Source organism: Coenobita brevimanus, chromosome 38 (assembly GCF_032717465.1).
Source record: "Coenobita brevimanus isolate Jiangsu-jjx chromosome 38, ASM3271746v2, whole genome shotgun sequence".
NCBI lineage: Eukaryota > Metazoa > Arthropoda > Malacostraca > Decapoda > Coenobitidae > Coenobita > Coenobita brevimanus.
Genome location: NC_136991.1, coordinates 36,128,343 through 36,200,431, shown reverse-complemented (window position 1 = coordinate 36,200,431; position 72,089 = coordinate 36,128,343).

Genomic DNA, 72,089 nt, shown 5'->3' with positions numbered 1-72,089 from the left:
GAGTGCTACGCACCCGTCGTAGAGGTGGAGGGATGCAAGCAGACAGTTCAGAGGAACAGTGACCATTAAAGTAGCGATAGAAAAGAGATAAAGATGCAACAGTGCGACGAAGAGACAGAGGAAGAAGGGAGCCAATAAGAGAAGGAGAGTTGAAGAGACGAAAAGCCTTTGACTCCACCCAATTGAGAAGAGCTGTATGTGAAGAGCCTCCCCACACATGAGAACTGTACTCTAAACAGGGGCGAATAAAACCCGTGTATAAAGACAACAACTGTGCAGGGGTAAAGAAGGAACGGAGTCGGCTTAGCACACCTAATCTGTTGGAAGCAGATTTTACATGAGATGCAATATGATTTTTCCAAGATAAGTCCCGAGTGGATGAAACCCCAAGCATGTTCAAGGATGATGCAGGATTGAGCTGGATATTATTCAACATTAGTGGGTACACCTGTGAAAGATTGTGTCGGGTTGATAGGTGTAAAAACTGAGTTTGTGATGCATTAAAAACAACCAGATTATTTTTACCCCAGTCAGAGATACGAACCAAGTCAGACATTAGGTTTGCCATAGCCTCATCCCTTTTTTCTTGAAGCAACTGCTGAGATGGACGTTGCGGGAACCGAATGGAAAGGTGAAGGGTGGAATCATCAGCGTACGAGTGGATAGGGTTAGATGTACAGCTCAGAGGTCATTGGTGAATAAAAGGAAGAGAGTCGGTGATAGGACAGAGCCCTGAGGAATACAACTGTTGATAGATCTAGGAGAAGAACGATGACCGTCTACAACAGCGGTTATAGAACGACCAGAAAGGAAGCTATAGACAGAAGGATAGAAACCGTAAGAGGGCTAAACATTTATGCCAGACTCGATCGAAACCCTTTGAGATGTCAAGTGCAATGGCAAAGCTTTTGCCAAAGTCCCGAAAGGAGGATGACCAGGAGCCTGAACGGTAGGTGAGAAGATCGCCAGTGCAGCGTCCCTGACGGAACCCATACTGACGATCAGAAAGAAGTTGTGATAGGAAAGATGCTGCACGATGCTCAGTACCTTTTCGCTGTGCTACTTTTGTGTTACTCGTTGTTTCCTTTTCTAAATACTGTACTTTCTCATTCAGTTACCCTCTCGTTTCTAAATACTCGTATCTTCCCCTTCTCTCACATTCTGGTTTCCAAATACTTCCTCGTTATCTTAGATCATCGTTACTGATACAACCGCATTTTAGTGCTTTCATGTCAGTAAGTATCTATCCATTTGCTTTATATCCGGTATCATTTCACCTCTCCCCCTTTCACTGGTACGTTCCTTTTGATAACGCCTTTTCCGTTCGTTGCTACTCTCTTCTCTTACCTTCTCGGACCCAGTTATATCTTCGTTCTTTGATGGCTTCTCTTTCTCGTATAAATTTGCTGTTCGTTGTTGCCTTCCTGTTACTGATTCTCTCTCTCTCTCTCTCTCTCTCTCTCTCTCTCTCTCTCTCTCTCTCTCTCATTTTCCTTTTGTTTTTTTGCCAGTGCGATGGAGCCGCAAAATCAGAGAGCGAAGACTGACCCATTTTCCCTGATTGCAATTTTACACATTTAACTTCCCTTTTAGTGTGTGTGTGTGTGTGTGTGTGTGTGTGTGTGTTTTATCCTACTTACCCAATTATGATACTGGGCATAGTGTAAGGAAGATGCCAATATTGTGTCTCTGTTTTTTCTCCTGGCTTCAGTTGGATTTATTGAAGGGTGAGGGGAGTATTTCTGCATTGCCATCCTTGTCTTTCAGCCACAGAATAGCTACATTACTTTACGTTACTTTATCCTTCCTTATAACAAACAATCGGGAGAGGACCGATCTGGCAGCTGGGGATTACTTTTCTTTGTACGATGATAGTGAAGATGATGATGATGATTTTTCTTCACCCAGCTTTGCGTGTCCTCTTACTTTGGGTGTCTTATTTCAAAATTTTTACCTACAAGGACCTCTAAATTACCTCGGGTAGTTATTAAGTTGTTACAAACTTTCTAAAAGTTGGGTAACTTTTAGCGAAAATATTTAAAGATTATATTTTGGGGAGGGACGGTCAGCAAAGGAGGAGGGACGGGGCATGAGGGAAGGTAACAGGGGTAATGACACCTCATTATGGCTTTTTTTTTTTTTTTTTTTTTTTCAATCTACAGGCGAATTTGCTGGACTTCGGAGAGATATTTTGGGCTTGAGGTGTTAGTTACATCCTTCAATACCTTCATCACCGGCAATGTATTCTATTCCATGCACTTACTGTACTCGTATAACTTATCCTGGTTACCCTACGCTAGGCAGTGAAAGCAAGGTATATCATTCTTCTTCATCTTATTCTTATTCCATCCATTCATCCATCATCCAATCCTGCGTTGCTCCACGAGGAGCGTAGGAGCCCGGGGCTAAGCCAGTTGATCCTGACATTTAAGATGAGCGTGACAAGCCTCACTCATCCCTGAGTGGCCAAGCAGTAAACCCAAACCATCCCTTGGATATAGACCTTCACTGGCTGAATCCGATTGGAGTGCCGTAATTACCCACTAAACCACAAGGCGCCAAAATTTGGTTATATGGTTACCACCCAGCGCAGTAAATGGTTTCCTGGTGTACAGGGAACCATTTGGATTGTCACTCAGTGTAGAGTCATCCACAGGCAGAAGTAAGAGGAAAGAATGCAGGAAAGAAAGACAGAAGAGGGAGTGTAAAGTCACCCATAGGCAGAAGGACGAGGAAAGAATGAAGGAAAGAAAGACAGAAGAGGATAGCAAGAAAGAAGGATGGAGGAGAAGATTATATTGTTATTATTATTATTATTAAAGAACCAGATGAACATTAAAAAAAAGAAGATACTTTTAGAGAAATCTGAATTTTGGAGAGCCAGAATCAATACCTGTTCATTTCGAGATGCCAGGACACATTGTGCTTGTTAAATGGCCAGTGATCAATGGCAGAGAGAACTACAGACTGTGAATGAAAGTTTCAGAAGTGACCTGTTGCAGCCATGAAGGACAGTAAGTGCCAGATAAATCATACATTGGAGAGCTGGACAGAACAGGGGTGAGAGGGTGCTGTTGACCGGGAATGATAAAACGAATCAATCGATGTCCATTGGCTTTGTTGGTTAGGAATGCGGAAGCATACATGACTACCTGTATTCCACAGTAATTTTTAATGTGCCACATACTTATTGCTCACATGTCCATGTCCAACCCAGCCTTCATTAACCTTGTCAGAACGGTGACGTCTACATCTGCTTTATTGTTGCTAGTTCCAGTCTTTTTTTAAGCGTAGGAGAACTTCCTAGATGGAAAGGGGTTCAGGAAGATTTTACATAACACGTCTACTTTCAAAAAATACTTTCGAGACAAATAAAATCGTCAGGAGATATCCAAATAAAGTAAAAAAGACGTTCCTCGTGTGAAGGGTTTTAGGGGATTGTCGAAGTGCATTAGTTTTTCATGATGCCAACTTTTTTTATTCCACGTGTCGTGGTTCAACCCTACCGTCAGTAACCCTGGTAATTACCGGATGGACAGCAGCTCAATTGATGCGCCTCAACTTTTGCTGCAAATTAAGGTCAGGTGACAAGGAAGGCGAGGATAGTCGAGTGGGACTCATTAACAACATTTTTTTTTTTTTTCACCCCGACGGTCGGCTTGCTAGCACTCTGAAAGCAAAAGTAGACTTAATTCGTAAGGGTATAATCGGCTAATTGGTATTCACGACAGAATTCATTAGACCGGAGTGAAAGACGAAACTGATTAATTAAGACTTCCAGGCCCTTCAAAACATCCACTTTTTTTTTTTTTTTTCTTCTCTCTCTCTCTCTGGAACTAAAAACCTCCTGTGTTGATGTTAGGTACAGTGTAGGAAAGACGTATCTTGGTGTTACTAAATGGGGACTGGTTCTGATGACAGTGATGCGAAGGAAATAAATAGACTTCAACCATGAGCGTCCTTGTTTTATATATATATATATATATATATATATATATATATATATATATATATATACTGTATAAGTATTAGTACCAGTAACATGTGTACTTTAAAAGATATTACAATGTAGGGTGAGAAGTGACGTGACTTTCTCAGTCACATTCACTTATACCTGGGAATCAGCTGTTCTGTTCTATTATTTCAGTCATTCTGCATTTAGACGATTTCATTAAACTTAGCACCGGCATCTTTTATTGAAGAGATTAGTAATGGCTGTCTAATTAACACTGTTCGAAAACTGTCCGAAGCTGAATGAAACAGTGTCTTGTTAACAGGATTTTATGACGACCTCGGGTTGAATGGATTCAGCTTTCCGCAAACGACAGAGATAGTATGAGACGGCCACTCTGACTCTTTCTTGCAGACATAGTTACCCTTCCGCCTGTCACAGCGCCTGAGTGTGAATGGGCTGTGAAGCCTGAGTGTTGCCAGTCCCCCTGCGTTAAGTCGCAAGTCAGGCTTCATTGTATGAACTTCCTGTGGACATCCCTCTCAGTTACCCCGACACGCCCTTACTACCTCAGACAACACCATCACCTCACTATATATATATATATATATATATATATATATATATATATATATATATATATATATATATATATATATATATATAGTGGAAATGAGTTAAGAGGAGCCTGTGAAGTCACATGGAGAGACAGGCTGACAAATGAGGACATAAAGAAGCGTTGTGGTGTGGATGTGCATGCAATAGGAAGCGTTAGGAAGAACACACTGAGGTGGTTTGGCCATGTGGAGAGGATGGAGGATGAGAGACTGACGAGGAGAGTGTATGTGAGTGAGGTGGTGGGGGGAGAGGGAGGGGGAGGCCGGGGATGAGATGGAGGGATGGAGTGGAGAGGTATATGAGAGAGGGGTGTGTGAGTTAGGAGCAGGGCAGTGAAATGGCGGGGGGACAGGGCGACGTGGAGGCGATTTGTTTGTGGCCACCCCGTAGGGGATTAAGGCGTCTGGTAATATATATATATATATATATATATATATATATATATGTATATATATATATATATATATATATATATATATATATATATATATAACACAATTAAAAGCGAAAGGTCAGTAACGAAAATCAGATATGCAAATGTCACTCTCAAGGACAGCAAAAATATACGCTTGGCCACACTGCATCAAACAAACTGGACGTCACTGGCAGGACTGGATATAGAGTAAAGGTGACATTTGCAGAGCTGACCAGTCGTGTACATCAAAGACTGGCAGTATCAGCAAACTCGTGCATTAGAGGGCAGGACTGGAAATGGGCGCTAGTGTGTGAATAAGTGCTGCTATCTGCCGGAGGAGAGAGGCATTGGAGTGTTAATACTGGACTAACACAGTTTGCAAACTCCATCATCTAATACAGTTTAACGAAAAAAGTATTCACGTTTTAAAAAATACTGAGGTACATAAACTCGACGATATTCCTAGCCCGTGGTTCGTACGTGACTATTTCCTAATCGAATTTGTGAAAGCATCGTGAATTTTACCTGCACAGTTGACCCTTGTGCGGTGTGGTGCGGTGAGGATCTGTCCGTTCTCCCCTTTGGGGCTAAGATGTGAATGAATGTGTTTGAATGGATGAGTAAATGGAGAGTGTGTCGTCCTGTCTCGGCTACCTCCCTTTCCTTGGGGGAAGCAGCCTAGGTATGTAGATAGATAGATAGCCTTTTGTCAGTGTCGTGTGTGTTTTTATTTTCACACCACTTTTATTTCACTTTACTGTATTTGTTTTACCCTCGTCTGTCACTGTATTCTTTCACATGAGTCTTGACTTTTTAGTTTATACTTTCGGTGTGGTCTCTCTTGCCATTCTTTCCAAGCTTTTATTTTATTCTTTGCTTTCACCACATACAGTATTTTCGTCCAGCTCTAGTATTTTACTTAAGGCATTCGTTTTTATCTTTGCTATCTCTGACAGCACTATATTAATCTTAATATTAATATTTTACTGAGTGTATCTCTTTTGGTTTATATTTTAATCAAAATTTTCACTGTGTACTTTGGAGCCTCCGATGGTCGGTTCAGTAGTGTGTGATCTTATCAATCCTTCATCATTTCATCTCTACTTTGGGGCGGACATTTTAGCAGGTGCAGTAATGTCTTTTCAAGTGTACTCATATGTTGGCATCCTGTCGAAGTTCTTTACATGGCATATACAGGCTCTTTCACTTACAAACGCAGCCAGTATAACCAGCTTGCTGCTGTAAATGCACTACTCATCCTACACTTAAAAGCCTCTCACACATATAGTCGTGCTTGAAGCAATGAGTGGAGGCAGGTCACCAGGCCCGTGACAAGATGATGTGTTTCGGCCTTGCGGATCAGTTTTCTTTCAGGACCCGTAAACAGGACTTGAGCAGCCCGCCCATGCCTGGTTACAGTACATACATAATTGCATCCATTCATACATGGTATATATATATATATATATATATATATATATATATATATATATATATATATATATATATATATATATATATATATATATATAATACTGTGTTTAAAACATTCTTTTCATTCTTTCATGTCGTTTTATAAAGATTGTTTTATAATTTACCCAGTCTTTCACATTAAGCATTCATTTAATTCTTTGCCTTCCCCGTATAATTTATCTTCTCTAGTGTTTTTGTTTTGACATAAATTTCTGTCACTGTTATTAATCTCACATCATTAGTTTTATGTATCACACAGTTTGTCATTTTAAGCTTTCTTTTCATTCTTTTCGTTTTCTGCATATTTTTGTGTATCTGATGTTTCATTTTAAACAATCAGTTATCTATTTGCCGCCATTTTTATTTCATCGTATTTCTGTGCACCCGTGTCCATTTGCAGTTCTGTTAATTCATTTATCTGCCTTTACTGAATACTGTATTTTCATCTAGTCGTAGTGTTGTAGTTTACCCTTGCATTTCATTCTTTGCTATCACTCACATTTCTGTATATACTTGGTACCCTTGCCTTTGTCAGCTCATTAACTTCATTCTTTATCATCACTTTATGCTTTCTCCTCACTCTACTGTTTACTTAGAGATGTTCACGTCTATTTTTGCTATTGGTCACTTTTCAGTATACGGTACTGTATTTGTTTTACACTAGCCTTTTGAGCCTCCGGCGATCGGATGATATTATATGTCTACTAGTTCTCCAAAACTTGATTCAGTCCCACCAGGGGGCGGACATTTAAGAGGGTTCAGTAGTATGGCTTTTCATGTAAATTCACATGTTGACACCCTCATCGAAGTTCCCCCGAAGACATACAAACTCATCCACTCACATAGCCGCTATAGCATAGTTTCCACGTGCACTTTCTCATCGTACACTTCAAAAGCCTTCCACATGTATAACCTACTCATGCATGAAGCATTGGTTGGAGGTGAGTCATTTTTTCAGAGACAGAGTGGTGTTCCCTGCCGATCATTTGCCCATCAGGACCTGAGCGTGTATAGCACAGCTGTGGCCATTGTCAGGCGTTTTTGGGCCGGCCCTTATAATGCTGTTCATATATACCCGAGTCTTTTACTTTGATTATTTCGTTTTTTATTTCATTCCATAACTTCATTTACTTCTAGTGTGTCATTATTTTTATACATTCATTTCATTCTCATACAGCATTCTCTCCTTTCACTTTGTTATCAACCTAGACTTGGATTACATTTTTATTTTGCTATTACATCATTCTTTGCTTTCACTCCATTCTTTGCATTCACTTCATCCTCTGTACTCCCTTGATTCTTTACTTTCACATCATTCTTTGCTCTCTCTTAATTCTGTTTTCACTTCATTCTACCTTCACGAGCATATTTTTGCCTTGCGCTGTTTTTCCCTTGGTGCATTCACTTCCACACGCTTACAGTTATCCATTCATTTGATAGTTCCCTCATGGTTCCATTTTCCATGCTTTCACTTCTCACACTTTCCCTCCTAAAGTATTCCGTCATATAATATCTGTTATGCTTTCGCTTTTACTTCCCGTCCCTCCACTTCTTGGACTTTCTGTAATCTTTTTACTTTAAATTTCATTTCTAATGTGGCTAATATGTTCACTTATAACGGCGTTTTTAATAATTTCACCTCTAATACATCCACATCTTACCCTTTTGTTTCTAGTACTCCCACTTATACTTTTCCTTCATTTATATTCACGCTATATGTTTTGACTTTTATACTTCCACGTCGCATATTTTTTTACTTTATATTCTTTCATCTGTTACATTTTAATTTCTTATACTATTACTTTAATCTACTTTCACGTCGTATGCAATATATACTTTTACTTCAAACATTTTATTTCTTATATATACTTTTATTACCACCTTTTTAGTTTCATGTCATATACTTTTTTCTTATGTACTTTAATTTCATGCATTTTCATTTCTTATACAAGTACTTTTAGCTCTCACTTTTTTTTTTAACTTTTTATTTCATTTGTCTGTCGACTTACTATTTTCACGTGTTCATTCACTTTGTACACTTACTTTACAATTTGTTGTATAATTCGACTTTCACTTATACTGCTACTTCCTACTCTTTCACCTTTACGCACATTTTTACTTCACTCTTTCCTCTGGGAGTAAAGTGTCGACCTAGCAAACAACTTTCTTTTTTCTGTACTTCACCCTTTGTGTTTATTTTATTGCCTTCACTTCGTTCTGTGATTATATTTCACTTCTTCCACTTCAGTTTTTTATTACACTTCTTTGCAGCCACTTCATTATTTGCCTTCACGTCACTGACCACTTCCTGATTTGCCTTCACTTCACTGACTTCACTTCGTTATTTGCCTATACGTCATTGCCGTCACTTCGTTCTTTGCCTGTAATTCACTGTCTTCACTTCCTTCTTTGCCTATAATTCGCTGTCTTCATTACATTCCTTGCTTTTACTTTTGTGTTTTCACCTCATTCCTTTTTTTTCTTTTATTCTACTGTTTTTCTTTGTTTTACTTTACTGCTTTCACTACATTATTTTTCTCCCTTCACTGCCTTCACTTCTTATTTTGTTTTACGTCACTGATTTTACGTCATTCTTTGTTTCACTGCATTCACTTCATTTCTATAACTTCACTTATTTATCTTTAGTCTTTGCTTTAACTTCTTTGCTTTCCAGTTCATTCTTTACTTTTATTTCGCTGCTTTCATTTCAGTCTTTGCTTTAACTGCACTGATTAACTTCATTATTTGCATTTGCATCACTGCTTCCACATCGTAGGATAAGGAGGAAATGGAGGTGAGGGGTATTAGTAAAATTGGGCAGCACTGCAACGCTTATCAGCTTGACGTTTTCTTTTAACATAATGTCTGCGTCTTCTTATTAATTATAACACCCATGTACAAAAACGCTTGGAAATTACTCTATCTGTATGGTTCGATTTGTCTGTCATTCTGTTCTTCTAGCGAGATTTATACATAATTCCGCATAGGCTGCATAATGAACAATCGCGGGGATTTCACACATCCTGGTCTCGTTCAAGTACTGGATGGTGATCCATACTTTCAGACATCTACTGTATCTAGTCCTGTAGTGTTCATGGTTTGTTACCATTATGAAAAGTTTGTATGGCATTAAAGCGATTTTTCTTCCACACCATACATACGTGACACCATCTATAGCATCTCCTTGTTCACCTTTGCATTTTACCATAAATATCCTGGTCCTTCTCACAGGTTTTCACCACTGTCTGTCTTAATGCAAGTATTTGATTTAAACATCGCTTGCCAATCAGGAAGTCACCGTCTTCGTCGCTTACCAGATTTTGTGATACTTTTTTTATTATCTTACCTTATCAGTCACTCGTGTACACCCTTATCCACAACACACAACGTACTGTTATAAAAAATAACTGTGATGCAGACATGGATATATGTACTAAAATACAATAATATTGTCATAGATTTCACCTGTACAACATAGCATAGCTTTGCTCAACCTGGCTCTTCTGTATATTACCCACAAACAATTCATTACAACCCTTCCAGTATGTTTTATCATTTCTAGATGTAGCCTACCTCGTTCACCCCTGTTACCGGTTTATTCTTCAGCCATTTCACGGTATTCTTTAATTCTTGACACGTGAATTTTTGGTGCACCACTGTCACATTTATTCAATGAGTCACGCAGTTCGGTCATTCCTTCAACACTTTTTTCAAAACTTTTTCCAGCTGTTCCATATTTTCTGTGTATTCTTCTATATTCATCTTTCACAGTGACCAATTTATATTTTTGGCGTCAAAGTTCTGAACTGTTTTACCTGTTAATTGTGGCAGTGCAAAAGTGGAACTCATGTGTAAAAATACTTCTGTTATTTTAGTCTACTTTCTGTGTCAGTGTCAAAAGTAACCCAAGGAAAAGTAATGTTGTTGACGTTAGTGTTGCAAAGACAAAGTCACTTTTAAGATGGTATTGTGTTTCACTGAGGTGTGATCAGTGTGGTCTATTGTACCAGGTTAATGAGGGTCTGGGGGGCAATTGTCTTGTGAGGCCACCAGGGTGTTCACGTGGGATATACAGGCTCCCAACACCTCTGCATTACAGTCTATTGCTGCCTATGCCGCGTTACCTCCTTCACTGCCTGGATGTATCATATACGATATTTTTTATTGTGTCTGGTTATCACACTGCAATAGTAGTAGTAGTAGTAGTAGTAGTAGTAGTAGCAGTAGTAGTAGTAGCAGTAGTAGTAGTAGTCGTTCAGCTTCATTTCATAACTCCGGTATAAAAAAAAAAAAAAATCCGTACATTACACGAAAAAAAAAAAAAAAGCTGAAATGGTTTGAATAAACGAATGTACGAAGAAAGTTTTTTTTTTTTTTTAATCACTGCACAACCCCATAAAAGCAAATTAAAGCAATAAAATGATAACAATGATAAAATTCAATATACAGGATATCGCTAGGAGTCGTATGCCCTAATGTAAAATACGTTGTACATAAAACAAAAGTTAAAACTACTAAATCCATCTGCTCAGGTTTTAAAGTTTGGCCAAAAATATAAATACATATACGTATCCTTTCAAATATATACGAATACATGTATTCACTTACACACACATGTATAGATTGCATACATACATATACCTACACACATCCATCACGTAGATACAGATCAATAAATAAAAATATTAAAAATGGAAGTACACTGTATGTATACGGAGAATGCATATGCTTAAGTACACATGGGTTCTCAGATTATCTCAGTGAACATCTTTGAATAAATTAAAAACTTGAGACAAAATATTAATCTTTTAAAACTTGGATATTACACATAAAAAGTGGATTATAAGAGTTAAGAATCCTTTTCAGTGCCCTTGACTGCACTAGAGCTACATGGTGCTTCAAGAGCAAGTGATTTCACTGATTAGCAGTAATGTGGCTGCTACCAAAGGTGGGAACTACACACTTACGTTTCAGAGCATTATTTTAGGCAGCATTAAAAGTTTTGACGTTAAAACTAAAAACTTCGTTCGAATATCATAATGAAATCCATATTGAAACAAAAAGAACTAACTAGAAAGCGCTCAAAGAGAGCATACCTCCATCAATGCCATTGCCATTAAAAAGGATCCAGATCCGTGGATGTAGAATCTGGATTCGTGGATATAGGATCCGGATCCGGATCCGTCCCAAAACTTAATCAATTCTTTGTTGATCCATGGCCATCTATCCACAAAATTTATAGAAATTCATTGAGAACTTTTAGAGATATTGTGCGGGATACTCCGGATCCGTGTCTGAATCCACCTCAAAATTTAATCATTTCTTTCTGGGCCCGTGGACCACTCTTCCACAAAAATTCATCAAAATCCCGGATCCGGATTTGTGGATATATGATCCGGATCCGTCCCAGAATTTAATAAATTCTTTCTTGGTCCGTGGCTCACATTTCCACAAAATTTCATTGAAATTCATTGAAAACTTTTGGAGATATTGTGCGGGATACTCCGGATCGGGATCCGGCCCAAATTTTATGATTTCTTCCATATTAAATATGTTTATCACACTGTGTTGAAGACTGAGGTTGCCGAGTTCATAATAATGTCCCAAGACTTATCACATGATTTTAGGTACCGTAGCTTTTTTCTATGGTGTTATTTTACGTTATGGAAACACTTGAAATATGCCGACTTTTAAACTTAGTCTTTACTCCCGTTTGCATGAAAAATTAGAATTACGCCTCCCTTAAGGCCGCAATTCAAGGGAGACTTTGAGGGTATCAAACACTATTCATAGTTGTGAAAGATATCTATGATCTGGGAATGCCGCACCATGAATCTTTGAATGGTGCACTAGTATCCAGTGCCCATTGCATATGGCCACATACTGGTCTGATTTATAAAATATTTACTGTACTGGGCGTACAGCACCCAACTGTAAAAGGTTTGCTTCACTCCCCTCCCCCTCCCCGAGTGGAGGGCAGCCACTGTCATAGCTGATGTCGCCCAAAACACACTGACCTACTATGAACACTGTTTTATATTTGGTAGCTACATGCTATTTCATTCAACTGGTGGAGGATCTGTAGTAGTGGAGGGGATAATTGTAGCCATAGCTAGCCCTTGCAGTTTGAAAAGTCAATTCCAGGGTTAAAAAAAAAAAAAAAAAAAAAAAAAAATCTGGTAGCAGCAAAACAAACATCATTAAAGACGTTCTCGGTGTGATGAATGAATTAAGATCTTCTTGTATGTTTATGCTGCAAGTAGAGTCAGATGTTAAAAATACTGATATATAAGAAAATGTGTAATTTGCAAAGTACAGTATATTGCTAATGACATGGAGCTAGTAAACCTTTTAAGCACAGTCAGACTTCTGTATGAACGCAGGAGTCAAAAAAAAAAAAAAAAAAAAAAAAAAAAGCTAAAGCATTTACCTACAAATGCTTATCGCTCGGTCTTGCCATTTGCCAAAAATACTAAATCAGTAATCCTCTGGCAATCGGGGGCATACCATAGCAGCTTGGCCAAAATCGATAAAAAAGTCTACGGATTTTGCTGTTTACTCCTACTAAGTTAAATGTCACGCTAGTATCCAGAAGTCAGGGGTAGTATGGCGGTGAATGTCATTCGAGAATAACAAGTCTTTGAAGAAGTTCTAATAGCTACCCATTAAATAGCAATTCTCTTCATTGAGGGTACAATAGATAATGGTGAATAATGGCAAGCAAAGTGAAAAAGTTTGTGTATTATTTTCTCGCAAAATCCTCTGACAGTCGGAGGTATATCATCGCAGCTTTGCCAGAATTATTAACAAACAAGCCACATATCGCGTGATGCTGCCCACAAAGCTTGGATACAATTTTCCCACTTGAATTTGAGATATTTTGGCAAAACACACACACACACACACACACACACACACACACACACACACACACACACACACACACACACACACAGGCAATTACATTATCGCCTCGCTACGCGGGCAGTAACTACCCAGGACCCAGGATATATCAAGGGACAGGCAACAAATAAGTAAAGATGAATAAATAAAAGCTGAAATAAATGAGAGAGGTGCTTGTGAGTGTCCTAAACTCAGTATCGCGACTCACCTTAAGAAACGCAGTTGTGAATCAGTGGATAAATAAATTAATGAATAATAAACGTAAAGTAAAACTTGCAATAATAATAGACGCAGATGTTTGTAAGTCTCAGACCCCACAAGAACACGTCCCACTCTAAGAAACCCAGTTATGAATAGGTAAAAAAAGGATGGACGAAAGAAGGAAAGAAAATTTGCTATAAAAAAAAAGAGGGAGGTGCTTTTGATCCCCTAGCGCCACAAAAACGCGTCCCACCATCAAAAACAATTAGGAATAACTAATTAAAGAAAAGTGACGAAATAAAGAAAATAGAAGTTGTAATAAAAAAGGGAGAGGTGCTCGTGCCTTCCTAAGCTCACAAAAACGCGACCCACCCTAAGAAGCCAATTAGGTTGACGCTCCAGTGACCCCAAACAAAACCCAGCTAGACAATTCACCCGCTACTAATTAAAAAGATAAGCGCAAAAGGCTCCTGGGGGAGGGGGGTGGAGTTTGGAGTCTGTTGTTCCTCATCACCAACAACAATGAAGACTGAGTTCATTACCTTTTAGAGATTATATATATGATAATGATATTTACAGAGTTCCGTTATATCTCGGACCTGGCCCACAAATATTTTCAACCCACTCAGTATTGAATAGTTTCTTTTGTTCCTCATCTTTGGCCACGATGTACTCAGAATTCATAACATTTAAGAGATGATATAAAACTCTGTGATAGCGATATTAGCACAACCCCCAAACTGTGGAAAACGTTTTTTTTTTTTTTCCCCTTTTGTTTTGTTCTCGACACCTGACTAGAATTTTGCTCCTCACTGCTGGCGAACTCGGAGACTGGATTCATTACATTTTTGTTATGTGCGCCCGCGTTGATATCATGCTGGAAACGGTAAAGTAAATTTGCGCAGTATTTTCCATCATCCGAAATATTCATAACGGTACAAAAAGATCTAGGTCTTCTTTGATGCATTTAAAGGGTAACTTAGGTCAACGTTATTGGCTGGTTGTAGTGGTATTCTTTAATTTGGTGCAATGAAGGGGGATAATCTCGTTTAGTTGTCTTTCTCAATTGAGCACACACACTTCTGAACCTTTCCTGTACGATTTGTGAACTCACCTTCCTTCAGTAACGGTACATGGCAGTGTGTTCACTACACTCCAAAAGTCAGCAGGCAAGGGGGCAGCTCCAGTATTACGTAAGAGTTATGAAATGGTCTGACAATCACTGCCGAGAGTAGATGAAAAAAAAAATAAATAAAAATAAAAAAATGGTGCCCTTTCCCTATGAAAATTTTGGAAGGTTCTCATCTACTTTCACTCATAAAATTTTCGAAGCTAGGAAAACAAAAGGCATGATGAAAGAGAAACGTTGTCTTATGAAAACTTGCTAGCGAACTGAATTTGCAGTAGGGGTTGATAGTTTGTCTAGCTCTGCATCATAAGTGTGACTGGGAGCAAAGCAAACTTTCACCCGAGAGGGCGTGGAAGGCCCCAACATGGGAGTGGTTGAGTAAAGCCCTTCACATGTAAAGTATGATGCTCTTTTTTTTTTTTTTTTTTTTTTGTCAAGAACTTCATGCTAGCGGTTTCGTCCTGGGTTGGCCATGGAAAACCACTTCTACCTTTCTCTTTCATCAAATTCTGCTTGCCATTCAGGTGAATGGAACAGCTGCTTGAACGAGTTTTTCATTTTTTGCCTTGATAAACACTTACCGGTAGATGAATAAAAATTTTGCCTTGGTTACTGTAAGTGTTTTTATATCATTAGACTCTGAGCGCGCGCGCCCTCAGGCCGTCAACTTGTGGATGGCTTTACCATCCATCCATCCATCCATCACCTATTCCTGTGTTGCCCCATGAGGAGCGTAGGAGCCCGGGGCTAGGCAAGTTGATGGTGACAGTTAAGATGAGAGTGACCAGCCTCACTCATCACTGAGTGGCATTACGTAGCAATAAACCCCAATCACCCCTTGGATATAAACCTTCACCGGCTGAATCCGATTGGAGCGCCTTAATTACCTACTAAACCACCAGGCGCCATAATTTGGTTATATGGTTACCACCCAGCCTAGTAAATGATTTCCTGGTGTACAAGAAACCATTTGGCTTGTCACTCAATGCAGAGTCACCCACAGGCAGAAGGAAAAGGAATGAATGAAGGTAAGAAAGACAGAAGATAGAGTGTAAAGTCACCCATAGACAGAAGGAAGAGGAAAGAATTAAGGAAAGAAAGACAGAAGAGGAAGGCAGGAAGGAAGAGAGGAAAGGGCATTCACATGAGAGCAGCACTACATCGAGTGAGTGGATGGTGAGCGCCCCCACCTACCACATAGGATGGCTTTATCTGGTGCAAAAATATATTGTAATGATATATACAGATCTCCCTATACCCTCTTTGCTCTAAATTTGCAGTCTCACCATTTTGAATACTTAGCTGTGACAAGGGATAAATATTTAAATATGGTGCTAGTCACAGAGTTATGGAACGGATGCCCAGCCATCGTATTGTCAAATTCTTCCATTCTGCTGCATGAAATAAACTATAGAAGGACAAAAATCTGGGCCAGTTTAAGGTAGAACGACTTTAGCTACATATTTTCTGCCTTCTCACTGCGGTATGATTTATTTTTCTCTCCTCCTACGACATATTTTCTGCCTACTGGCTACTGTACGATTTCTTTTTCTCTTCCTCACTGACGACAATAGTGACTGGATTCATTACCTTTTGGTGGTAATATAAATGATAATGATATTTACAGAGCACCCTAATTGCGCGGGAACTGTGACATACTTTCCATCTAACTGACTACAAAAAAAATTATTTTATTCTTCATCACTGGCAACAGTGGAACCTGAATTCATTAGCTTTTGGAGATGATATAAATGATAATGAATTTTACGACTCCCCTAACTGCTCGGAAACGGACCACATTTTTTGAACCCTCAGAGTATAAAATATTGTTCTTTATTCTATTGCCGCGCGTCATGATAAAAAAAAAAAATAATAATAATAATCGCACCAAGATTTTTTTTTTTCAATCACCTCAACCTCATGGGAATGACTCTGGCCAGTGCTGGGGTCTTGTACTTTGTGGCATTAGTCGATGTTAACCCTTCAGGCTAAGGGCCTCTTTCTTGATAATTATATTCTTGCTACTACGTGACGATTTTGTTCATCTTCTGGATAACCTTTTCAGAGTGGAGGAACCTAACCCACCAGCGACCAGAAAACAGGAGTATAAGCATGAGATTTAGCTACAGTGATACTTAACCATACTGCAGAGTGCCCCAAAAGTTACTGCGCACTGGAATATTTAATATATACCTAATAATAACAAGAACATTGTTGGAAGGACACAAGTCAAGAGTGAGAGCAGTGGAAATGAGTTATTTAAGAGGAGCCTGTGGAGTCATGTGGAGAGACAGGCTGACGAATGAGGATATAAAGGAGCGTTGTGGTGTGGATGTGGATGTGGATGTGATAGGAAGCGTTATGAGGAACACACTGAGGTGGTTTGGCCATGTGGAGAGGATGGAGGGTGAAAGACTGACGAAGAGAGTGTATGTGAGTGAGGTGGAGGGGGAAAGAGGGAGGGGGAGGCCGAGGATGAGATGGAGGGATGGGGTGGAGAGGTATATGAGAGAGGGGGGTGTGAGCTGGGAGCAGGGCAGTGAAATGGCGGGGGACAGGGCGACTTGGAGGCGATTTGTTTGTGGCCACCCCAAACGGGATTGAGGCGTCTGGCAATAGATAGATAGATAGAATAACAAGAAGCGGTGCCAAGACACTGCAAACCCGTCCCCGGCAGTCATTTTAGAGATGACATAAACACAACAGGATGTCTAGTCAAAGATGTCACACATCAGATTTGGAGTAAATCGGATGAAAATTGACGATTTTAAACTCATCTGAAATTTTAGGCCCGACCCTCCTGACACTGACCCCCCTGCCGCTAACTGGGGGGTGACCCCGCTGATGTAGTGAGGCATGTTATTGGATGCAGATTTGAAAGAATGCACCTTTAGGTTTTGGTTTCATGTCGATATGGCGATCTTGAAAGGAGTTATGGCGAAAAAAAAAAAAAAAAAAATTTTTACCCGTCTCCGTTTTTTTTTTCTTACATTTTTTGACCCTACAGCCTGGGCCTTGGCCCAGTTTGATCCAAAATTTAATAATGTGATTAGAAGGTCATAGCCCATCATCCTTGTAATTGTAATCAAAATCGCACCGGTAGTTTTCGTATAAAGTTGTTGACAGACAGACAAACATAGTGAAAACAATACCCGTTCCCGAGCTCCTCCGGGGCGGGAACGGGTCATAGCCCATCATCCTTGTAATTGTAATCAAAATCGCACTGGTAGTTTTCGCATAAAGTTGTTGACAGACAGACAAACAAACATAGTGAAAACAATACCCGTTCCCGAGCCCCTCCGGGGCGGGAACGGGTAATAATAACCTTGGCGAGACCTTTGCATGACACGGCGTGACTTTGGCGAGACTCTCGCAGCTGCTCGCGTAGTCGTCCAGGCACAGGTGCATAGCAGGAGTAGGAGTACTGCGGTGGAAGTGTGAGCAGGGTTAACTGTCTTGGCCGAATGACAGTGGTGTTGACGACTGAGGAGAGAGTGCTCCTGGTGGAGCATGTGTTTTGTAATAGTGTTAAATACACTGAGGACGTTCAGCAAAAGTTAGCAAATCAATTTCCAGATGCACTAGTTCCCTACCGTAATGTGTTACTAAATCTGATAAACAAATGTCGCGAAACAGGGAGTGTGCAAGATGCCCCCCAGTCTGGTAGGCCAACCACTTCAAAAGAAACAGTTATCGACATCCAGGACAGGATGCTTCAGAGTCCAAGTAAGTCTGTGAGATGGTTGACTCAACAGGCCCACGTGTCAAAGAGTACAGCTTACAGGATTCTGAAGACAAAGTTGAAGTTGCATCGGCACAGGGTGTCTGCAGTGTATCAGCCGAAGGTGACAGATCACTAGATCCATGTCAGTTACTGCACCTGGTTTCAAAACTTCCTTGTTGAGGAAGGTTAGGAAATCCTCATTGTCTCTCCATTCTATCCCTTCATCCCCCTGTCTCATCCTTTGTCTCTCCTCCTCTCCCCCTCTACCTTATTCATGTATTCTCGAGTAAGCCTCATTCTCCATCCTCTCCATTTGGCCACTGTAGTAGTGGTTATAGTAGTAGTAGTAATAGTAGTGGTAGTAGGGAGGAGCAGGACCGTCAGGCCTGGATGCAAAATCTTGGCGAGTAATCCTTAGTAACATCAAGTTTGGGGAGGCAGCAGCAGACCTATGTAACACCATTGCCTCAGTGGCGAGGAAGCTGGCTTCAAGTCAGTGCAGTAACATCGAAGCATTGACGGCTTGCAGACTAAGCCCCCTTGATAAGAATCCTGGATGCAGGCCCATCGGGGTGGGTGAAGTCTTCAGACTGATTATAGGAAAATGCATCATGGACGTGGTGAAAGATGATGTGAAGCAGGCAGTTGGCAACCTCCAAGTGTGTGCAGGCCAGCAGGCAGGAGGTGAGGCAGCAGTTCACTCCATGAGGAAAATATATGATGAAGAAGACTGTCAGGCAGTATTATTAGTTGATGCCTCAAATGCATTTAATTCCATCAACCGGGAGGGAATGCTGCACAACATCAAGGTTAAATGCCCAGCATTTGCTCAATATGCGGAAAACACCTACAAAGAACCAGCAGACCTCTACATGGTGGGTAAGACTGCTGCTCACGATGTCGGTGTAATCCAGTCCACAGAAGGAACTACCCAGGGGACCCCGTTGCCATGGCTATGTACACCCTGGCTAAGACAGTGCTGCAACAACAGATCAAATACGAGGGCACCAATGTAAAACAGGTAGCCTATGCAGATGGTCTCACAGGTGCTGGGAAGGTGGAGGGTGTGAGGAAATGGTGGGACCTTGTAACATCTCATGGCCCTGAAATAGGTTACTACCCTAATGCAAGTAAGTCCATCTTAATCATGAAACCAGCTTACTACCAAGATGCACAGGAAGCTTTTGGAGGCACAAACGTGATAGTGACCAAGGTAGGTCAGAGGCATCTACTGTAGGTGCTGTGATTGGAACTAAGAAATTCAAAGGCAAATATGTGAGTGATAAGGTAAAGACATGGGTAGGAGAAATTCATACACTATCCAGCCACGCAAAAACAGAACCCCATGCAGCATACAGTGCATTTACCTATGGTGTAAAGCACAAGTGGACCTTCGTGATGAGGACCATACCAGACATCGAGTTGCTGCTACAACCATAGGAGGATGCTATGAGGGTTTCATTCCTCCCATCTCTAACCAATGGTCACATTCCCGCACCAGAAGAGAGGGACCTTCTAGCACTACCACCCAGGGTGGGAGGCCTTGGCATTATAAATCCAGCAGCCGTGGCAAGCTACGAACACAGAAATTCACTGAGGCTCACCGAATCCTTGTCACAGAAGATTTGCACCCAGGTTGGGACGAGTGAAATCGACCACCAAAGGCAGAAAGACATAAAGACACAGATAAGCAAGGAGCTTGAAGTAAGACAAAAGGACCAGCTGCAGCACATATTCGAACTTCTAACACCAAACCAGTGCAGAAGAGTTTAAATTGCACGGGAGGGTGGGGCATCGAACTGGCTCACAACCCTGCCTCTCAAGGCAAAAGGCTTCCATTTCAACAAACAAGAATTTACTGATGCCATAGCCTTGAGTTATGGGTGGCCAGTGGAGAACCTACCTCAACACTGTGCCTGTGGCATTGCCTTTGATGCAAACCATGCAGTGGTATGCAAGAAGGGAGGCTTTGTTTGCATCGGACACGATGAAGTATGCAACATCACTGCCAGAATGCTGCAGGAAATATGCCATGATGTCACGATTGAGCCAGCTCTGCTACCCCTGGACGGAGAGCACTTCACCCTCAGAACAGCAAACACATCAAATGATGCAAGAATGGATGTCAGTGCTCGAGGTTTCTGGACACATGGGCAGAGGACATTCTTCGACATCAGGATATTCGATCCCAGGCAGCGTGTCATCGCGAACTGTCTCTCGAAGCTGCACACAAAAGGAATGAACAAGAAAAAAATAGAAATTATCAAGAAAGGATCCAAGATCTGGACCACGGTCGATTCACTCCCCTTGTGTTCACAACACCAGGTGGGATGGGTCCAGAGGTGGTGAGATTCTTTCTGAGAAGAAACGTCAACCGCAGAGTTCTGTTATGGCCTGGATGAGATGTCGACTGTCATTCTCCCTCGTGAGGTCTGCCCTGCTATGTCTCAGGGGCACAAGATCATCAGCCCTCAGGCCTGTCTCTCTGGTGGGTATGGATTACGAAGCTACAGTGGTCGAGAGTCGCATAAACCAGCGACTCCAATAGTTTAATGTCTTTATTTATACTGTAATATCAATATATATAAACTAAAATAATGATAGTAATAGTAAATGGTTGGTAACCACAGCCGTTGGCGTGCTTGGGGCCAACGGATTGTAATATGAGGGTTAGTGTTAACTTTCACATAACAACTCCAAATGGTGAACTGTATTAGGAAGGTTGGTTTTGATCTTCACAATTCCCCAATGGATGGAGGTGATTTTCAAAAAAAAAAAAAAAAAGGAGGTAGTAGTAGTAGTAGTAGTAGTAATAATAATAATAATAATAATAATAATAAAAATAATAATGATAACAATAACAGTAACAATAATAAAAATAATAATAATGATCTTCTAGTGCCAGACAGCAGTAACAAAAAACGGGAATATCCAGTTCCATGTTAACCCTAAGCAGTTATTGGCCCCGAGGCTTGGTTACCCCCTCAGGGAACGGACTTAGCCTTGCCCAGAAACCAAGATAAAAAAAAAAAAAAAGTCGTTACAGAACATGACCGAAAAAACTCTCGCCTCTAAGGTATTGGAACCGATGTTGGTGTGCAGGGTTTTGGGCAATTGTTCTTTTACACGTCTGGGATTCCGAATTAACCCCTTCAACACGATGGCGTTCTTTCCAGTTTGTTGTAGGTGGCTTCAAACTATATTATAAAATATTTTACTTTAACCTGGCCCAAATTTTTGTTCTTTGGCAGCATATTTCAGAAAGGTCAGTTGAGGAAAAAGACAATAACTCGGCCTTGCATCTTTTGTAACCTTGTTGTTATAACTTAGCATTAATAATGTCGAGACGGCAGTTTTAGGCCAGGTTAGAGTAAAAGCAGTATTGCTTCTAGAAACCCACGGCCCCCATCTTAGCGCAGGGATTCCTTAAGGGTATTTTACCCCCCCCCGCCCCCCGTTCGAAAAGTCCCCCACAGCTGAATATAAACATCAGGTACTAGCAATGATAAAAAAAGCAATACGTCTTGGGATGGAAGACGTTAACGAGAAGAGATCCCAACCTCTCAGAATGGCGTGAAATATACTTGTAGCTCTGCAAGATATCGTTCGGTTCTGACACATAAAGTATAAGAGAATCACTGACCGAAGCTGTACATTACACCGCTACACCGGCAGATACACACATCCAGAATATTCCCAGGCTGCCAGTGGGTGTAGTGAAAAAAAAAATAGGGTGAAAGACGCACAGGAGAAGTAGGGATGGGAGAGAGAGAGAGAGAGAGAGAGGAGGAAAAGAGATACAGATACGATGAGAGAGAAGGAAGATGAGAAGGTTAGATGGAAAGAGAAGTATGGTAAAGCAGACGGAAGGAGAGTCAATGCACACACACACACACACACACACACACACACACACACACACTGTATGTATATACTATATACTATATATGCGGTATATATATTGTTACATGGCCTATGATTTCATCATCCTTTGTGTAATTCTAACGTACAGTATGCTGCATGTTTGATCACGAGCGTGTTCTACCTCACTCCCCCCCTCCTCCCTTATAGTAGAGTAAGTCGTTCTTTCTGTTGTTCAGAGCAGCAGTGTCAACTCTTTGTCCCCTCTGGCTTCATTTGCGCCTCCTTCTTACAAGTTGTATCAAGCTCTGCCGGCCCCTATATAATGAGCTCAGTCTCTGCATTATTGCCACTTAGATCTACTCCTCATTTTGTTCACATCTCTGTCCTCCCCTGTACAGTTGTTATTATTGTGAGTGCTCAGGAAGTCTCCAACCATCTAGCAGCTGTGTAATTTGAGTATAGGTGTTATTACATTTTGTTCTTGTACTGTATAGCATAGGGTGTTGATTCGTAGGCCTAGTAAAGTTTTTGTAATTCATATTGTCAGCAAGTGGTAATAATATTTTGTATCTGTAATAATATATCTTGCATTCACTAAGTATTATCTGGTATTGTCATTTTATCAGGGCTGACTTAGATAAATTTACTCTTGCTAATTTCGTGTTAATAGAGGCTATTGCAGTTAACCATATATTTAACCTGTTTTTTGCCATTACATTATCCTTATGAGTCCTGAATGTTTTGTTGTTAGTTTGAGCATTAAACTTTAACTTGTAATTTTACCTAACTCGTTTGTTTTGAACCTGGAACTTTACGGGACAGTAGTGATTTTTAGTATTCTCACTTAAAGTGTACATTATCTTTCTCTGTTCCGTAACATAAATTTGGCGACCTCTTATCAGGATATTCAGGATATTATCATAAGGATATTGCTTGATATTTTGTGACTGTGATTTATTCATGATGCCTACTATTACCACACTTGATGAAGCCAAAGATTTTTTGTCAAATGTGCAAACAGTGTGTGATGTAGAAAACAGAACAAAGAATGAACTTAAGCTTGTTGCTCAACAATTGGGAATTGCAGTTCACTCTCATCATTCTAAAGATCAAATTGTTGGCATGATTAATAAAAGCTTGTTTAATGTAACTCCTCCAAATGAGCAAACGCAGATTGAAATAGCTAAGTTACAGCTAGCTCTGCAGGAGGCTCGTGTTAAGGAGGCTGAGTTTCAGGCTCGTGCTAAGGAGGCTGAGTCTCAGGCAAAGGAGGTGGAGTCTCAAGCTCGTATTCAGGAGGCTGAATTTCAGGCAAATGCTCGCATTCAGGAGGCACAGGCATAGGCTCAGGCACAAATTGAACTTGCTAGGATTCAGGCAGACCATGAGTATCGCATGAAACAAGGTGGAACTGGATCATCTAGCTCTGATGATTTTGATGTGGCTAAAAATGTTAAACTTGTCCCTCCTTTTAATGAATCTGATTTAACAAAGTATTTTCAGTTGTTTGAGAGGGTAGCTACAGGTTTTAATTGGCCCACCGGTAAAGCTCAAGTAACTTATGCATCTTTGCTTCAGGATCAATGTGATAATTATGATGTAGTTAAGAGCTTGATTCTTAAGGCCTATGAGCTTGTTCCTGAAGCCTATAGAGTAAAATTTAGGACAACTTATAAGCAAGATAAGCAATCTCATGTTGAGTATGCAAAAATCAAAGAAGATCTGTTAGAGCAGTGGTTAAATTCTAAGAATGTGGATTCTGATTTTAGTAAATTTAAGCACATGATTTTGCTGGAGGACTTCAAAAGGTGTATTAGTAAAGATGTAAGCCTATATCTTGATGAGAAAAGAATAGATAATTTGTCTGATGCTGCAGTTTTAGCTGATGAATATGTTCTCACTCAAAAGAGATATTCTAAAGAAAAAGGGAAAGCTGAGAGTAAGTACGTTGCCTCTACTCAGAGTACAGGTAACAGGAAAGGGAATAAAGATGATGTTTCTCAGGAAGTAAATACCAGCTTCACCTCTAGATTTCAGAAAATTAAATGTACTTATTGTAGTAAGCTTGGTCATACTACGGAGAGATGTTTCAGGAGACAGCGTGATGTGAACAAAAAGGAGTCTTTAAATATTCAATCAGTTGGTCTAGTGTCCACCCTTGAGAGTTCCCAGAATTCTTTAACTGAACCTGCTTTGAGGGGTAAATTAAATTCTTATGATGAAGCTCCTCTTTTGAGCAGTAACGTGGGTGACACTCTCAAGAGTTCATGTGCTAATTTCCTGTCTGATGGTTTTGTCAGTCGTCTGGACAGTAATGACAGGAAACCAGTTAAAATATATCGTGATACAGGTGCTTGCCAATCCCTTATGCTGACCAGTGTTCTAGGCTCTAATGTTAATTCCGCTGATGAAACTGTAATCTTACAAGGTGTAGGGAATAATTACTTCTTTGTCCTTCTGTGCAGAGTGAATTTAGAGTCTGGTTTTGTTAATGGTTCCGTTATGGTTGGGTTGGTTGAGACACTCCCAATGTCAGGTGTAACTTTCTTACTTGGAAATGATATTGGTGGAAGTCAAGTGTGTCCAGCTCCTCAGTTGTCTAGTGAGCCAGTGGCTGCAGCCCAGGATTGTGATGTCCCTGATGTGTTCTCTGCATGTGCTGTCACTAGGGCTAAGTCTAAAGTTACTGGTGACTTAGAGGATAATGATGATGATGATGTTATCCTAGCTGACACTTTTCTTGCTAATTTGGACCACTCACCAGATGAGGCAGTAACCCGTAGTGTTGATAATTTGTCTCGTCAAGAGTTGGTTGAGTTGCAGGTTGCTGACCCTGAGTTGAAAGGTCTAGCTAACTCTGCTTGCAGTGAGGAAGAGTCAGCTGGTGCTTCTACTTGTTATTATATAAAGTCAGGAGTACTTATGAGGAAGTGGAGACCCCCAACAGCATCAGCCGACTGTGAGTGGGAGGTTGTACATCAAGTTGTCATCCCTCGTGTTTGTAGGCAGGATATCATTAGAGTGGCTCATGATTCCAGTTTGGGAGGACACCTTGGAGTGAGGAAGACTGTGGCACGCATTTTGAAACACTTCTACTGGCCAGGTATCTTCAGGGATGTTTCCTGGTATTATAAGTCTTGTCACACCTGTCAAGTTGTGGGGAAGTGTAATCAGACCGAAAAGGTTGCACCTCTAGTTCCCATTCCTCCTTTTGAGGCGCCTTTCACCCGTGTGTTGGTGGATATTGTGGGCCCTCTTCCTAAGACTTCTTCAGGATTTTCTTATGTGTTGACCCTGATTGATATGGCTACTCGTTATCCTGAAGCCATTCCACTTAGAAATATCTCAGCAAAGAACGTGGTTAAGGAAATGCTAGGGTTCTTCACCAAGTTTGGTCTACCCAAGGAGGTACAGTCAGACCGGGGAAGTAATTTCATGTCAAATGTTTTCAAGCAGTCTCTGAAAGAGTTGGGCATCACCCAGATCACGTCTTCAGCTTACCATCCCCAGACCCAAGGAGCATTGGAGAGATATCATCAAACACTCAAATCGATGCTCAAGAAATACTGTTTGGAACATCAGAAAGACTGGGATAAAGGCCTTCCATTCGTTGTATTTGCCGCAGGAGAATCTCTAAATGAATCACTGGGCTTCTCACCTTTTGAACTACTGTTTGGCCATGAAGTAAGAGGACCCCTTAAGTTACTCAAGGAATGGTGGCTGTCGGAGGAAGATGACGTCAACTTGCTGGAGTATGTGATGAAGTTCAAAGAACGGCTGTCCAATGTTTTACAGCTGGCGAGAGAGAATTTAGGAGCTGCTCAGGAGAAGATGAAAACTTGGTATGATAAGAAGTCCAGGTTACGCCACTTTCAGCCAGGAGATCAGGTTTTGATTCTGCTACCGGTGCATGGGCAACCTCTTCAAGCCAAGTTTTAGTGGTCCTTATTTCGTGGAGAAGAAACTCAGTGATGTCAACTATGTCATCGCCACACCAGATCGTAGAAAGAACAAGCAACTTTGTCACATCAACATGCTAAAGTTATATCACAGGCTGGACGAAAATAACCCAGTCTGCACTGTAGCTGTTCCACCCGAGTCTGCAAGTGAAGTTCTCCCATGCAGCATGGGCCTGAGTGATAGTTTGGGGAAGAATCCTGATATCATGAATGATCTCCAGACTAAGCTTTCTCATCTACCTCCCGAGGAAAGGCAGGAGTTTTCGGCATTACTGCAGGAGTACCCGCAAGTGTTCCGTGCTACTCCAGGAAGAACCACTGTGTTGATGCATAATGTCGATGTTGGAGACGCAAAGCCAATTAAACTGCCTCCTTACCGTGTGAACCCAGTGAAAGTTCCTCTCATCCAGAAGGAGCTTGGCTACCTGTTGGACCACAAGATGATTGAGCCCTGTCAGAGCGAGTGGAGTTCTCCTGTCACTCTAGTCCCTAAGCCAGGTGGGTCACAGCGGCTTTGCATCGACTACAGACGTGTTAATCAGATAACCAAAACAGACACTTACCCTCTCCCTCGTGTGGAAGATTGCATAGACAAGATCGGAAAGGGTAGGTACATAAGTAAGTTTGATTTGTTAAAGGGATACTGGCAAGTGCCTATGACTGAACGTGCTAGGGAGATCTCATGTTTTGTAACACTAGGAAAGACTTTTGCATGTTCTGTAATGCCATATGGTGTGAAGAATGCACCAGCCACATTTCAGAAGCTCATGAATGTTGTAACAGAGGGTTTGGCAGGGTGTGTTGTTTGTATTGATGATGTATTAATCTTCAGTGACAACTGGAAAGATCACCTATGCCATGTCAGTAAATTTCTTGAGCGTTTGGTTCAGGCTAATCTTGTAGCTAATTTATCAAAGTGTGAGTTTGGTCAAGCTAAAGTTCAGTACCTTGGGTATGTAATTGGTGATGGACATGTTGCACCACCAGCACCTAAGGTTCAGGTTATAAGTGATTTTCCCAGACCTAAAAGTAGGAAAGAGCTACAAAGATTTTTGAGAATGGTAGGTTATTACAGGAGATTTGTTCATAACTTTTCAATTCTTGTATCACCACTTACAGACCTACTGAAAAAGGGAGTTAAATTTGTCTGGACCGCTAACTGTGAATCCTCTTTCAGCAAGATTAAAGCTATCCTATTAAGTCAGCCAGTGCTCGCTACTCCAAATTTTGCTAAGCCTTTTAAGATGGCTGTTGACGCAAGTGATACAGGAGCTGGGGCTGTTTTGCTGCAAGAGGATGATCAGGGTATTGAACACCCTGTATCTTATTACAGTAAGAAGTTCACTCCACCTCAAAAGAACTACTCAACTATTGAGAAAGAGCGGCCTTCAATCTGTATTGGACGTGAAACGATCAGGTATGTAAACGGCGACTCCAGGCAGCGATGATACTGCCCGGTAATGTCTGAAGCACTCATTCTTACTGAAGCTCACAGCTAGTGAAGGTGTGTTAACATTACTTGCCACCAGTACTGTTGCCGTAGCTTTCTTGCAAGTGTTGCATAAAAAGTTTACCATACATAACAAGAACAATAAATGAAAAGACAAGAATTTCCGAAATTAATAAAAAGATTGCATTTTTTAAATGTCGTATCGACATTATCTTTAAAAAATACATTTTTTATTAGTTTGGAAATTCTTGTCTTTTCATTTATTGTTCTTGTTATGTATAGTTAACTTGGTCAATATTAAGGCTGGGACTTCAGTTCTAATGGTAGTGTTGGGTTCCTATTATCATATGCTTCATTGCTTTTTTTTTTTTCTGCCGCAAACGGATTTTTTTTTTTTTTTTTTTTACATTAACCTGACCAATATCCTAACCTTATCTAACGTAACCCTACATGTCTTTGGGGGCTATTAGAAAAGATATGGTTAGATTTTTTGGTTAGGTTAATACTAAAAAAAAAATGTCAATTGCAGCGGAAAAAATATATACTGTATACTCTACAGTCCACACACACAGGTTTCATAAAAGAATAATATAAAATTAATACAACACTATCAATTTTTGATCCTTAACTTTTAGGGGTACTTGGGATCCTGTCAGAATGCCCAAGGGGTACAGAGGAACAAAAACGTTAGGAACCTCTGCTTTAACCTATATAAGTGGCCCCACTCGACGCGGGCGGGTACGAGCCAGAGTTTATATTGGTTACAGTGATGCGAAATTCCCACCCGCGACCGTTCTTCCCAGCAGGTATTTGGTGTGGACGCGGCCTGAGTCGGCTAAAGTTTCCATTTGGACTGGCTGCTCAGCAAGCGTACTCCAGTCACACTCATTACTTAACTAGATTTGGTCCGCATGCCCTTCGTTGGTTCATTTCGTTAATGTGAGTAGCGTGTATCATTAGATTCAGTGTGTCCTCCAGTATATGTATTCACAAACTCCTAATACTTAAGGATAGACAAAACAGGCTTAGCAGTAGACGCGTTCACGGTGAATTTGTCTGTAGGGTTAGGAAATAAACACAAACCCTGATAAAGGTGTATATCAAGGTGAGTATGTAAACGCATGGGAGGTAAATATGTAATCCAGCTTGAGAAAATTGACACGACTTAAATGAATGTCAAGATCAGCATGAGTAAATATACACGACTAAGGCAAATGTGTATGTCAGGGTAAGCAAATAGACAAGATCCAGGTAAATTTGTGATCAGAGTTAGCAAATAGACAGGAGTCGGAGTAAATGTGCGAGTCTAAGTACTCAAACAAGGCGGCCATGGAGCAGTGGAAGAAACGCCGCGGCTGAGTCACTTCATTGGTGGCGCCGTGTGTGGAGGAGACACGAGAGCGTAGCAGGGTGGAGTGGTGGGTGGAGTGAGGTAGGAGGAGGGGAGGGGTGGAGCGAGGTAGGAGGAGGGGAGGGGGTGGAGCGAGGTAGGAAGAGACATGGTGGAGTGTGAGAGGAGGAGGACGAGATGAGCTAGACTGAGGTGAGTGAGTGAGTGGGGGCTGAGTAAGTATGAAGTGCGTGAGGCGAGCGAGTGTGAAGTGAGTGAGCGTGAGATAGCTGTGAATGAGAGGTATATGAGTGTGTGAAGTGGGCGTGAGGGAGAGAGGTGAGGGAGTGTGAGATGTAAGTAACAGTGTGAGGTGAGTGTTTGAGGTGAATGAGTGTGTGAAGTGAGCCAGAGTGAAAGTTTGAGGCGAGTGAAAATGTGAGTGTATGAAGTAGTGTGTGTGACGAGCATGTGAAGTGAAAGGAGAGTGTGAGGCGAGAGTGTGAGATGAGCGTGTGTTGGTGAGTGTGGTGAGTTAGTGTGTGGTGAGTGTAAGAAGTGAGTGTGAGTGTGATCTGAGTGAGTACGTGGGATGAGTGCAAGTGTGAGGTGAGTGTGTGAAGTGAGTGAGTGAGTGTGTGAGTGGGAGGTGAGTGAGTGTGGGAGTGAGTGTGAGTGTGATCTGAGTGAGTACGTGGGATGAGTGCAAGTGTGAGGTGAGTGTATGAAGTGAGTGAGTGAGTGTGTGAGTGGGAGGTGAGTGAGTGTGGGAGTGAGTGGGAGTGTGATCTGAGTGAGTACGTGGGATGAGTGCAAGTGTGAGGTGAGTGTGTGAAGTGAGTGAGTGAGCGCAAGTGTGAGGTGAGTGTGTGAAATGAGTGAGTGTGTGGATGGGAGGTGAGTGTGGGAGTTTGAGTGTGTTCTGAGTACGTGGGATGAGTGCAAGTGTGAGGTGAGTGTGTGAAGTGAGTGAGTGAATGTGTGGGTGGGAGGTGAGTGAATGTGGGAGTGAGTGTGAGTGTGATCTGAGTGAGTACATGGGATGAGTGCAATTGTGAGGTGAGTGTGTGAAGTGAGTGAGTGAGTGTGTGAGTGAGTGTGAGTGTGATCTGAGTGAGTACGTGGGATGAGTGCAATTGTGAGGTGAGTGTGTGAAGTGAGTGAGTGAGTGTGTGGGTGGGAGGTGAGTGAGTGTGTGAGTGAGTGTGAGTGTGATCTGAGTGAGTACGTGGGATGAGTGCAAGTGTGAGGTGAGTGTGTGAAGTAAGTGGGTGAGTGTGTGTGTATGGGAGGTGAGGGAGTGAATGAGTGTGAAGTGAACAAGAGTATTACGTGAGTGAGAATACGAGTTGATGACAAGTTAAGATGAGTAAAAGATAATGAAGTGACAGTGGAAAAGGTGCCTGAGTATAATTGATTGAAAGACTGACTTGAATGCTACGCTGTGAGGTGAATGAGATTTTGAGATGAATATTAGGGTGAGGATGAACTTGGAAGAGAGGTGTTTAGATGAGAGATTAGTAATAGATAAAAATGGGGGTGAGTGGGGGAGAAAATATGATAGATGAGAGAGTGTGAAAAGTGAGAAAATAAAAGGAGAGTGTCAGAGAGTGGAAAGGTATATAATGAAAATAATGGTGATACATGTGTTAAGGGATAGTGAGCGAAATGCGCGTAATGAGGTGAGAGAACGTGAGATGAAGTGAGATGATGCAAGGATTTGTGAGAGCGAGTTTCATGTTCAGTCCCTTGGTGAAAGATGATACCAGGAAGGAAATGACAATAAACTGAGAGAGAGAGAGAGAGAGAGAGAGAGAGAGAGAGGTATAATAAAAAGCAATATGAAATGGCGAAAATCGTGCTCCGACTCGTATAATTTTAGGTGAAAATGTGTATCGGTCATTTTTGTCAAGGATCGTAAGAAAGAGACGGAGGAACACAGGGGAGGAGAGGAAAGGGGAGCTAAGAAAAAGGGGTGGGGGAAGAAGGGAAGAACAAGGGGGCGGGAGGGGGACGAGGAGGCAAAGGGAGAGAGACAAGAGAGAGGGAAGGATGAGCCAGAGGCTAACAAACAAGGAGGGGAAGGATTGGGAGAGGATATGGAAGGGGCAAGGAAGGGGTGGGGGACCAGAGAGGAGGAGGAGCTAGAGGTAACTGTGGACAAGAGGGGAAAAATAGGGAACACAAGGGAGAAGGGGGCAAAGAGAGACAGACGAGGAAGGAGACAAGGGAAGGACAAGGGAGGGGGAGGGGGAAACAAGGAGGGGAAGGCAAAATGAGAGGGAGACAAGGGGATAAAGGGGGATAATGAGGGATAGTCAAAGGGAGGGGAGAGAGATGGAGAGAGAGAAGAATTAGTAGGTTGTGGCAGTGAAAAGGGAAGACAAGGAGCTGGGAAGGGGAAACAGGGGGGAGATAACCGGGAGGGTAACAAGGGGAGAGGATGGACAAGGGAGGATGAGGAGGGAATGGAAAGCAGATTAGACTAGAGGAAAACAAGGGGGCAGGGAGGTCAAGAATGGGATGACAAAGAAAGGAGCGACAGAGGGGGAGGGGGACTAAGGGAATAAACAAGACGGAGGGAGAAAAGGGGATTCAGTACTAGGGGTAGACGGGGGGGGAGGGTTATACATTGTGGTCAAACAATCCAAAGCTCCTATGACTCACTCTCAGTTGAATAATATCGCTAATCAGTAGCTGTTGTAAAACACGAAAGAAGACACGACAGTGACTGGGCTAATTGCCGTACTCTAACGAAGGCCTTAACTCCCTGAATCCAGTAAATAACTCTATACTTACTGTCTTGCTATCTTCAGACGCTTTTATTCAGCTTAGGGATACCTTATGTCTGGAGAGGTTTGATACGGACTTCAATAACCTTTCACTATTTTGATGTTTCTTTGCAATGAATAAAATTGTCTTGCAGCAGGAAGAATACAATACAAAATTACGTCCCCGGACCTCGTCTTAGTTCGCCCAGCAGTTTAACTGGGGACCTTGCTGTAACATCGAGTACTGCTGGTTGTATTTTAGAGGAAGATTGGGACTTCACAAAAATTGGGTGTCTTCCAAATGACCTTCATGCAGTGGATAAATATTCCAAGTAAATTTGGAGATTTCGTAACATTTCTTCATTATCTATCTATTCTGCACATTACACTCTAGCGTTGCACAGTATGTATGTCATTAATACAAACTTTCTCGATATGAAAGCGTATAAATAGCATAAAGAGGAATGTTAAGGTGCTGCATGCAAGATTTATTGCTCAGGAAGAAGTGCTACAAAGCTTCCTGTACCACATATAATCTTTCTCTCAACTAGCAAACGCCGTAATCCCGTAATCCTAAGCCTTCGACGTTGTCGTCCTCGAGCTGAAAGGGTTAAGTTGGTGTCTGTGAAAATAGACTGTCAGGCCCTAGATTCACAAACACACCTACAATCAATTTTCTGCTATAACTGCGACTTTGTTTTTCCAAGAACAAGGAAATTAGTGCTGCCTTCCCGTGTCTCATGTTTCTACTATGCACTATAAACCAAATCTTGGTTATGAAGGGAAAATTATCGCATGTGTCCTTGGAGGACTCCATGTCTCTTCTATTTCTCACAAAAACAAATCTTGGTTACGAGAAGAAAATTATTGGTCGTATATTTGTCTTAGCAGAACGTACAGGGAAGGGAGCGGGCAGAAAAGTTCTCAACGTCTCTTGCTCTTCATACAAAAACAGATCTTGGCCACGAGCGGATAATTATCTGTCGTTTATATGTTTTAGAAAGAAGGATACAATAAGAGTAAGAAGAATCTTTCCGTCTCTTGTTTTTCTGTAGAGACAAAGCTGAGTTGCAACAGTGAATGCGTTGTAAGTTTGTTTGATAATTCCTCTCCAGACTCCAGTCCGCTTACTTTATCCTAGCCTAAATTGCCATTTTCCCTCTTGAATACTGAGTTGTAACAAGAAAACTAAAATTAAAATATGATGCTATGATCGATGTGTTTTCATCTGACGGGATCCAGAACGTGGGTACTATGTCGCAGCAGCATCAAATTCCGTGAGCCTTAGTGATAAGGTAGGAACGAGTCACTGGCAACTGCGCAATGCGCATACTAACCTCTAGTGACTAATCTAACTATGCTTGGCCATCCACTGAGTTATGGGACGTTAGGGAATTTTGCTGGGTTAAAAGTAAAAGTGGTGTGTGCTGTGCAAAGGATATGGAGTCTTATTCAGTCACTGAGCAACGTCGAACTGGCTGGAAAATGGCGAAAAACTCTGCTGGGCTAACTCTCAAACCCCGGTGATTTATCCAAGCCAAATAAAATCCTCTGGTGTTAGCAGAAAAACAAAACTGGAGTTGTTCCAACCATCAGATTGTTAAGTGACATTATTAACACTCGGGTTCCTTTTACTCACCCTTCTGTCAGTAAAATCATATGGCGTTGACTGGAAGAGAATGCTAGAGTTGTCCCGATTGTGAAGTGGTTAAGGAGAACGAACATTAGCGAGAAATGCATATACTCCCTAAAGAGAATGAACATAGAGTAGGCAAGTCCATTTAAAGTGGGACAGCACGGAAGCTGTTTTGTTCTCTGATTACAGGACACACACACACGCACACACACACACACACACACACACACACACACACACACACACACACACACACACACACACACACACACACACACTCTCTCTCTCTCTCTCTCTCTCTCTCTCTCGCACACACACACACACACACACACACACACACACACACACACACACACACACACACACACACTCTCTCTCTCTCTCTCTCTCTCTCGCACACACACACACACACACACACACACACACACACACACAAAACATCAAAGATCATTTCTTAAATGAAGTTAATTTGTCTGGAGGTAGCACGAATCAGAATTAACTCTTCGCCATACTGATAGCGTTACAGGGTTCGCTAAGTATAGTAACACAAAAGGTAGATTGCAGTGTTGTTGAAGTAATGAAATACGTATCAGAAAATCGCAGACCATACTTCACTATTACCACGTCTACCCAGTTCACTGAGACGAGCGACCGACTCAGGGGAAAAATCGTCTTGCCGTATAAAAGAACCCCTGTAATCCGAGGACGTGTTTATTTTCTATCGCCAGACGATTTTGTTTCGATCAGCAAAGGACCAGCTATAGAGAAGGAGTCAACGAAAACTGTATCAACTCCGCTGCCTTTAAACGTCCCACATTAGCTGAATAAAATCGTCTGCTGTACATTTTTCACCTTAACTTGGCCCAGAAGTCGTCCTTAAGCAGCTTATTTCATGTAGCACAGTGCCACGGCTCTACATCCTCTACAGAGCACTTCTTCGTGATTAGCATTATATTCAAATGTCAGTCACGTGTTGAGAGATGTCAGTTTTAGGCCAAGCTAAGGTGAAAAGTGTAGCTGCAAAATTAAGTAGAAAATATGTCATTGAACTAAAAGTGTTAATGGAGGCAATTCCTGTCTCTTGCACATGAACTTTTTTACTACTAAGATGAAAGAAAATCGCCTGGAGGAAGCAGGAATAAAATGTGAGCGTTAGGAGAGGAAGGGGACTCACCTGCGTCTTGATCTCAATAATGGTTTTAATGCTTTACGTCAGTCCAGGAGAGAGAGAGAGAAAAAAAAAAATTTCATTTCCGTGTTGCAGTAGTACGTTTTTTTTTTTTTTTTTATTGTCGGCTCGAAGGAAATTCATGAAAATCGTGTAAGCAAAGACACACTGCACAAACATGACTTCCACTAAATTTCATTGTCGGTAAAAGAATTGCATAATCCACTTGAATTTTAGAAACTGAAAGATTTTTTGGGGGGGTGGGGAGCATATAATACTGGGATTGGGATTATATTGCTTTTATTGTTCCTGTTGTTATTGTTGTTGTTGATGATGATGACGATGATGGTGATAATGATGATGTTGATGAGAACGAGGTTTCTTTACGACTTTGTTAACACGAATCAGTGATATGATAATGACGATGGCTGTCCTGTAATGATTCACCCAGTCTTTAATAACTGACAGCCTTGTGACTGCGATAATTGTATATAGAGTGAGAATTTACTTGAGATGGTTTATGGAGTGATTGAATATTAGAGATTGTCTCTAATACATTGTAATTTTTATGTCTTTTTTCCTGTCTCCAGATAATTGTATTCAGTTTATAAGAGGTGATTCGAAACTGAGGGATACGTTACAGCTGGTGGTCGCCTGAAAAAGATGAAAGTTCGCTATGGTAGTGAAGTGATTAAGGTGTAGAGTACCCCATTGGAAAGTAACGGTGGTGAGAGAATGAGGACATATGTAACTTTGAATCTAACCTCGTCTGGCCTGATCTGACCTGACGACCTTACCTGACCTGACCTGACCTAAACCGACCAAACCTGACCTAACCTCCCTAACTTAACCTATTCTAATGCAATCTAACAACCAAACCTTACCTAATAAAAGCAGGATCGAAAAACAGTGTAAAATGCATAAAGGAAAGTGACTTCGTTCGGGTCGAGGGAGTATAGACGAGCAGTGTTAGAGGTTAGAGGTATTACTGTCGCGCCCGCCTCAGCTGAAGCTTTGAATCTGGTGCCGTGTTCTCGCTGACCTGGGAGGTTTCACGGCACTTCTTCCTTAGCGATTTATTTTGCATACTCCACTTGAGTATTCTCTTGTGTGTTACTGTTTTTTTTTTTTTTTCTAAGATTTGCATTAGTAATATATGAGGATTTAAGAACGTGTAATTAGCAAAATGAGTCGATGATCAAGATGTGACACGAAACTCCTAAGCCGCTGAGGGTACGATTCTAGGTGCCTTACATTTCCTGACTGAATACAAGTGCCTTATTTGCTATTGAGTGGAGTACATCACTTAAGTTTAAGTGCTCATCTCTTGTACCATAGCTAAGCTAGGTGAAGTCAAAGGCTTTTCGTTTCATCAACTCATCACGCAGAGTACATCCAGACTGGACAGAGTCAAAGGCTTTTCGTCACATCAACTCTCTCTGGCACATTGTAGTCGTTCTCTCTTTGCAGCAGTGTTGCATCATTTTTCCCCACCTCTCGCTGGTATATAGCAATGTTCTTCAAAAGAGTTTCTGAAAGTTTTACCATTACGGTGGGCACACAGCCCCTATGTATAGTTCTTACACGTTAACTTGGCCCAGATTTTTGTCCTTCTGCAGTTCAGTGGCGAAAAAAGACAATACCACGACTGTACTTCCATTCCATAGCACATCTTGACAAGCATCATATAATGTTAATCTGTTGTTACAACTCAGCATTCAAGACTGACTGATACCAACTTTTGGCCAAGTAAATGGATTACAGCTGTGCACTCGCAGGCTTTTCATGTCCAACTCCCTAACTAATTCAGGAACTACCCGGTATTCTCAGTCCTTCAGTGTTCAGTACTAGTCAGCTCAGGAACTGTCTTCCTTATCCTGTCTTTCCCTCTGCCGATGAATTCCAGTCTTTTGTACAGACACATCCATATGAGCAGGTCGTAATTTTGACATTCTTCTTTGGAACTTTGCTTGGACGAGATCATTTTCACAAGCTTCCAGCATATCCTAAAATTGTCAGAGTAAGGTTTTGAACAGGAGGAGGAGGAGGAGAAGCGAGGAATATCAATAATATTATTAATAATAACAATAATAAAAAATCAATCAATCAATCAATATTAATAATAATAATAATAATACTAATGATGATGATGATATAAAATAATAAATACTTACATCAGCACTCATGATATGAGCACAGGTTTGTTTTCTGTGTGTGTGTGTGTGTGTGTGTGTGTGTGTGTGTGTGTGTGTGTGTAACACAATAATTTAAAGTTTTTACCCGATTTTAACCAAACTTGGTGCAGAGGTTGACGAATAGCCATGGAGTTGACCCACGGCTTTTTTCAACAAAAGGACAATATGCATGGTCACAGGGCTAGGCCAATATTTAACTTAGCAAGGCCAACCTAAACTTTAATTATCCAATTTAAATCAAACTTATATATGGTAGGTGGGAGCACCCACCATCCACTCACTCGCTGTAGTGTTGCTTTCGGGTGTCTGCCCTTTCCTCTCCTCCATCCTTCTTTCCTTCCATCCTCTTGTCTTCCTTTCCTTCATTCTTTCCACGTCCTTCTGCCTACGGGTGACTTTACATTCCCTCTTCTGCCTTTCTTTTCTTCATTCTTTCCTCTTCATTCTGCCTGTGGGTGACTCTACACTGAGTGACAAGCCAAATGGTTTCCTGTACACCAGGAAACCATTTACTACGCTGGGTGGTAACCATATAACCAAATTATGGCGCCAGATGGTTTGGTGTGTAATTACGGCCCTCCAATCGGATTGAGCCGGTGAAGGTTTATATCCAAGGAGTGGTTGGGGTTTATTGCTTGCGTAATGCCACTCAGGGATGAGTGAGGCTGGTCACTCTCATCTTAAATGTCGGGACTAACTAGCCTAGCCCCGGGCTCCTACGCTCCTCATGGGGCGATGTAGGATTGGATGATGGATGGATGGATAGATCAAACTTGGAGGAAGAGTTAAGAGAAGGGCAGGAACGAAGGGCTTCTGTTTTAAGAACAATCAGTCACAGATCAATGTCACCGGGCATGCTCAAAGTTCTCTCATGTGTCCATGTGTAAGACAAGTAAAATGAGTAAAACAAAAGAGTAAATGAGTTTTAATCTGATTTGAATCAAAGTTGGTGGAAGAGATGAGCACCATAAAAGGGGATGATTTATCGCTTTTGAGAACAACAGGTACTTTGTGGAAGGCTTCAAGATTCGGCAAGGATAAAGGATTTCGTTTTTTATCAATTAGTCACATTTCACGGTGACAGGAAAAGGAGGAAGGTCAGGGTCACAGGGAAAGGTTAATCCAAACAGCTGTGATCTGCTTAGGACCAAACTTGGCACAGGGGTTGAGGGTCAGGGATGGATGAAATAATTCGATGTTGCGAGTAATCGGTTAAAGGTCAAGGTCATAGAGTAAAGTGACATGTTCGTCCCTTGAAGTAATTGGTGAGGAAGGGTGTTACACTCCATGACTGCTCCTTGTTACAATATCAACAGCGGTACGAATACTAATACTAAAGCTAATGCCAGTGCTAGTGTTAATACTAATTATCATTATTATTAATACTAATTATTATTATTATTAATACTAATTATTATTATTATTTTTATTATTTTTATTATTATTGTTATTGTTATTATTATTATTATTATTATTATTATTATTATTATTATTACAGAGGAAGAAGAGGGAGATGAAGAAAAAGAATAAATGATGATGATGATGATGATGATGATAAAAGAATAAATGATAATGATGATAACGATAAAGATGATGATGATGATGATGATGATGAGGATGAGGAGGAGGAGGAGGAGGAGGAGGAGGGGAAGGAGGCGGATGAGGAGGAGGAGAAGGAGGAGGAGGAAGAGTATTGTACGAGAAGAGAAGTACCCGAAGAGGAGGAGGAGGATGAATGTCTGGAGAGCGAGGAATTTTTCTACTCAAGTGAGCTGGAAATAAGCAAACTTAGGCAGGAAATGAAAGGGAAGTTCTCTCCTCGTCTCCTAATAACAGCTATTCACAGTAGTTTTTATCACCTGAGACTACATCTGTCTATATCCTTATCTATCTGCTCTGTACGTGTCTATCTCCCTCTCCAATTTTTATTTTTATTTTCTCTTAGTCGTCTTCTTGAGTATTACATAATAAGACCAGAAGACTTCCTTTAGCTGACAGTGATTCATGGGAGCATATCAAAGCAAACATGGACAATATTCAGCCGACACATACTCAACACAAAGAAGGCTGCAGACACACACACTTACATCGGTAATAAATATAACTGTGGAAAGAAAAAAAAATGAATACACAATCTACGATAATCACAGGACTGAGCATCCCAACACCAAAGCCGGGAAGTAAAATATCTGTGTGGAAACTAAACCTTAATCGGCATTGAATCAACGTCAAAGCAAGACTACACTTCACACACACACACACACACACACACACACACACACACACACACACACACACACACACACACACACACACACACACACACACACACACACACACACACACACACACACATTGATGAAAGTCGGAGCTCTAAATTTTAAGATAAAACTAAGATTCAATCGACACAGGAAAAAAGGGAAGAAAGCTACCTACCCCAACACTAAGGCTAAAAAAATATTTGCAAAGACTCTAAATCGACACATAATCAACACAAACACAGAGAACTCTACACCCCAACAGTATCGCAAGAAAATATCATTGGAGAAACTGTGCCAACACATGATCAAATACAAAGCCTGAAAACTTCCCATCCCCACCTTAACTAATGCTGGAAGTCCTTATATGTGCTGGTGGGGCGAAACTGTGACCTCTAATGACGGTAGCCAAAGTTAGGCTTGTGAATCTCTCGCCTCCACTTCCACTTCACTCACCTTTGGATTCATTAGTGTGGGCGACGATGTGCCAAGCTAATATTTATGAGGCCAGAAGTTGTGAGGGAATTATAACTTTGCCTTAGAGGACGTTGATCTCATTAACAGAGTGAATGGAGTTTGGGTTGTTGGAGGTACAGTCATGGGCAAAATTTCGCCGATACTTCTCTCCGGGGTGTGGAAGTGCAAGGTCTAACATAAACTAGTTTTATGCTGTAACTGTATGGAGCACACAGAAAAAAAAAGAGAGAGAGAGAGAAAGAGAAGGAGGGAGACTCTCCGGCGTTTGGGGAGGAAAGAGAAGTGAGGAAGGCAAGACACAGAGCTGGTAGAAGGACTATTAGCGACCTTTCGCTCATCGCCGTACGTTACAATCGCCATTAAGCTTTGCAATTCAAATATTTGGTGAGAGACACAGACAAGTAAAATGTTATTGTAACCAACGTTTGACTTAACACTGCAGGAAATTTCTCTTAACCTGAAGAAACCCGTTCAGTGGTGACCGGAATAACAACAACAACAACAACAACAACAATATCTTGTTACTAAAATCGTTAATGGACCGGAATAACAACAACAACAACAGCAAAATCTTGTTACTAAAATCGTTAATGGAGATACTTACTAAATCAAACCCATTTCTACAGAAAGTGACTTCTTCACCACAAAAAGTCTCCTTTAGAATGAACGAAATTGTTTTTAAGGGGCAAATATAGCCTATGTAATACGCCACCTGATTCGAAGGAGTTAACCTCTACAGTTCGATGACGTATTTCCTGTGTAATTTTGGTACCTTCAGGCTATTACATTCAGGTCAGGGAAAGCCAAACGTTGCAGGGGGATTAAAAGCTTCTGTTCCTAAGCCCGTCACTGCAAGAGGCCTCACCAAAGAAGAACAAAATTGTCTGGATGTGGCAAAAGTGAACCTAATACTAAATGTTTGAAATCTTTTAGTGTAGACTTGAAAATAATCAAATGGAGGAATGTGAGGGAAATGCGAGGGGAATTAAGAGACATCACCGAATGAAGGGTGCGAATCCGGTGGTGTTTGAGAGTGAGGGTAACAAATTGGAAAGGTTTTAGGAGGGAAGATTAGGCTGAGGAGGGGAAAAGACAGGGAAAGGAGGAGAGAAGAGGAGGGAAAGTAGAAGGCAAGGAAGAGGGGAAACGCAAGGAAATGAGGAGAGAAGAGGAGGAAGAGTTGAAAGGAAGGGAGAGAAGGAAAGGAATGAGTAAGGAGACAAGAAGGAAGGGGAAGAGGTGACGGGAAGTGAAGCGTAAGGAGAGGGGGAAAACGGTGAAGAGCAGGAAGGGAACGGGTGAAGAGAGAAGGAACGGGAAACGTTAGGAATGGGGAAAGGAGGAATGAGGAGAGAGGTAGTGAAGTGTGAGGAAAAGAGGAAGGAGGCAAGAGGAAAGTGAGATGGAAGGCTGGGCAGGGGGAGAAGGAAAGAGAGAGGAGGGAGAAGGAAGGATGGGGAGAGGGGAAGGGAAGGGTGGAGTCAGGGGAATAGAAAGAATAGGTAGAGGGGAAAGAAAGGGGGAGGAGAGTGGGAAAGGAAGGAATAGGAAAGGGGACGAAAAAGTGGGGACAAGGGGAGGAGATGAAGAGAAGAGTGGGAAGCAGGGATGAGGAAAAGGGAAGGAAATGGATTAATTACACCAATCCGAGATGTGTTTCCTAAGCTGAATGAGACCTGTAAGTGGTATGATTTTATTTATATATTTATATATATATATATATATATATATATATATATATATATATATATATATATATATATTGTTACATAGCCTATGATTTCATCATCCTTTGTGTAATTTTAACGCTCAGTATGCTGCATGTTTGATCACGAGCGTGTTCTGCCTCAGTCCCCCCCTTCTACCGTTATAGTAGAGTAAGTCGTCCTTTCTGTTATTCAGTGCGGGATTGTCGATCGTTTGTCCCCATCGCTTCATTTGCGCGTCCTGCTTACAAGTTGTATCAGGCTCTGCTGGCCCCTATATAATGAGCTCAGTCTCTGCATCATTGCCACTTAGATCTGCTCCTCATTTTGTTCACATCTCTGTCCTCCCCTGTACAGATATTATTATTGTGAGTGCTCAAGAAATCTCCAACCATCTAGCAGCTGTGTGTAATTTGAGTATAACTGTTGTTGCATTTTTTCTTGTACTGTATAGCATAAGTTTAATTTGTAGGCCTAGTGAAGTTTTTGTGATTCGTGTGGGGTTCTTTGTCAGTCATTTTTGATAATAGTTTGTATCTGTAATTATTTATCTGGCATTCACTGAGTATTATCTGGTATCTCATTTTATCAGGGCTGACTTAGATAAATTTATTCTTGCTAATTTCGTGTTAATAGAGGCTATTGCAGTTAACCATATATTTAACCTGTTTATTTGCCATTACATTATCCTTATGAGTTCTGAATGTTTTGTTGTTAGTTTGTGCATTAAACTTTAACTTGTAATTTTACCTAACTCTTTTGTTTTGAACCTGGAACTTTACGGGACAGTAGTGACTCTTCGTATTCTCACTTAAAGTGTACGTTATCTTTCTCTGTTCCGTAACATAAATTTGGCGACCTCCTATCAGGATATTCAGGATATTATCATAAGGATATTGCTTGATATTTTGTGACTGTGATATATTCATGATGGCTACTATTTCTACACTTGATGAAGCCAAAGATTTTTTGTCAAATGTGCAAACAGTGTGTGATATAGAAAACAGAACAAAGAATGAACTTAAGCTTGTTGCTCAACAATTGGGAATTGTTGTTCGCTCTCATCATTCTAAAGATCAGATTGTTGGCATGATTAATAAAAGCTTGTTTAATGTAACTCCTCCAAATGAGAAAACGCAGATTGAATTAGCTAAGTTACAGCTAGCCCTGCAGGAGGCTCGAGTGAAGGAAGCTGAATTTCAAGCACGTGCTAAGGAGGCTGATGTTAAGGAGGCAAATGCTCGTATTGAAGAGGCACAGGTACAGGCTCAGGCACAAATTGAACTTGCCAGGATTCAGGCAGACCATGAGTATCGCATGAAACAAGGTGGAAATGGATCATCTTGCTCTGATGATTTTGATGTGGCTAAAAATGTTAAACTTGTCCCTCCTTTTAATGAATCTGATTTAACAAAGTATTTTCAGTTGTTTGAGAGGGTAGCTACAGGTTTTAATTGGCCTAAGGAGTATTGGCCAGTACTCCTTCAAACTGTTCTCACCGGTAAAGCTCAAGTAACTTATGCATCTTTGCCTCAGGATCAGTCTGATAATTATGATGTAGTTAAGAGCTTGATTCTTAAGGCCTATGAGCTTGTTCCTGAAGCTTATAGAGTAAAATTTAGGACAACTTATAAGCAAGATAAGCAATCCCATGTTGAGTATGCAAAAATCAAAGAAGATTTGTTAGAGCAGTGGTTAAATTCTAAGAATGTGGATTCTGATTTTGACAAATTTAAGCAGATGATTTTGCTGGAGGATTTCAAAAGGTGTATTTATAAAGATGTAAGCCTATATCTTGATGAGAAAAGGATAGATAATTTGTCTGATGCTGCAGTTTTAGCTGATGAGTATATTCTCACTCACAAGAGATATTCTAAAGAAAAAGGGAAAGCTGAGAGTAAGTACGTTGCCTCTACTCAGAGTACAGGTAACAGGAAAGAGAATAAGGATGATGTTTCTCAGGAAGTAAATACCAGCTTCACCTCTAGATTTCAGAAAAGTAAATGTACTTATTGTAGTAAGCTTGGTCATACTACGGAGAGATGTTTCAGGAGACAGCGTGATGTGAACAAAAAGGAGTCTTTAAATATTCAGTCAATTGGTCTAGTGTCCACTCTTGAGAGTTCCCAGAATTCTTTAACTGAGTTAACTGAACCTGCTTTGAGGGGTAACTTAAATTCTCATGATGGAGCTCCTCTTTTGAGCAGTAACGTGGGTGACACTCTCAAGAGTTCATGTGCTAATTTCCTGTCTGATGGTTTTGTCAGTCCTCTGGACAGTAATGACAGGAAATCAGTTAAAATATATCGTGATACAGGTGCTTGCCAATCCCTTATGCTGACCAGTGTTCTAGGCTCTAATGTTAATTCCTCTGATGAAACTGTAATCTTACAAGGTGTAGGGAATAATTACTTGTCTGTCCCTCTGTGCAGAGTGAATTTAGAGTCTGGTTTTGTTAATGGTTCTGTTATGGTTGGGTTGGTTGAGACACTCCCAATGTCAGGTGTAACTTTCTTACTTGGAAATGATATTGGTGGAAGTCAAGTGTGTCCAGCTCCTCAGTTGTCTAGTGAGCCAGTGGCTGCGTCCCAGGATTGTGATGTCCCTGATGTGTTCCCTGCATGTGCTGTCACTAGGGCTAAGTCTAAAGTTACTGGTGATTTAGAGGATAATGATGATGATGATGTTATCCTAGCTGACACTTTTCTTGCTAATTTGGACCACTCACCAGATGAGGCAGTACCCCGTAGTGTTGATAATTTGTCTCGTCAAGAGTTGGTTGAGTTGCAGGTTGCTGACCCTGAGTTGAAAGGTCTAGCTAACTCTGCTTACAGTGAGGAAGAGTCAGCCGGTGCTTCTACTTGTTATTATGTAAAGTCAGGAGTACTTATGAGGAAGTGGAGACCCCCAACAGCATCAGCCGACTGTGAATGGGAGGTTGTACATCAAGTTGTCATCCCTCGTGTTTGTAGGCAGGATATCATTAGAGTGGCTCATGATTCCAGTTTGGCAGGACACCTTGGAGTGAGGAAGACTGTGGCACGCATTTTGAAACACTTCTACTGGCCAGGTATCTTCAGGGATGTTTCCTGGTATTGTAAGTCTTGTCACACCTGTCAAGTTGTGGGGAAGTGTAATCAGACCGAAAAGGTTGCACCTCTAGTTCCCATTCCCCCTTTTGAGGCGCCTTTCACCCGTGTGTTGGTGGATATTGTGGGCCCTCTTCCTAAGACTTCTTCAGGATTTTCTTATGTGTTGACCATGATTGATATGGCTACTCGTTATCCTGAAGCCATTCCACTTAGAAACATCTCAGCAAAGAACGTGGTTAAGGAAATGCTAGGGTTCTTCACAAAGTTTGGTCTGCCCAAGGAGGTACAGTCAGACCGAGGAAGTAATTTCATGTCAAATGTTTTCAAGCAGTCTCTGAAAGAGTTGGGCATCACCCAGATCACGTCTTCAGCTTACCATCCCCAGACCCAAGGAGCGTTGGAGAGATATCATCAAACACTCAAATCGATGCTCAAGAAATACTGTTTGGAACATCAGAAAGACTGGGATAAAGGTCTTCCATTCGTTGTGTTTGCCGCAAGAGAATCTCCAAATGAATCACTGGGCTTCTCACCTTTTGAACTACTGTTTGGCCATGAAGTAAGAGGACCCCTTAAGTTACTCAAGGAATGCTGGCTGTCGGAGGAAGATGACGTCAACCTGATGGAGTATGTGATGAAGTTCAAAGAACGGCTGTCCACTGCTTTACAGCTGGCGAGAGAGAATTTAGGAGCTGCTCAGGAGAAGATGAAGACTTGGTATGACAAGAAGTCCAGGTTACGCCACTTTCAGCCAGGAGATCAGGTTTTGATTCTGCTACCAGTTCATGGGCAACCTCTTCAAGCCAAGTTTAGTGGTCCTTATTTCGTGGAGAAGAGACTCAGTGATGTCAGCTATGTCATCGCCACACCAGATCGTAGAAAGAGCAAGCAACTTTGTCACATCAACATGCTAAAGTTATATCACAGGCGGGACGAAAATAATCCAGTCTGCACTGTAGCTGTTCCACCCGAGTCTGCAAGTGAAGATCTCCCATGCAGTATGAGCCTGAGTGATAGTTTGGGGAAGAATCCTGATATCATGAATGATCTCCAGACTAAGCTTTCTCATCTACCACCCAAGGAAAGGCAGGAGTTTTCGGCATTACTGCAGGAGTACCCGCAAGTGTTCCGTGCTACTCCAGGAAGAACCACTGTGTTGATGCATGATGTCGATGTTGAAGACGCAAAGCCAATTAAATTGCCTCCTTACCGTGTGAACCCAGTGAAAGTTCCTCTCATCCAGAAGGAGCTTGGCTACTTGTTGGACCACAAGATGATTGAGCCCTGTCAGAGCGAGTGGAGTTCTCCTGTCACTCTAGTCCCTAAGCCAGGTGGGTCACAGAGGCTTTGCATTGACTACAGACGTGTTAATCAGATAACCAAAACAGACACTTACCCTCTCCCTCGTGTGGAAGATTGCATAGACAAGATCGGAAAGGCTAGGTACATAAGTAAGTTTGATTTGTTAAAGGGATACTGGCAAGTACCTATGACTGAACGTGCTGGGGAGGTCTCATGTTTTGTAGCACTGGGAAGGACATTTGCATGTTCTGTAATGCCATGTACAGATTGTTTTAGAGTAATAAGAAATTTCCTTTGTAAATTTCTTTTTTCTTTGTGGGGAGGTGTTACATAGCCTATGATTTCATCATCCTTTGTGTAATTTTAACGCTCAGTATGCTGCATGTTTGATCACGAGCGTGTTCTGCCTCAGTCCCCCCCTTCTACCGTTATAGTAGAGTAAGTCGTCCTTTCTGTTATTCAGTGCGGGATTGTCGATCGTTTGTCCCCATCGCTTCATTTGCGCGTCCTGCTTACAAGTTGTATCAGGCTCTGCTGGCCCCTATATAATGAGCTCAGTCTCTGCATCATTGCCACTTAGATCTGCTCCTCATTTTGTTCACATCTCTGTCCTCCCCTGTACAGATATTATTATTGTGAGTGCTCAAGAAATCTCCAACCATCTAGCAGCTGTGTGTAATTTGAGTATAACTGTTGTTGCATTTTTTCTTGTACTGTATAGCATAAGTTTAATTTGTAGGCCTAGTGAAGTTTTTGTGATTCGTGTGGGGTTCTTTGTCAGTCATTTTTGATAATAGTTTGTATCTGTAATTATTTATCTGGCATTCACTGAGTATTATCTGGTATCTCATTTTATCAGGGCTGACTTAGATAAATTTATTCTTGCTAATTTCGTGTTAATAGAGGCTATTGCAGTTAACCATATATTTAACCTGTTTATTTGCCATTACATTATCCTTATGAGTTCTGAATGTTTTGTTGTTAGTTTGTGCATTAAACTTTAACTTGTAATTTTACCTAACTCTTTTGTTTTGAACCTGGAACTTTACGGGACAGTAGTGACTCTTCGTATTCTCACTTAAAGTGTACGTTATCTTTCTCTGTTCCGTAACAATATATATATATATATATATATATATATATATATATATATATATATATATATATATATATATATTTTATATATACTGTATATCTATCTATCTGTCTATCTATCTGTCTATCTATCTATCTATTTATATATATATATATATATATATATATATATATATATATATATATATATATTTTTACAGAGTATTTAAGGGATTTAACATTTCCCGTAATATATTATTTATCTAGGCTAAAAACAAAGGTGTACTATAAATAAGCGTAACAAAGTTCAGTTACGGGAAGATGTGTCTGAGATAGAGTATGTAATGTGTGGCATATCTGCCTGACGCACCTGCCAATACTAATTATCGCACCTGTCCGTCATATTACCTCACCTCACCACCATAACATTTCAGGACATTTCACCTTCCTCTTCTCTGCATGCTCATACGCATTATATTCTGTCACAATATAATCACTTCTCTATCAGATTTACCATATTTAACCTATTTCCTTCATCAACTTTGCCTTCTCCACTATAATGAATGAATTATCCACCCAGTCCACTACTAAACTCACTGAAATGTATTATCCATCCAGTTTCCAATAAGGAAATATCTGGTGTTTAAATTTCTTCATAAAATATATAATCCATCCAATCTCCCATAACAGAGTAAATTAAACTAAAATAATAAAAAAGCTGTGTTTTTGAAATCCACAAGAATTTAAAAAAATATATGTATCCATCCACTACACCTTCATATAAACAAGTTTCTGGCCATTTCATATTGATAGAATAATTTTTCATCCACTCCTTCATGAACGCATTTCTCTTTCCAGTCAACTGTAATAAAAGAAATGCTACATCCTCCTCTCCATATAACATTTATTTTGCATCCATCCCACCCGGATATAAAAAAATATCTCTCTTCAGCTGCCCACAACTCCTGTCCGCTTCACCATAATAAAGTATATACGATATCAAATAAAATCTCGCCTGAGCTACCCGCCGCACCTATTCGCTCGGTCCCGCAGTATGTTTGTGCTACTATACTCCCTTCTCCCAGCCCCGCCATACCTGTACACTCACCATAATAGATCATGTCGAACCTCCCATTATCCCCCCCACATGCCAACACATTCACTACACCTCGTTACCATACTTGTCCGGCGCTGACGATGAGCTTACATGTGGTGTTTCTGTGCACTCAGGAAGGAACAAAGCAGTTTTGGTGTCCGCCTTGGAATTAAGCCTCTTCAGCCTTCCCTGTACCTCGCCGTTGGGAAGGACACTGGTCCGATCCTTGTGAGGCGCTGTCTACCACAACTGGGCGCTGGTTCCCTACAGGGTATCTATACAGCTTAACAAAATACTTTACTTTTTGTAGGACGGCCTCACAGAAGCAACTGCTTCCCTGGGTCGACGGGTCTTCTCGGTCAGACTAACAAGAGTTAAGAAGCAACAACAACATCGACAAAAACCACACTTCTCCATCAATCCTGGCCACCTCATCTTCATTTCACAACACACCTGACTGCCACATCTTCCCCTGTCTTTTACAAAGTATAGTCTACTTTGCTTCCATATTTAACCACCTTTTCTGCTACACCTTACATACTTATCTCACTGTAACTACACACCTCATTCCCCACCTACACCTTCTTCCTACAAATCATACCAGGCCACCGCACTGTTTCAGCTTGTGTGCTACAACTTTCACACCTGTCTCACATCAACTGGATACCCGATTTCCATATATATATATATATATATATATATATATATGCCTGTCTCCCCACACCTACACACTTGCTTCCCATGCCTACACTTGTGCATTTAGTCTCTAGATTTTACTTCCCACACCTACACATTTTCACTTCATGTGCACACCTGCCTTCCACACATATACCTGTCCAGTTTGTCAGCACGTCTACCTCCCACCTGTCTACTGCGTCCACAGTACGCACTTGGCTTCCACACCTACATTTGTCTACTTCATTTACACACTTGCTTTCCACACCTACATTGTTTACTTCATCTGCACGTTTACATCTATTTACTGTAACTACACTCCTGACTCGTACATATTTACCATACTTTCACGCCCACATCTGACCCCCACACTTACACCTGTCACTCAGCCATATTGCAGAACTTCTGCCTATCAGAATTCTTTCATTCCCCGAACTGCATCTCTTTGGAACTCACTTCCCCAGAGTTGTTTCCCTCCAAACTTCAACCTACAGCTGTTCAAGTCTAATTGTTACAGATATTTTATGAACAGAGGACTCTGGTGTATGGATTATTTTTTTAATTCATTTGTTTCTCCTTCCTCTCTTCTGGTATTTAAAAAAAAAAAATTGCAGCATACCCAACTCTCACAGCCACATCTGCCATCCACTAATCATACCTTGCAACCATTACAAGTAGTCCATATCGTCTGCACCACCAACCACACTTGTCAACTTGAACCACACTGCTCAGTAACATCAGTTTCTGGGACAATTAATTTCACCTGCCCATCCCCACATTTCATCTGATTACCACACCTGTTCATCATTCCTACCCACCTCATCTGCATTTTACTACACACTTGATTCCCACACCCACATCCACCTCTCATAACATGTATGACAACCACATCATCCACCTTGTCTTCTTCATTACACCTTCCACACATGTCCACATTATCTACACACCTGCCTTCTACACCCACACCTGCGTCCCACACATACACCTGCCTCCCACACCCACACCTATCTCCCACACCCGCACCTACCTTCTACACGAACACCTACCTCCTACACCCACATCTGCCTCCCTCACCCACACCTGCCTCCCATACCTACACTTTTTTCCCACAACCACACCTGCTTCCCACACCTGCACCTTCCTCCAACACCCACAACTGTCTTCCACACCCACACCTGCCTCCCACACCAACACCTGCCTCCCACACCAACACCTGCCTCCCACACACACGCCTTCCTCCCACAGCGACACCTTTATCCCTCGTATCATACCTCACTACCACATCAGTCAACCTCGTCCGTCACACCTTCCACATCTATCCACACAAAGTACACAATTAGGCCAAGATTAACCAACAGACCTGCAATCAACTCCGTCTCGCCACTAGGTTTTCTGTTTGTAGGAAGAACAAGATACGTGGAAAAGATCTGCACTTTCCTTTCTTATGATCCCGCCTGCAGAAAGAAATGGTCTTTGTTGTAACTTGATTATGCTTATAGAGGAAAAGACACGTGGGAAGTTTCTGCAGTCTCCTTTCATCGTTCTCTCTCTCTCTCTCTCTCTCTCTCTCTCTCTCTCTCTCTCTCTCTCTCTCTCTCACCATATCTTCCTCGTACAACACTGGTGAGTTACATCCTTTTCCTCCACACACCTGCCTACAATGTCTACCTCTATCAGACCACCTCTCTCTCTCTCTCTCTCTCTCTCTCTCTCTCACCTTATCATCCTCGTACAACACTGGCGAGTTACATCCTTTTCCTCCACACACCTGCCTACTATGTTTACCCCTATCAGACCACCTCCCTGCCTTTCCCTCTCTCTCTCTCTCTCTCTCTCTCTCTCATAATCTCCCTTCTCCTTCCTCCCCGTCACACCCATTGGATCAGCAAATTTTCTCCTTTTTCTCCACCTCACCTAACACCTGCCCACTCCTCCTTTCTCCCTCCTCCTTCTCAACCATAATCTTACGCATATCTCAAATCACCCCTTCTTCTTCATCCCAAATCCACCCCTATACCCTTGTCCCCTCTGACTTCACCCCTCCCTCCCCAACTCTGTCCCCAAAATATTCCTCCTCCTCCTCCTCCTCCTCACCATTAACTTTACTCCTTGTCCAGATCATCTCCCCTCTCGTTTCCTTCACTCCATAGCCGCCACCCCCCTCTTCCTCTGTCCATACCAGGAGGCCGCTCTCCTTCCTAACATCTCACTTCTCTCGCAGATCATGTCCCACCTTCGTTTTCTTCACCTCACCCTTTTCCTAAGCCAGTCACTCCCACTCTCTCCCCCCTTTTCCCTCTCTAATATTCCTCTCACCTCTCCTCAAATCTCCTCTCCCTCAAACGCCTCCTCTTCCCTAGCTCATCCTCTCTCCCATCCCTTCCTTAAATTAACCCCTAAGTCATTTCCCTAAATCATCTTTTCTCCCTTATTCACTCCACCTCATTGCTTCTCAGATTGTCACTCCCTTTCTCCCTCGCCCCAAAGCCCCCCATATTTATCGTCCGCCCTTACCAAGGTGGAGCGATAAATGTTTTTGCCCGCCTCTGTGTGTGTGTGTGTGTGTGTGTGTGTGTGTGTGTGTGTGTGTGTGTGTGTGTGTGTGTGTGTGTGTGCGCGCGCGCGCGTATCTGCCCATATTATATCTCATGAGCGGCTTGAGGTATCAACATGAAACCTTCAGGGTATCAAGGTATGACCAAAATCTTGGACGAGTTCGAAAATGGGCAGTCGGGGTCAAGGTCAAGGTCACCAAAATGGCTGCCAAAGGTCAACTAGCTTTTATCGCTCACCTTTAACACCATTATATCTAATGAACCGCTCGAGCTATCAACATGAAACCCTCAGAGTATCAAGATAAGGCATAAATCTTGGATGAGTTGGAGAATGGGTACTCGGGGTCAACTTTAAGGTCACCAAATTGGCTGCCAAAGGTCAGCTAGTTTTTATCGCCCGTCTTCAGCACCATTATATCTCATGAACTGCTTGAGCTATCAGCCTGAATCCTTCAGGGTATCAAGATATGGTCAACATCTTCCGGCGCGGTCCCCCGGCCCCCCCGGGGGTGGAGCCGCCCCCGGGCCGTGCATGTAACTTGGCCAAGAGCATATTCTGGCGGGCGATTAGCATTCGGTCCCCGAATGCTTTCCTTTTATTTCTTAATGCGTCCGACTCTGGACATAGGCTTCACAGACTGTTTACAACGCCCAGTAGTCGTCCTACATACCATAGACCTCCACATGTCACCACTTGGGCGCTGTCACCTACCGTCCATATTGAATGTATAATAGAGCAGTCTCATACAGGACTGGTGTATTGATATCAGCGGGGGCATTTTTACATGTCGGCGGGTCTTGTGGTAGATCAGTAAATTCTGCTTTATGAAATTCAGAACCTTAAATTCTTCCTTGCCCCAGCCAGGATTCGAACCTGGGTCCATTAGGACTGCACGTCACCTTTCTACCGATCTTCCTTAACCTTTTCCTTTCCTAAAGTCACTCTCTCTCTCTCTCTCTCTCTTTCTCTCTCTCTCTCTCTCCCTCCCTCCCTCCTTCACACCCTTCTCGAGTCAGTCACCCCCCTCTCTCCCTTAACACAAAGCCACTCCAAGACCCTTTTCTTTACCCCTCCCTCAGAAAAAAAAAAAAAATTTATTTACGGGGTCGACACCCAAACAGGCTATTGGCCCGTAAATGTTTCGCCAAGACTTACAGCCTGGAAATACGAGCCAGCTGAGTCCCAACACACGGTTACTGACGACCCCCTTTGTCTTACAGGGCCCTCGTCCACCCCGCCCCCGCCCCCACATCCCCCCCTCACCAACCTCCACTTCACCGCATTGGCAAGATTTATTGGCATTTTATTTTTAGATTTGCTAAGACATTGAACCAGGCAACATCGACAGCTTATTATTATTTTATATTTAGATTTGCTATGGCATTGAACCAGGCAACATTGGCAGTTTAATTTATTTGTTTTATTTTTTGATTTACTAAGGCTTTGAGCCAGGCAACAGCAATAACTTCTCACTTTTCTCTTTTCATATCCAGCCAAATACAGACATTTGTAGTTCTGTTATATTTGGAATCACTTCCCCCCACTTGTCACCCCGGCAGCAGTGGCAGGTTTCTGTATTGACATTCTTAGATTTACGCAAGAATTTGTAATCCAGTATTATCATTCTTCTATTTACGTAGCATTTGTAGTACAATAATTTCTTTATATCCCCCCCTCCAGACAGCAGTGGGAAAATGTTTTTTCCGATTAATTTCCAGCAATAGCAAGGTATTTCAACTCTCATTACTAATATACTATTTATTTATTACCTATTTGTATTATTTTTCGCTTATGGATTTCTAAGGCGATAGTACACCTTTACATGTGCAACTTCCTGTACAGATTTGTGAAATTTTTATTATTTTTCACATCCAGCTGTACATGGTTCTTTGTGCTTCTGTTTATAATATTCATTTATCTTTCAAGGGAAGAATCTGGGTGTGTTCCTTTGGATCGCATTTTTGTCAGGTTAAGAGGCCTCTTAGCATCTCCTGGTGATTTAATTTTGATATTGTGCCCTATTTTTCTCCTGTCCACTATTCAAATAGATCTGGGCATAAACTCCATAGATAACATACCGGTAAGTAACATGCAAGAGAATACTAACGTGTCATGTGCAGAAATATGATGGTAAGAAAGAGATGTTACGATCTTCCTTAGCTGACGAGACTAGAGGCTAGGAGGCACAGGAGGATTTGTAAGATTTGGCGTCGGCGATTTATTTTTATATCACACATTAATATTCATCTGGATGTGGCTAAAGCAAACTCTCTCTTTTCCAGAATTATATATATAGCATTAAAACAGTATCAAAGAATAATTTGATAATCTTTGTACCAGAATTATACAGACAACATAAAGATTATCAGAATGTAACTTGAAGGATTAATTGCTAAGAAAATGGTGCTACGACAGGAACCTACAGTAGGTATACTGGTTGTAGTTGTTGCCTGTAGCTTATGTATTTGTTATTGTTTGTAGTTATCAGCGGTCCTTATCTAACTATTCAGTACTACATATGTATGTCCGTTCCACTTGCTTTGGTGATGGATACCGTCAATATTTTAGCATCTCCACTGCGACGATTATATCATTCCTACTATCTACCGACGCATTATTTAGCTTTGGAGAGAATTTTCGAGCTGGGGATGATGTATATAGCCTTCATGAACCTCCATAACTGCGATGGGGGTTTCCTGTGCTGAGTTAAATAGTCTGATGTTAACTAGAGCAAAATTGGAATAGACGTCATCGGGCTGAAGAGAATCTGGTAAACAATTGATATAGCAGCGCCGCTTTATGGCACCAGAATGTTCCCTAACGCCTTCAGTTAGAGGATGTATTGTACAGTGATATTTTCGCTGCTCCTGGACGATTTAATTTTGTTTTGAAGAGTATCCTAGAAATTAAGGGGTTAATGAAGGCTGTATCAAACCCCTTCAGCTCAGAGGGAGGTGATTTAGTTTTGGGGAGTATCCTAGAAATAAATGGGTTATCGAAAGCTATTTCTTACCCCTCCAGGTCAAAGGGAGACGATTTAATTCAATTTTGGTTAGTGTCCTAAAAATGAAGGGGTTAATGGAAGCTCTGTTTAACCCCTTCAGTTTTTAGGGTTTCTGCTAAACTGAGTATGGTCGTTTGGAGGATACAAGAGAAAATAAACATTACATCTTGCTGAAGGGGAAGAAGTTAAAATACGTAAGTGGCAATCTCAAGTGGGTCAAAATACCTTTATAACGCATATTCTCTGGCAATTTTAGATCTTGAAAGTTGAGTCGTTGTTACTATCAAAATTCTCTCAGTACCAAAAGATATATACATTTTCCGGTGGACGAAAATTATACTTCGTGATATTACCACTCTGTTAATTAGGTATATTCGTTTTCTGCACTGCATGCCGTATAAGCCTACACGGTGTTAGAACGGCTTCATGAGTAGGAGACGAAGAGAAAGTGTGAGGTGTGACTGTGAGGTGTGGCACTGTGTTTGGTGTGGCAGCTTGAGGTACCGAATAGGAAAAAGTTGTGACTGTGACGTGTGACAAATGTGTGATAGTGAGATACCTTGTCGTAGCGTGAAATGTGGTAGTATGTGTGATATGACTGAGATGTAGCAATGTGAAGTTTGTGTGTGTGTGTGTGTGTGTGTATGTGTGTGTGTGTGTGTGTGTGTGTGTGTGTGTGTGTGATGTGACAGTGTTGACTATGAAGTGTTGAAGTGTGAGATGCGACTGTGAGTTGTAGATGTGTGAGGCGTGACTGAGATGTGACTGTAAGGTGTGGCAGTATGAGGTGTAGCAGTGTGAGGTGTGACTGAGAGATATTGCTGTGTGAGGTTTGTCTGTGAGATGTAGCAGTGTGGTGTGCGACTGTGAAGTGTGATTGTGAGATATGGCAGTGTTACAGTATGTGCGACTGTGATGTGTGGTAGTATGACTGTGATATGTGGCACTGTGAAGTGTGATCAGGGTATGGTAGTGTGAGTCATGGCAGGTGGCAGATGGCAGCAAGAATCAAGCAATGTTCTGTCGTCATTATAGGGTCAAGCAAAGAATAAAATATGTCTGATAATCCATTTAGGAGATGCCATATGCTCATTTGCAGTAGTAGATATTTTTTCTATTCTTGTCATTGTATTCAGGGTTATTAATATTATACATGAGCAATACAAAATAGCCTTTACAAACGAGGTAGGAATTCGTAATATGCTGCTTTATATGTCGTTCTTTACAACTGAATCCGCAGTTTAATTCCAAAAAGAGAGCAAGGAAAGATTCCATGGCTACCTGCAAAGTTGATATACCATATTCACCCAGTTTTAATATACCGGTTTTAGGAATTCGTGTAAGGAATTTTTTGTCCAATTACTAGTTGAGTTGTGATCCTCTGCTCTTATCAAATTAACTCGAAACTGTTAGCATGTAAATTGTTTCAGCCTCCCTGTTGCCTCTTATTTTCGTTTTTGGAGTATTATTGAGACTGGGTACATTTTGTGTGTCTGTGTGCGTGGACGTTGCCTGTGTGGGTAAACGTGTGTGTGTGTGTGTGTGTGTGTGTGTGTGTGTGCGTGGGTGTTGGCGCTTTATGTGTGTATGCACATGTGTGTATACGAGTATGTACGTCAGTGGGTGTTCAGATGTGTGTTCTATTTCTGTGTCTCCTGAGTGTTGTGTTGAAAGGTTTAATGGTGTTGTGGAACTGGCTGCAGCTTGTGACAAGGTGTATGAAGTTAAAAGGAAGTAAAATATCCCATTCTACACTCAATAGTGAAGTTTAAAAATATCCAAACCTTGTTTGTCTCCTACAGAACACGGGTATAAATGCACTTTATATATATATATATATATATATATATATATATATATATATATATATATATATATATATATATATATATATATTTTTTTTTAATTTTGGCAAACAAACTAATACTTTTATAGTAATTTTGGAAAAACTTCGACTTCTGAATGGCCTAATGAACACTATAGGTAACGCCTGCAGTTGGGAAAGCATCGTGTAAATTGAGTATAAAAGTCAGAAGATAAAAAGGATACACTAATAGCTGAGACAAGCGAACTTCACTCTCTCATTGTGGCTGGTGCACTTGAGTACTGTGTTCAGGTAAACAGGTGAGGATTTTATTCATTTGATAGAGATTTTAGCAGTAAAAGGGACCAAAAATGATCTCTAGTAACTTGTTTTGTCATATTCCACATGGAGAGATTTTAATTTAGCAAACACCATATTTTTTTTTTTAGGTATATCACTACGTCTCACACACACACACACACACACACACACACACACACACACACACACACACACACACACACACACACACACACACACACACACACACACACACACACACACACACACACACACACACACACACACACACACACACACACACACACACACACACACACACACACAGAATGATTACTCCTTGACGATGTTACCCTGGCAGATGGAAGAAATTATGTCCACCAACTGACCCCGTGCTTTATACTTGAAGTCGGTCCAAGTTGGGTGGAAGCTGCTGTACCTTCACCATAAACACAGTATCAGTATGTGAGTGACGTTTCTGCCATCTGATCAATTCATGGCTCGTAAAATGTATACCCTTACACAAGACTTATATATTTGGGAAGTCTTTTTGTTCATGGATGCCATTTTTAATGCATTCCTGCCAATGACTTATCCATCATTAGTGCTAGACAGAGTGACCTGAGTCTTCGTGTGTTGTCAGAGAAAGAAAGAAAGGCTTTATTATCACGTTTTACCATTTTCATTCACTTTCTTTGTACTTACTGCTACGGAATAACTGCAGACGTCTTGTGCTGACAGTTATTCCCTGCTGAAATGTCCGATGCGTGTGAATGTCAAGCGTTACATTGCGTTATCAAGACATCTTTTGGAAATTACACCATTTTTAATTGTTATAAACTGTGGGAAGGGAGGTACTCTATTCTTTTGTCCAATACTTTTAGTAAGGTAGATAGATATGTTTATATGTTCATCCCACAGTGTACAAATTGATGTTTTTATTCAACATTATTAGTCCATGACTTCACGCTATCCAAATTTGCCATTATATATTAAAAGAATATTTAACTGGTGTTTGCAAGTAGGCCGTTGCCTTTACACACACACACACACACACACACACACACACACACACACACACACACACACACACACACACACACACACACACACACACACACACACACACACACAGTGTTCTCACGTCTATAATTTCATGTAAGACACAGAGTTTTCTTGTCATTTTCGTAATTTATCCTTGTCTTATTATTTCACCTACTGTTTCCTAAAAGCTGGATAGCTGATGTGATCTTTATTTATTATGGCATAACACCCTCTTTGTATTGATATCTCTAAGGAGGTCACCTGCCTGGGGTAAAGACAGACAGACAGACAGACAGACAGATTGACAGACAGACTGACCGAATGACTGTCTACTGACTGACACACACACACACACACACACACACACACACACACACACACACACACACACACACACACACACACACACACACACACGAGAGAGAGAGAGAGAGAGAGAGAGAGAGAGAGAATCATTAAACCTGTGTATAAACCAGGAAGATTTATAGCATAAAATAAATTAACGCAGTCCACCTCACTTTCCAGATGTATTAAATTACCCGCATAACATGGAGAGCCGTTTTCATCCCTTCACTACCATCACTTTTTTTTCTTTTTTTTCCCTATTTCCACTTGATTTTATTTAGCTCAGGAGATTCTTTTATATTGGAAGCGTTAGATGTAGACGTCATTAATTGCTTTAGTACTGGAGATCTTCCCGTAATAATCTTCTGCTATTTACCAGGAATAATGTGTGTGTGTGTGTGAGAGAGAGAGAGAGAGAGAGAGAGAGAGAGAGAGAGAGAGAGAGAGGGGGGGTAATCGTAGTGGTATTAACCCTTTGAATCCTATGACGTATTATTGTTTTATTTTATACAGCTTCCGGACTATATTCCTCAACCCATGATAGACGTTTTGAGCTGGAGGGGTTAGATTCAGCCTTCTGTAACATCATTCCAATATCCTCACCATTACAGGTCTTTTCTGACTTACTGTATATATAATCGTGTGAAAGTAGCAGTACCAATGGAATGAAAATAGGTCATCAGATCGAAAGATTTGAGGTGACTAAAATCGTGTAACGGTAGTAAGAATATCAGGTGGTTAAATTTCGTACGCTCTAAAAAGGTTACTGATTAAACTCTTCAGAAGACGGAAATAATATTCAGTGGCAGAATAAAGTCGTGTAGGGCTAGCAAAGATAAAGGTAGTATTTTTATCTTTCTGAAGATGTTACGAAGGCCCTTCAATAACGCAGAGAAAGGGAAAATCAGTCTTCTTCCTTAAGGTAGATGGCGTACTTTCAGTAATTTTTGCTGTCACCAGACAATCTTAATGCATTTAAAAAACATCCCTGGTGGTAGAGAGGTTAACGGAGCCTATATCTAATTCCTGCAGATTGAAGTCTTTCCTAATCTAATTGAAGTCGTTTGCAGGTCGCATATTTGTATCTTACGTCATCAGAATTACGAGGTGAAAATTGGAAATGAAATCGTTCAGCAAAATATGAAAAAGCAATAGTTTAATATTTATTACGTCCTGAAAGTGTTTGTCCCGTCTACACAACATTGTTTCTCTGTTGCTTCCTCCAGACAGGTTTACGAAGCTTGAAAATTGGAGAAAATCTTGTAGTGAGGAAGTTTGGATCAATTTCCTTTAAACTCATTCATTACGGAAAGTCATCCCAAAGCAAAGTAAAATCTTCAGGTGGTAGCAAGAATTATGTAAAGAGGACGGCATCATTTCGAAGGGTTTAGAGGCGCAATAATAAAGCCATAAATATAATAATAGTTCCAGTTTTGTACAGCTAAGCACAGTACAGGAAATTGCAGTTGGCAGTACATAACACGTGCCGGAAGATTTAGTTACCTGCACTGATTGTAGAGTGTGGTACGGGTAATAACAGCAGTAGGTGATGGTAGGTTTAATAACGGTAATAAATGGTGAGTGTGACAGGAACGTTAGTAATAGCAGAGACAACAGTGCTAGTTGTTAATGGTAAATAGTAGTTAATGGTAGTGATAGTAACGTTAATAGTTATGGTAGAAATGGTAACGTCGGCAGCTGTTAGTAGTGATTGTAACGTTCGTAGTTAATAATCGAAATGGTAACATTAGCTGTTGGTAGTCATAGTAACGTTCGTAGTTAATGGCAAGTCTGAGAACTTTAATTACTAGGTACAGTATATCCTTTGTCACCTCCATATCAGATTAAGAGTTCCTAGTCGAATTTCTCTCCTCCCTCTCCTTATGCCTCTCACCTCCTTTCCTTACGATATTACTCATTTTCTCATCTCCCTCCTTTTGCTTCTCCCTCCCTGCCTCCCATTCCTTTCCTTATTTTTCCTCGTCTCCCTCTTCATTTCTTTCATTTTTCCCTCCCTCCCCCTTCATTTCTTTCATTTTTCCCTCCCTCCCCCTTCATTTCTCTCATTTTTTCCTTCCTTCCCCGTCATTCCCATACTAATTTATCCCTCCCTCCCTTCTGTTCCTCCCTCCCTCCCTATTTCTCATACTTTCTTCCATTCCCTCTCCTTCCCTCAATTTCCTTCCTTCCTCGGTTTCGTTCCTCCCTCTTTTTCTTGCCACCCTTCCTTATTTTTTTTTTTTTTTCATTTCTCCATTTCTCCCTCCTTGTCACTCTCTCCCCTCCCTCCCTCTCTCTTATCTGTTTTTTATTTCCGCATCACGGCCACTATCCTCCCCCCCCCTCTCTCTCTCTCTCTCTCTCTCTCTCTCTCCCTCTCTCCCTCTCTCCCTTTTTCCTTATTAGCCTCCATACCTGAGCCCAGGCCTTCTCTCAGTTCCTTTTCTCCATTTCCGCTTCTGTTTCTCTTCACCCTACCTCATCTTTTTCTCACATCCCACCTTCCTTCATCTAACCTCTTCCTACATCACCCTAACCCACTGATGCCTGATACAACCCCTTTTCTTTCTCCACCTTCCCCCTTTCCTGCACCTCTTTCCTCCACCCCTTCCCACTCGCTATCCAACCCCCTTCCTTCCTTTGCCCTTCCACCCTCTCTCCATTGTCCTCCACCTCTTCTCTCCTCCCCACCCCATTTCAACCCCTCCTTTACTCAGCCTCTATATCCCCATCTTCACCCCACCTCTTTCCTTCCCCACATCCCTTTCCTCGCTCTCTCTGCCCCACACCCCTGCCATACCCCTACTCATTGATCCCTTGCCAAAGCCCGTCTTCCTCATTATTCTACCTTCCCCTCCTGTTCCCTCCTCCCACCAGGTTCTCTCCCCTCCCCCACCCCCCTCCCTATGTCTAACCCTTCCCAATCCTCTCCTCCCTCCCTCCTTCCCACATTCCTTCCCATTGATCCTTTGCTCCACTTCCATTCTCTTCACTTCCCAGAATATTCCCACGTGCCCTATTATGGTTAGTGTTGTTGTTGTTGTTGTTATTATTATTATTATTATTATTATTATTATTATTATTATTGGTGGATGAGTTTGAGAGAGTGTGTAAGAAACGGAATCTAAAGGTGAATGTAGGAAAGAGTAAAGTGATGGTCTTTGAGAGAGGTGAAGTCAGTGAATGTATAGCGAGGTTGGATGGTGAGGAATTGGAAAATGTGAGTACGTTTAAGTACTTGGGTAGTGTGATGAGTAAGGATGGAGGTTTAGAGGGTGAAGTGCTTGAAAGGGTACAGCAGGGAAGAAAGGTTGCTGGTTCTTTGAAAGCAGTGATAAGAAACAGGGAAGTGAGCATGGAAGTGAAAAAGTTACTACATGACAGTATTGTGATACCAACTCTAACGTACGGAAGTGAAGCTTGGACGTTGTTGGAAGGACACAAGTCAAGGGTGAGAGCAGTGGAAATGAGTTATTTAAGAGGAGCCTGTGGAGTCACATGGAGAGACAGGCTGACGAATGCGGATATAAAGGAGCGTTGTGGTATTGATGTGGATGTGATAGGAAGCGTTATGAGGAACACACTGAGGTGGTTTGGCCATGTGGAGAGGATGGAGGGTGAAAGACTGACGAAGAGAGTGTATGTGAGTGAGGTGGAGGAGGGAAGAGGGAGGGGGAGGCCGAGGATGAGATGGAGGGATGGGGTGGAGAGGTATATGAGAGAGGGGGTGTGAGTTGGGAGCAGGGCAGTGAAATGGCGGGGGACAGGGCGATTTGGAGGCGATTTGTTTGTGGCCACCCCAAACGGGATTGAGGCGTCTGGCAATAGATAGATAGATTGATAGATTATTATTATTATCATTATTATTATTAGTACTACTACTACTGCTACTACTATGGCCATTATTTACCGTTGCCAGAATTATCAGAATTGTAAATAAAGTTTCTGCCGTTCCAATTATAATGATGACACATTCTTATCATTTATGTCAGCATTAATAATAATTTATTGGTATCATTAACTGTTAATCATAGAATCTTTTATATTTTCATTTCGATGAAAACAGGTTGGTTTTGCAAGCAGATCTGTCATTTTTGCAATAACAATAAAGCTCAAGTGTAAATTTCTCTTTCTCTCTTTATCTCTCTCTCTCTCTCTCTCTCTCTCTCTCTCTCTCTCTCTCTCTCTCTCTGTTTCTGTGTGTGTGTGTGTGTGTGTGTGTGTGTGTGTGTGTGTGTGTGTGACGTAGTGATATACCTGTGTGCTTCATCCTTGTTAAACATTTACAAAACACCAGTTCATTTACCCTCACATACACATATATGTCAATTCCGTCGGTACACTCACCCAGTAACAATTTCATTCACCTACCACCCTTTTCATCAGGATCAGCACTGTCATCCTAACATTATTGCCCATTTATTCTTGGGGTGGGAGGATCCAGGAATAGGAAAAGGAAATCGGTGGCCGAGTCGGTAGAGAGGTGGTGTACTGGCCTAATGGACGCGGTTTCGAATCCCGGTTTGGGTAGGAAACAGTTTAAAATCTGAATTTCGTTGAAGCAGACTTTACTGATCAACCAGTAGACCCACGGCCATGTAGTAAAAACGCCTCCGCTAATACCAATACCCCAGTCCTGTATAAGACAGCTCTAACACGTATTTAATATGGACGTTGGGTATTATCACGTTTTTTTTTTTTTCCCACAAAAGATGGATAGAGGAAAGAATAACAAATTAGATGAAAAAAATAATCCATACACCATATTACAGGTGTCCTCCATTTATAAAACATCTGTAACAGTGGATTTGAACCGTTGTAGGTTGAAGTTTGGGAGGGAAATATTCTGGGGAAGTGTGTGGTGCCATTTGTAGGTGTACGAGTATACTTCGTAGGAAGACTGCAGGGATTTGGGGAGAATCGGACACTCAAAAATATAAGTGTTTAAAAATAAGGAAAACTAAAACAGTGAAATTACAATACGTCCACTCACTTGTCCTTCAGGTCTTCAGATTTTTGGTTCTACCTCTTAGGCGTAAAAATTCAACCAGAAACGTACTTCATAAAGTCTACAGAACAGAGACCATTTCGTCGACTGCCTAGTTAAAATATGGGTGCGACCCTTGTCATGTACATTTCCATACACATTTTATTCATCGGTATCTGTTCTTTATTAATATTTCGTCAGTTCTTTAATACTTATATCATATGTAGATAATCCATTTCCTGAGGTCCAGCAGTCCTCCTGTGCACCCACAAATGAGCCTCACACCCACACATAGGCACGAATATCGGACCATCTGAACTGAAAAATACAAGGACTGTCTCATACAATGCGTGTGTGATCTTATGAGAATTTGTAAGAGTCCCGATGGGTTGTATGGACGAACAAAGTATTAGAATAACTGCATAAGTTCCAAAGGTGCCTGATTATAGATCAGGTTACACACATGTAGTCGTGAGAAAAATAACCCATCGCTAGAATGACGTCTTTGTATAGATTTTGTTTTTTCTTGCCACTACCATATGATGTTGCTCAGATTGGGAGAGCGCCATGATATTGGAGGACTTAGTAGAAGCTAGATCTAGTTCTGCCAGTCTTAAAAATTTCTTATAGATTAAATAAAAGAATATATTAAAGACACGTTCTCGTGTGACAGGTGAATCAAAACATTTTAAGCCATTTGTAAGATTTATCTTAACTGAAGAAAGAAAAATCATGTCTCAAGACTCAATAAAAAATTTAAGTTCTTCCACAAGAAAGAGAAGTTCATGATTAATATATAAATATGGATATATATATATATATATATATATATATATATATATATATATATATATATATATATATATATATATATATATATATATATATATTAGAGAAAGCGTATGATAGAATTGATAGGGAGGCTTTGTGGACTGTTTTAAGATTGTATGGACTTGATGGTAGGTTACTAAAAGGGGTGAAAAGTTTTTATGTAAATAGTAGAGCGTGTGTAAGATGGGAAATGCTGTGAGTGATTGGTTTCCCGTGAGAGTGGGGCTGCGACAGGGATGTGTGATGTCGCCTTGGTTGTTTAATATTTACATGGATGGTGTTGTAAGAGAGGTGAATGCAAGAGTTTTAGGTGGGGGTCTGAGTCTGGTGAATGTTGATGGTGGAGAGTGGAATCTGAAGCAGCTGCTGTTTGCAGATGATACTGCACTGGTGGCTGATTCAGAGGAGAGATTGAGACAGTTGGTAGAGGAGTTTGGAAGGGTGTGTGAAAGGAGGAAATTGAAAGTAAATGAGAATAAGAGTAAAGTGATGAAGTGTACGAGGTTGGTAGATGGTAGGGGGATGAATATAGTTTTGAATGGCGAGTTGCTTGAGGAGGTAGAGTGTTTTAAATATCTAGGGTCACATGTTGCTGTGGATGGAAGAATAGATGCAGAAGTGAAGTTTAGAATAAATGAAGTAGGAAAGGTGCTGGGAGGAATGAAAAAAGTGTTTAGATGTCGTTTGCTTAGAATGGATGTAAAGAGAAGGCTGTATGAGGGTGTTGTGGTACCGACTGCGTTATATGGGGCTGAAACATGGAATATGGGTGTATCAGAGAGGAAAAGTTTGAATGTAATAGAGATGAGGTGTCTGAGGAGTATGTGTGGAGTGACGCGTATGGATCGAGTGCGAAATGATGAAGTACGAAGGAGACCTGGAGTTGTTCGGGAGATGGGTGGTAGAGTTGAGCAGAGGGTGTTGCATTGGTTTGGGCATATGGAGAGAATGGATAATGAGCGATTAGTGAAAAAGATAACTAGATCTGATGTGAGAGGTGTAAGGCTGAGAGGAAGACCACGAATAGGATGGATGGACAGTGTGAAGAGAGCGCTGGATGCGACAGGGATGAGCATGAAAGTGTGGCTGTGCGTGACAGAAATAAATGGAGAGAAATTGTGAATGAATAAGTGATGGCGCACCCCTGAGGGGATATTCTCCCGCATTTGATCTGATCAGCTAGTCAGGTCAGGTGCGGGTAAGGGGATGGGTCTGTTATGATGTGGCAGGGGTAAACCAGTTCTGCTGTCGGGCCCTGCTGCGGATGTCACTGACTGCATTGCGCAGTTGGCCCTTGTGCGGTGTTGTGCGGTGAGGATCTATCCGTTCTCCCCTTTGGGGCTAAGATGCGAATGAATGTGTTTGAATAGATGAGTAAATGGGGAGTGTTTCGTCCTGTCTCGGCTACCTCCCTTTCCTTGGGGGAACCAGCCTAGGTATATATATATATATATATATATATATATATATATATATATATATATATATATATATATATATATATACCGTATGTATTATATGGCTGGAGAAAAACTTCGTCTTTTGGTGACTCTCTGGAAATTTGACGAGAGAGCGAAAGAATCGTGAACTGGAGAAAAGTAAGTCAAAAATATTCAACTCCACTCGCTAGGATTATTCGGGGCTGAAATGTGTGTGTGTGTGTGTGTGTGTGTGTGTGTGTGTGTGTGTGTGTGTGTGTGTTTTCTGATTCAGTATATCCTGTTGCTGGTGTTACAAGGTATAGTGGTATTATAGAGCTGACAACAGCTTGTAAAGAATATATATGTTTTTAAAAGGAAAAAAAAAAAATCCATCCTGCACTCAATGGTGAAGTCCAGAAATAGCCTGACCTTGTTTTTCACGTACAGAACACCGGTATTAATGCGCTTCTTATTTTATGTTACCGGTATTTTGGCACTCGAGCTAATAATTTTCTGCCGCTTTGGAGAGACTTCGAATACTGAATGGTGTAATGTGGGCTACTGGTAACCTCTGAAGTTGGAAAAGCATCTTCTCATGTGAATATGAAAGTATGAACGCAACCAGAATGAACAAATAAATGACACCAACGAAATTTACTCTTTCGTGTATGCCAGTGTGAGTCAGTGCCTGTGCGTATGCGCGCGCACGCGCGTGTGTGTATGTATATATGTGTGTGTACGAGTCTGTGCCAGTGCGTGCGTGGGTGTGTATGCTGACTCTTAAGTCGATTAAATCCAGGGGATCAAACTTTCAACGCAGCCCCTCCAGTGTGGGCGCAACCCTTAAATAAAAATGAAGTGATTTAACCACTACTGTCCGGTGACGTACTTTTTCATTATATTACTGTTACCTTTATACCCTTGTACTGAGTTCAGGGGTAAGATAAATGTGTTTTTCTTTTGCCCTTCAGTACACGAGGCGTCTCTCAATTTGAGTGAAGTTGTGTGAAGGGAATTATAACAACGCTTAAAAGTACTTCATCTTCCGGTTATGGGGTTAAAGATCAAACACTGTTACTCTCCGTCTTAACCCCTTCCACAATGGCGACATTCCTAGGGTGAATACAATGGGCCGGCGGTAGCAAATGAAATGGATCTAACTGTATGCAAAGGGTTAATGGAGTAAAGACATAAAAACGTCAGCAGCCTCGTATATCAGAGTAGTGACATGAACTTCGGGAAATGTTAAACCTATACTCTTTTTACTCTAACTTGACTCTCCATCCTGAACGCTGCGCTGTACCAAGAGAACGACATTAGAATATGGTGCCAGCCATGAAGAAATGCAGTGGAAAGGATCTGGGGCCGTAGTATTGCCCTTTGTGCCTCTTGAGTTACGTGAAATCAGGAGCAAAAGGACAATAATCTTGATCAAATTAAGGTAAAAAAGATAAAGTTATTTATTGACAAGGACTGTGAAAGTTTCGCTGCAAAAGGACAAAAATTGGGCCAAATCAAGATGAAAAGAACACAGTTATTTATTAGGAGGGTCTGTGACAAAGTTTCGATATCTTCCCAAACCGTTCTTTCGTTTTTCACTGTAATTCTGTATTATTTGTGTACCACTCGTCGTCATCTGCTGTCGATCCCACTCAAAGGGATATACTGAATAGGGTGCGTTAGTATGTTCTTTCCTGTGTTTTCAAATATCCACAATCTGTCGTGTTTCCCAGCTTGATGTATAGAGTCTCTCATTCACAAACACTGTCACACAGCACCACACAAATTTCCAATTCTCATTCACAAACACAGCCACTCAGCACCAAACGAATTTCCAGCTCACATTCACAAACACAGCCACTCAGCACCACACATATTTCCCACTCTCATTCACAAAAACAGCCACTCAACACTCCACACATTTCCCGCTGTCATTCACCAACACAACAAAAACATTTCCCACTCTCATTCACTAACACAACCGCTACACACCACACACACTCTCAAACGCACGCTTCAGAAGCCTTCGATACCTTCGACCTATCCTTGAGACCCTGGGCAGGTGCGGGTCACTTCTCCAGCAGTGTATAATGATGTTCCTCGTCTCCATAAATTTCTTGTCCGTCAGGATCCATAAACCACCAGTGTGTATTGTGTAGTTCCTCCCCTCCTATCAGGTATAAATCACCAGGAAACAGTAGACGAAAGCTCGCAACTACCTTTTTTTTTTTTCCTCAGCGAGTTATAATTCATATATATATATATATATATATATATATATATATATATATATATATATATATATATATATATATATATATATATATAGGCTATATATATATATATATATATATGTGTGTACAGTACATGCATACACAATAACCCGTGAGTTTTGAAAAATTCATGAATTGATAACACTGGTCACTCGGAGCACTTCACATCAGTCAGTGTATGATCATAAATAGGTTTTCATGGATGAATAATACTCGCGTCATTAAAAGCGTGTTGATTGCCATCCTCACAATCAACACTATATCACTATCTGTGTATAATTTATATATAGTTAAAGCATTGTGAAATACAGGTATCTTTATTATTATTATTATTATTATTATTATTATTATTATTATTATTATTATTATTATTATTATTACTGTTATTATTATTATTATTATTATTATTATTATTATTATTATTATTATTATTATCATTATTATTATTAAGCCTCATCTTGCAGATAATGGTGGCAACCATCATCCACTCACTTGTTGTAGTGCTGCCTACATCTTCACTTTATCATTCTTTTTCTGTGTCTGCTCCCCACTCTCCCTGATTCTCCCATCTTTCCTGCCACTGTTTATTACTCTTCTTCACGTTTCAGGCGGCTTTACAGTGAGTGACAAGCCTAATGGTTTCCTTTAAACCAGGAAATAACTTACAACGCTGTGTGGTAATCATATAACCAATCCATACGTGTTCCTTACGTGTCAGCAAGTGGGTTCGTGGAGGGTAAGTGCCCTTCCCTGCAAAACAACTAACTCAAAGTCAAAATGCCACCCATTTCGGGATTGTGTTATCTGGCCATAGACAGATAGATAGTCTTGCCGACATCATTGCCTAAGTACGAGTATTACCCTGATGTTCAACTACTATGAATAATTCAAATCGTTAAATATGCAAAATGACGGAATCTGGCAGGGAAGACAGACGAACGTAGTTACTGTAATACTGAAATACGGTAAACAACTGCTACGGTGGCGTTTATGCTCCTAGTAACCCCTTCACTACGGTGACGTCTACGAGTATACTTTATTTAACTCGTGCTGCCTCATGAGGATTTCCTTCAGCTCATGGGAGACATACTGCAGTGAAAGGAGTTTGGGAAGGTTGCATCTTACCCCTCCAGTTCGAAAAACCTCTCAGGAACTTAGTATCATATTTGAGAGAGAGAGAGAGAGAGAATTTTAAAAAAATAACTGATTCACCGTGTCAACAGAACCTGGTTATTCCTCTACTGAATAAAATCATCGGACGGCTAGCAAGAAAAATACCTAAGTGAAACAACCTGCTTATGTGGGACTTTTATTCTCTATTAATAAAAGAGGTACAAGGTAGGGTAGTGGATGTTGGAGTGGCCCTGGTGATAGAGGGTAGTGTTTGGAAACTCCCTGTACTGTTGTTTGCAGATGATACTGTGTTGTTGAGTGAAGACGAAGGGGAGCTGCAAGGCTTAGTGGATGAGTTTGGGAGAGTGTGTAAGAAATGGAAGCTAAAGGTGAATGTAGGGAAGAGTAAAGTGATGGTCTTTGAGAGAGGTGAAGTCAGTGAATGTTCAGTGAGGTTGGATGGTGAGGAATTGGAAAATGTGAGTACGTTTAAGTACTTGAGTAGTGTGATGAGTAAGGATGGAGGTTTGGAGGGTGAAGTGCTTGAAAGGGTACGGCAGGGAAGAAAGGTTGCTGGTTCCTTGAAAGCAGTGATAAGAAACAGGGAAGTGAATGAAAAAGTTACTACATGAAACTCTAACATATGGAAGTGAAGCTTGGACGTTACTTGAAGGACACAAGTCAAGAGTGAGAGCAGTGGAAATGAGTTATTTAAGAGGAGCCTGTGGAGTCACATGGAGAGACAGGCTGACGAATGAGGATATAAAGGAGCGTTGTGGTGTGGATGTGGATGTGATAGGAAGCGTTAGGAGGAATACACTGAGGTGGTTTGGCCATGTGGAGAGGATGGAGGGTGAAAAACTGACGAAGAGAGTGTATGTGAGTGAGGTGGAGGGGGGAAGAGGGAGGGGGAGGCCGAGAATGAGATGGAGGGATGGAGTGGAGAGGTATATGATAGAGGGGGGTGTGGGCTGGGAGCAGGGCAGTGAAATGGCGGGGGACAGGGCGTGGTGTTGGCGATTTGTTTGTGGCCACCCCTAACGGGATTGCGGCGTCTGGCAATAGATAGATAGAGATTAATCCATGAAATTTGGGATGCATCATTATGGACTAAGTTCCTCAGCAAAAACCTGCACTCGTGGAAATAGCGGGATTTTTTTTTTTTTTTCATTTGCAAAGAAAAAGTATATCGTTATTTTCATCTACATCATCATCATTTCACCTACCCTGTCCCATAGAAAAAGATCGTCCAGCCAATTCCATAAGAAAAAACTCCATCATCATCATCATCATTATCAACCTCTTTCCCACCTAATGATGGGGTAAGATAAGTTCCAGGAACAAGGGGGAAAAGTATAATTATCTCCCATTCCCCACTTTCTATTTCAGTGCATATGGATCCTGCCCCACCTCATCCTTAGGTGGGAAAGAGGATCAGAGTAATGGTGATGATGATGATGATGATGATGATTTTATAAGTGAGAGTAGGGGAAATGGTTACTGTATGTGTATATATAGGCCTATGCTCGAACACTACTTTTTACTTTTTGTTTGCTACCTCCAGTGGACTAAGTTTTTAAGCTTCCAGAATTAGCATGAACATATAATTCTCTGCGTGGTAGCTGAAGTAGATTTAAGTGCTGCCACATGTAATTGCTGGTATACATACTAACCCATTTGACTACAAGAGGTCTCCCCTAAGGTAAATAAAATAATCTGTTGGCAGCAAGAACAATATGCAAGACGTGATCAAGCTTTCCCAATACTGTATAGGTCTTCTCGAAACTGATTATTATCCTGTACCGGAAACAAAAATAACATAAAAATAAACGCCTTGGGACCAATCGATATACTGTAGGTTTATTACTTTTTTTTTTTCTCTCCATGTTTGTGTTTGAGTTTGTTTAACTATTTTAGTGTCCTTTATTATTTCTTGGTACCATCAGACGATTTTGTTATTTAAAACAGGATAAACTTCTCACATTGGAAGGGTTAGAAATAGCCTTCATTACACCCTTCACTAGAAAAGGTGTTCCCGAAATATAAATAAATCGTCAGGTAGCGGCAACAACAGGACAAATTCTGTCATTGTATTAGAAGAGTTAAGCCTCTGTATCTATATTTATCTATCAGTCTTTCTGTCTAGATAGATAGATAGATAGATAGGTATTGTTTGGTCAGTAAGGTTCGATGACTTAGTTTTTAATGTTTATTCTTGCCGCTACCAGGCGATTTTATTAAGCAAAATAAGTCCCCTAATAGTGAATGAGTTAGTTGACCCCTCCAGGTCGCCGATTCTTTTGTATTCTGTAAAATCAGCAAGAGCCAGCAAGAATAAGATAAAAGTTGCATTGTCTGGATGCTGGAGTTTACCTAGACTGGAAAAAAGGTATACTGTATATATACACAGGACTTTGGAAGCTTAGTTTTGGAGAGCAGCTTCGTTTTCCAAGGTAATGTTTTGCCAGTTTTTGCGCACAATGATACTTAACAGTGCTCGTGAAGCGGCTTATGGTGGCCGGGAACTCAGTGCTTTTTCTGCATTTTTACTTCATTGTCATCGCCATAACATTCATAGCCATTGTATTGCTGGTCATTTTCCTCCTCTTATTCGTTGCTGTGTTCGTCTCAGTACTCGTCATTGTCATCGTCACTGCCGTCGTTTAATTTTTTTTTTTTTTTTTTGGTATTAGTCTTTGTCATCGTCATTGTCATTGCCATTGCCATTGTCTTCGCTTTCAGTATCATGGCCTCCATCACTGTCATCCTAAAACATTTCTCAATATTTTATGTGCAGTTGGTAAATTCCAGACACAGAGAAAAGGAAACAGAATTGCACATTCCATCGTAACAGACCTAATGACGTCTGTTAGTGTCACCATCATATAGATATTTTACACTAATATAAATATTTTACACTAATATAAATGAGGTAAGCAGACATTAAAGAAATCGTATTAACATCATCATTACCACTATGACCATTATTGTCACTGTCAGTCATTGTCATTATAACAATCCTACTCCTCCTCCTCATCGTCATCATCATCATCAGCAGCAGCACTACCACCACCACCACCACAAAAAAAAAAAAAAAAAAAAAAAAATCACAATGGGTAGGATCGTAACACAGGAGCAGGAAAACGTTAAAATTGTAGTAATTGTCGTTTGGGTACACAGTAAAAAATATCAGAAGCTGATCACCCAATCCTTGCTAATCTAATCTTATTTAATTACAGACTTACCGTAATTCGTTGAAAACCCCATACATGTAAAGCAATTACTGACTGTGACTGTGGGAAGGATGCAGAATAGATACTGAATTTCTGCGATTTCAGATTTCCAACATTAGATCCTTTCTCCTCTGTGCTGTTTAATGAGCAACCGAATTTGATGATGATGATGATGATGAAGGCTCTACTCGTCTTTAATTGCAGAATCTTATATTTAACCCAAGTACAACGATAGGTCTCTCCCAGGCAGAATACATCTGTTTGTCGGTAGCAGTAACAAAATGATTCTGATGTAAAGGTGCCGAACGGGTTACCAAAGATGTATAGTCACCTTGAGGGAGGCCACCAGTATCATGAATATAATAATTATTGGGTGTTAGCAGAAATCAAATGTAAAAGCCATCGAAATAAGTGTGTAGGCAATTTTGTTTGCCCTCCGTCACACAGAGGATGTAATTCTCTCTCTCTCTCTCTCTCTCTCTCTCATTATATAAAAGGACTAGAGTTAACCCTGACCTTTCCCTTATTTCGCTCGTTTTCAGCGCACAGTAAAGCGGATAACACTAACCCTGCATTACGAGAGGTACACCAAGTTAGTGAATTTGTTTGGCCATAGAATCAATATACTCGTAATATTTTCAAAAGACGTATCGTACTGGAGGTGTTACAGTAGCCTTTCACTGACTTGTTTCTTTAAAGCTGTTCTAAAA